Source organism: Phaseolus vulgaris, chromosome 3, assembly GCF_000499845.2.
Source record: "Phaseolus vulgaris cultivar G19833 chromosome 3, P. vulgaris v2.0, whole genome shotgun sequence".
Taxonomy (NCBI): domain Eukaryota; kingdom Viridiplantae; phylum Streptophyta; class Magnoliopsida; order Fabales; family Fabaceae; genus Phaseolus; species Phaseolus vulgaris.
Genome location: NC_023757.2, coordinates 32,673,950 through 32,745,183, shown reverse-complemented (window position 1 = coordinate 32,745,183; position 71,234 = coordinate 32,673,950). Strand labels below are relative to the sequence as shown.

Genomic DNA, 71,234 nt, shown 5'->3' with positions numbered 1-71,234 from the left:
CCTCTCTCACAGGTCACTCTCACACTTTTCATCACTTCCTTAATTCTCTTCATACCTACAATTAATTTTCTTTAAATCTCTTCTTTTTCGTCAACAAAACATGGGGGATCTGGCCATCTGAGTTGGGTTTTGTGCAGGGTAGTATTGGCTCCCATGACCAGATGCAGAGCGTTGAAGGAGATTCCAAACGCAGCACTTGCTGAGTACTACACTCAAAGATCAACACCAGGTGGACTTCTCATCACCGAAGGCACCTCGATCTCCCCCACTGCTCCTGGGTACTCCACTATTCTCTTCCTATTCCTATTTCTCTTCATCAGATTCTTAAATTCCACTCACATTTTTTTATGTGTATAAACACAACTATGATCCCTCCTTTTCATGTCAAAATATATTTTTCTTCATATTTAATTAGTTTTTTAAGATAAATTAGTTCGTGACTTATATCATAATGTTAAATAATATATTCATTTTAACTTACATGTTGAAGATATTATTGATTATAAGACTCTGTAACTCCAGTCAAATTAACAAACATTTATTCCTTGTTTCAATGCAAAACTGTTTGTTTTTTACTAATTTTTGTTCAATTCAAATACGGGCCCTCAATACTTGAACTGTCAACCAACGAGTCCTAGGGTGGTGCCCCTTGGGGTTGGTGGTCAGAGTAAATAATGGGGTCTGTTTTTAATCTTCTCTTTTTAACAACTTTTTGTTTATTTTATAAAAATTATAATTTTTATAATATATTTACCTGGTAATCTTTTTATAATTCAGAAAAATATTGACAATATTAATTTTTTTTATTTTCAATAAAAATTAATTTTCATGGTTATTCAATAAAAAGTTATCGATAAATCAGTAAAAAAAAAAGGGAAATTTGTACTTCTGCAATACGATATCTTTGTAATTAATTTTCTTCTTTTTTTGAACGTGTGATTAGTAAGTAGTAGTAGTAGATAAGTTGTGGTGTTGATGCAGGTTTCCCCATGTGCCTGGGATATATTCAGATGAACAAGTGGATGCATGGAGAGATATAGTGGATGCTGTGCATGACAAAGGCAGCATTATCTTCTGTCAACTTTGGCATGTTGGTCGTGCGTCTCATCCAGGTAAAGTGCCCCTCATTCTCATCCACCAATTTAATTAGTGCTCATTTTGGGTCCTAATCCTTCAGAGTCATCAATTAGCCTTTAAATTATTGATTAGGTTTCCTCTAATAATGAGAGATTACAGTAATTTGTATATGATCCCAGACTTAAATTTTATGGTCACTAACTTTAAGCGAATTTTTTTAGAAGTTTTTGGTTTGAATTGTGATTAGAGTTTTGCTTGGATCATCTGTGTTAATTTTTAATGAAATGCATCTAATTTTGTTCTTTACTTAACTCACTCTACGCATGTCCAATAGTTAATATTTTCAGATTTTGACATAACTGATTCTAATGAAGCGCAGGGAAAATTATGATTTGTTATTTTCTCCGTGTTACATTTACTCTTCAGTTATCTGTTTCTTGAGTTGTTAGCTCATTTTGCACTTTCATCGACTGATTTACCTGTGAAACAGTGTATCAGCCTGGTGAGGCTCCACCCATTTCGTCCACCTCCAAGCCCCTATCGGCGAGGTGGAGGATTCTCCTTCCCGATGGGTCCTATGGCGTTTACCCAGAGCCTCGTGCACTTAGCACTTCTGAGATACCTGAAATTGTGCAGCATTATCGCGAAGCAGCAATTAATGCAATTCGAGCAGGTTAGTTTCTTAAAATCAGCAACAACCAATGGTTTTTTGATACTAAATGTAGTCGTCTCAATTAAGATATTACAGTATGTTAATGTATGTGTTCAAGTGCAAGTGTCTCTTTAGTATTTAGCTGTCATTAATGATGACATTGCATGCATGTATACACACCATCTGTTTCCCTCATCTGATCTATTTTTCTTGTAACTCTGAAGAAAATAAAAGGAAGAGGTGATGATATGCAGCATTTTAATTCTATTTTCAATAATAGATTCCAATTCCAAGTGAAAGAAGAGCAAAGTTGACTCTAGTGGGTTAAAGTTAGCCTGTGGATGCGTCTTAGTGTTATGTTATTTATAGGCACAAAATGTTACGCAGTGTTTTAATGAGCTTAACAACAAGGAGAATTAACTCACCATACTTCAAAAGCTACAAGATTACAGATTTCTATGCCAAAAATTTGAGGTGTTGATTAGTTTTTGTGATACTTCTTAGAGGGGTTTGCCCCTCTAAAAAGTTGTGGAAGCTGCGAAATAATTGCCTACCGATTGTAATAAGCTAATGCTTTCTTTAAATTTCTCCGGTAGTTTCATTGATCTATTATATACAAATGAAGATTAATTACTCTTGATCTATTGCTATGGATTCTTTACATTTCTAGCTCGTGCATTGTGGGTTTGTTAAATAGAACACAATCAAATAGAACATAATTATCAAGGTATATGATGAAATGCGACATATGTCAGGTTTTGATGGAATTGAGATTCACGGGGCACATGGATATCTCATTGATCAATTCTTAAAGGATGGAATCAATGATCGAACTGATGAATATGGCGGATCACTAGCAAACCGGTGCAGGTTCCTAATGCAGGTGGTTCAAGCTGTTGTTTCTGCCATTGGGGCAGAAAGGGTTGCTGTCAGAATTTCGCCTGCCATTGATCACCTTGATGCCATTGACTCTGACCCACTTGGACTGGGCTTAGCAGTGGTTGAGAGACTCAACAATTTCCAGAAAGAGCTGGGCAGAAAAATCACTTATCTTCATGTTACTCAGCCTCGATACACAGCTTATGGGCAAACTGAGTCAGGTAGACCTGGCAGTGAAGATGAGGAAGCTCATTTGATGCAGAACTTGAGAAAGGCTTATGAGGGAACATTCATGTGTAGTGGTGGTTTTACTAGGAAGTTAGGAATGGAAGCTGTAGCTGAAGGCCATGCTGACTTAGTATCCTATGGTCGTCTTTTCATTTCCAATCCAGACTTGGTTTTAAGGCTCAAGCTTAATGCACCTCTAACCAAGTATAACAGGAAGACGTTTTACACTCAGGATCCTGTTATAGGATACACAGATTATCCTTTCATGAGCAAAGAAAGTGAAGCAAAGGACCCAAGGGCACGCCTTTAACTGTAATGGATTTTGGCTTTTATAATTTTGATAGTCATATTTATAATTGGAATGTCTCAATATCAAGTGAATGTCTTTGTTTTGAAAATTTGCCTGACATAATTTCTTTGGCCTGTATAGTCATCTATATTGCCTGGAAGTTGCTTCTCTGTATTTATTGTTGGATTACTGTGTATAATAATTTTAATCTAATATTTGCCAGTCCCTTCTTAATATAGTGAACTATCTTCTTTTTTCAGCTTGAGATTGATCATATAACCAATGAAACCTTGGAAGAATATAATGCTATTAATTTGACAGCTTTTCTATAACTGCCAGGGCCCTCCCTACGAAATTAGGACTTAGTACATATTTTTGTTTATATTTAATATAATTATTATTTTTAATTCCTTTAATATCTCTTGTTACTAGTATATTTATTGCATTACTTTTTAGTACCTATGCATGCAAACAGTGAAAGTAAGGTTTTTTTAAAAATATCTTAGACACATATTACGTTGATTTGATATTAAAAAGTATTATTTTATTATAATATAATATTTTATTTTAAAAAATAATTGTGAAATAGTTGTTTTTTACTATTTACATTGTTAAACAAACTTTATTATTTTTAAATGCTCTTTGTAGAATATAAACTTAGACTTTAAAAAACCATAAAAAGTACATGCCATTTACCATTTTGTCAAATTTAGGAAAAAGTTCTTATAATTAAAAGATTACTAAAAAAAAATTTAATGCCCGAGACATCATGGATTGCGTCTTATTAAATAATTCTGATAATTTGAATATTATAGTATAGTCAGAATGAATTATTAAGTAATAATTATATTAATTGACAAGGTTTTTTAAGAAATAAAATCATTTTTCAATGATTTATAATTAGTTCTGATATTTCATTTTCGAGGTTGAATTTATTTATATTTTTTAACTATAGCAACTATTATCATCTATATTTTTTACTACATTCCGAAAAGAATGCAAAAATATGTTCTAATATTTTCTATCAAAGAGCCAATTTCTTATTTAAACATTTCTCAATATTTTCAATTTTAAAAGTAAATGAAAATTAATATTAGAATATTTCTAAATATGTTTTTTTTTTCAAAATTAACACAATATGTTTTTTTTTTATAAAAATTGTTCTAAACGTTTAACGTGAGTTCTTAATATTTGAAAATCCATGAAAGATCAGAATAATTAATAATATTTTTAATTTCTCCATGTGTACTTACATACATTATAATGTCATAATAAAAAAATAACTAAACATATATACAATTTTAATTTTATTTTCGACTTACGTATATGTTGAATTAGATCCACGAAAACCACCTTTATCATATTATTTTTGGTATGTTATTCTCATTACAACATAACTACATAAATAAGAATTTAGTCCACTTATATAACAGGTACATTCCTATGACCTAATAGACTAGTTTTCTTTTTTACATGACATAACACATATTATGTCATATGAATCTCTCTCGACTCCAACCACCTAATAATTATTTTCTATGAGATTTCAATATCAGTATAGTCAAGATTGTTAGAATATATGACCTTAAACGAAAGGGGGTGAATTGTTTAAGAGGGGTTTTTGAAAACTTTTTCAGCTAGAACAAAATCCTTTGTATGAAACTAAATCAGAAATTCAGTTAGCCAAGAAATTAAGCACAAAAAAGCAAAACACCAAAAAAACAATCGGTTGTTTCTGCGAAACAATCGGTTGTTTATACCAGTAAAGCAATAACAACTGAATTTAAATGAGTTTAAGGGAAGAAAGAGATACACAAACAATTTATACTGGTTCACTCTTAAACCAAGAGCTACATCCAGTCCTCAGAAGCCACTGGGCAATCCACTAAGCAATCAAAACAGATTACACACAAACCACCAAAGAAGTGACCTTGAACCCTTCAAGAAACACACTCTCTTTGGCACAACACACACCAAGAATGTTGATCTTGACCACCTCAAGAGCACACAACACTCCTTGGCAACAACACCAGAATTTACAGAATATTTAGAACGAATTACACTTGTTTATAGAACAACCTGAAATCAATACAGATGTAATCCTATTCCACTCTTTCTTGAGAAAACCCAAAGCTTTATGTGAATGTTCAAAACTTCAAAGCAATCTTTCACAACTGAAAAAATAAAATCTATTTTTCTTGTTTGTTATAAAACATAAACAAACTATTTATATCCTTCAAAGATTCGTCAAAGCATTTAATAGAGGAGCGTATTTAGTTGGAAATCATTTAAAGCACACTCAACTAACAAAACATAATTGTTAGGATTTTCAAAGAAACAATCGATTGAAACCACGAAACAATCGATTGTTATGGTTTGACAGCAAGTCAACCAACCAAAACAGTTTTCAACCTTTTCAAAAACACCTAAGAGTAAAACAATCGATTGTTTTGACAAAACAACAAGTTGTTTTTCACTTTGTTTGAAAAACACTTTAAACTCAAAAAGGTTTAAAACACATTAGCTTTAGATTCAACAAAGAGTGGATTACACATTTAAACTACCCAGATCCTATCCTAAACACAACAGCAATTCCAGCCTTGCATCAAACACTTGGATTTGGATTCTTCAAAGCCTTTGATCACTCTTGATCAACAATCTCCCCCTATTTGATGAAGACAGATCCATGGTTGCTTGTGTTGGACTTTGTTTGAATCTGAAGCAGTTCCTGGAAAACAAAACTTATGTAATACAAAGCATCTATAGCAGTAGGTTCGAATATCATATTAGCTTGTTTTCTGCATAACCATTACAGCAGAGAAAACCAGCCAAAAAGGCTAACCATATTCAAACTATAAAACATCAGCAGCAGCAGCAGAATAAAAACCACTTAAGTAGATAGAGTTTGCAGAGTTTTAAGACTACACAACACCAAATTCTCCCCCTATTTGTCTTCACAAATAGACTTTAGGAAGAGATAAAACAAAAATTGTTCCAAATAAAATAGAATATGAAAAGAAAGAGTAGTAAAGCTTCTACAGAGCAGAAACAATCGGTTGTCCCGAGCATTCAACCAGTTGTTTTTCCTTCAGTCATCCTTGCCATATTGCAGCTCAAAGATCTTATTATGAACAACTTTAATCTGTTCATCAAGGGTCTGAAAGTGAGTGTCCATGCTCTGGAATCTGTTGTCAATGTTCTGGAAATTTGTAGCATAAAGATCATGGAGATTTCTTTGATTTTTCGCAAAGCCATCAAGTATATCCACCATGTATCTCTCAAATGAAGACATTGAGGGAATCCCATCCCCTTGATGTCCAGCACTTGTTCCAGCATCAAAGTCAGTTGCAAGTTGTTCTTCATTGTGAATATTCATATCAACAACTTGATCTTCTTCATCAAAATCAGCAGCTGCAGCACTTGAGGAACCACCATGATCACCATCTTTGCTTACCCATCTTCCATTGATCTTGGTGAAACCCATTTTGCTTAGTGAACCATTGTTCACTTCTTGTGTTGATTTTACCAACTCAGAGGTTTCATCTTCAAGATTCACTTTAAAATAGAGTAGAAATTTAGAAATTAAAACAACATAGGGGTAATGGTAGTCACTTAACCTCATGGACTTTTGCATATGCTCTTTGATGATATGAATCTAATTGATCTTGACTTTCTTCATGATGCAATAGATATAGACAAGATCTTCTTCTATTAAGACAAAATGGTTACTCCCCCTTGGATTTAGAATCCAAGTGACAATGAGAGCTAACACCCTCTCATCTAATTCCAGCCCTCCAACTGAACAAGTTCTTACTTGAGCTTGTGGATTCTTCAAACAACTTTTGTAGTATTGAATCTTGTTGAAATCTTCCACTACACCAATGTTTCCTTTATTGATTCTAAGACTAACATACTTCAAACCAGTTATAGCAGCCCATAAATCATGGGTAATCTCCATGTCTACACCCTTAACATGTGAAACAAGATTGTTTCCTTCAAACTTCAAGTTTGTGTAGAACACCCGAATTAGATTCGAATATATGTTCCCCTTCATCTCCAAGAACCTCTTCAACAACTGTTCATTGAAAAGCCTTCTCACATTGTCCAACTTTTGGCTTTTCAACAAATCAAAGGAGACAACTTTTGAATTATTTATCACTTTTGTACTTGTCTCAAAGCGATACCTCTAAATTAATTCATTATCTCCTGAAAACCAGACCTCAAGCCTTCCTTCTGACCTCACAGCCCTAGTTTTGATCCTCTTGGATGTAAGTGGAGTAGAGTCCATGAAAGCAAAATGAGACAAAGACACACACACAAGGAGAGAAAGAGATGTTGCAAGAGATGAACCAATGGGTTGTTTTTGTGATGGAAAACAGTTGCAACAGATTTTATAGCAAGGAAAAAACCTTCTTTAATCCTTTGGTAATAGTGGGTTTCAGTCTTCAAGATAGAAAACTGGTCCAAGCTCTACACAGAAAACGTCAGCATAGAGCAGAAAAACACATGGTCAGCACATGTGACTTTTGACTAGACATAAAGGCTCTTGAATTTCCAAGATATGGAATATATTCCTTTATGACAACTTGTAACTTCCTCTAGAACCAAATCAGGCTTTCAAGACTGCTTTATTGACTCAAGATCCCTTTATTATTGAGATCTGCAACAGACAGAATGTATAGAGAAATTAAATCAATTCTTCACAGTGTTGTCATAGAAGAAACAATCGGTTGTTTCGAGGAAACAATCAGTTGCTTTTTTGCAGCAATTTAACAGAATGTGAATTTCAAGCATAAACCGAGAAAGGTTCAAAACAGATGTAATTGTTCATTTGAAAAAGGAGAAATTAATCATGAATCAGTGATTATGAAGTCCCTTCAATGAGTCATTGTTTGTGATCAAGAATGCTTCTTTTGACTTTTGAAACAGCTTGGACTAGTATACACCCTTAATTCAGTTCTAGTCACATTTCTTTTCTTCCAAGAACTTGATCAGATAACTCAGGACTTCATGTTTCTCTAGTATCCCTGCATCAAAATGAATTCAAGCAACAAGATTTGGTCCCCTTACCAATGTGGGTCCATTTGATTTATTTTTTTGATTTGAAACCTCACAACCTTTGGGAATCCATTTCATGAAACCTCTGGGAACAAAATATTTCCTTATTTTACAGAATCTGACTGAATGGCCTCTTTTCATGCAATAAAAGCATGTAACTGTTGGGTCTATTAGTGTCTAAGTTCAAGAGGGGAGGGGTGAATTGAGCTTATAAAATTTTCGCAAGAACACACAATTTTCAGTATACCAGAGGCAAAAAGAACAGATTGTTTTTACATGAAACAGATTGATTCTTCAGAGAAGTCTAGCACAATTTGAATTTGTTTAATATAAAATTGTGATCAACAGAGAATTATACCAAAATCAGATTAGCTGAATATTATGAGGATGAAGGATACAACTATGCTTATAAATCAAACAAATTTACTCAACACAAGGTTTTAAGGAGAATGATTCTTTCTCAGATTTTAATGATTAGACTGTTTGTTCACAGATCACTTAAACCATCATATACAACTGTCTTGTTTGTGATTAGAGAACTTTAACAAATCAGGAAGAACAATTTTTACTTAAACCCAGAATTAACAGATTCAATTTCAAAAGAACAGATTTAGTTCTTGACAGAATTAAGCAAAACCAGAAATGAGTGCAGGGATTTAAAGAAAAGGCACACAAGTTTTTATACTGGTTCACTCATACAGAGCTACGTCCAGTCTCACCTTACCCCAAGGTGGAATCCACTAGAAACAGTACCAATTACTTACAAACACAGCAGTTCTTGAACACTACAAGAACAACACAATCAATGCTGAAAAACCCTATTTCAGCACACCTTGCACTCCAAGAAACCCTATCAAGGAGTGACTAACACTTACACCTTTACAAACCAGAATAAAGGAAAGATTACACCTGAAAAGAAGATGCAAGAACTCAAAACCAGTAGTTCAATTTGCTGCAGAACTGCACCAGCACCTTCACCAAGATCAAAGGTTTCCTAGAACAAGCACACTTGAAAATCTCTTTGGAAAACCTTTCAATCCTTCTTCTCACATGGAAATTGTTTGATCTTTGTCAAAAACGTAATTTCTCAGCACCTTTTCATGTGAGAGAGACTTTTCTTTATATAGAAAACAGTTTCTAACTTCTTTTAACAAAAGAGTTGAAAAGCAGTTATGAAAACAACAGATTCATTTTTGAACTTAACAGATTTATTTTGTGAAAACCGCCAACTCAGCTAACTGAAATAACTGTCTGAGTTGTACATTTGGTGCCCTAACTAACTTGTGAAAAACCTTTCAGCTGACCAAAGAATAAACCTGTTCTTTCACAGTGAAACAGATTAAAATATAGCAAACAGGCTAGCTCAGCTTTAACTGAAATAACTAACTAAGCTTTACCTGTGGTGCCTTAACAGAATTTTAGAAAAGCCTTTTAACAGAGAAGAAATAAACCGATTCTTTCTCCATAAAACAGATTTATTTTTTGTACTGATTTAAAACTTTTAAGAGCACTTTTAAAAGCTTTTCAAAAACCCTTTAACCACATCATGTGCTTGATCTAGACTTGGTTAGGCATCTAGGATGGGTCATACAGCAAAAGGCAACCTTACACAATTACAAGCCTACATACAAGATCATCTAAACCTATTACAAACTTCAAAGCAAACTAGCTATTTTTCTACATCAAACACACACAACACTAGGTAGAGAAGAGACTTCATCCATCTTCAACAGTAACAACCGGTTGTTTCGACTTAACAATCTGTTGTTTTCCTGGCAGTTTTGAAAAAGACTTTGAAATTTTATCTTGCTTGTTCTGTGGATTAGAACCTAATCCAGCTTTTCCAAAAACACAATTTTGAGATGCTAAGACATTCTCAAAGTTTGATTTATCCTTTGAAAGCTTATCCATAGTTCTAACAAGATAATGAACTTTCTTTTCAAGATTTTCACAATTTTCACAAACAAGAGAGTCACACACATGAGAAGAGTTTTTGCAATGTTTTTCAAGATTTTCAAAACCATTTTTTGATTTTTCGAGCTCTTTTTCAAGTGTCTTGACCCTTTTTTCAAGCCAGTTATTCAACCCTTTCAATCGGTTGTTTGAGAGAGCCAATCGGTTAGCTTCTTCATGAGTTTCTTTAAAAGCTTGAAGCAATTGACTATAATTTTCAGAACTTAGGGAAGCACATGAACTTACAGTGCTTGAGCTGCTTGAATCATCATCTCCTTCTGCTATTAAGCATATGTTGGCTTTTTCATCTTCACTTGATGAGGAGACTTCATTTTCATCCCAAGCAATATATGCTCTTCTTGATTTTCCCTTCTTTTTCTTGTAGCTTGACTTCTTTTCATTGCTTTCTTTATTTGGCAATCAGCTTTTATATGCCCTTGTTCACCACAACCAAAGCAAGTATAATTGTTAGAATTGAAATCACTAGTTTTCTTGTTTCCATACCTTTCTTTGTTGGCTTCTTTGTTACGATTTCTCTTCAAGAATTTACTAAATTTTTTGGACAACAAGCTAAGGTTTTCTTCCTCACTTGAATCTTGTTTACTTTTGTGCTTGGCAGCTTTCAAGGCAATGCTTCTCACATGCTTGTCTTCACTTTCTTGAACATTGAGTTTATTCATCTCTAACTCATGTTCTCTAAGCTTACCAAACAATGAAGCCGTTGTCAAGGATGTCAAATCTTTTGATTCAGAAATTGTTGTTACCTTAGGTTGCCAAGATCTATCTCTGCACTTGAGAATCTTGATGTTTAGTTATTCTTTATCAAAGGTTTTCCCAAGGCTCATTAGATGTTTGATGATGTGAGTGAACCTCTTTTGCACTTCAACAATAGATTCACCCTTAAGCATTCTGAACATCTCATACTCTTGTATTAGAGTATGTTTCCTTGCTCTCTTCACATCATTTTTTCCTTCATGGGTGACTTCCAAAGTGTCTCACATTTCCTTGGCCGATGAACATTGTGATATCCTGAAAAAATTCATCCGAATTCAAAGCAGATGTTATGATATTCTTGGCAATACAATCAAACTTGGCCTTTTTATTTTCAGCATGAGTCCATTGGGACCAAGGTTTTTCAATAGAGGATCCATCCTTTTCAAATTTAGCAATAAAAGGGTCATTTTCAATTGCATCCCAAATTCCTTTATCAAGAGATTCAACAAAGATTTTCATTCTAACTTTCCAGAATTGATAATTCAAACCACAAAACAGGGGTGGTATGTTAATTGATGCACCTTCCCCAAAATGTAGTTTTTCAGCTATTGAAAAAAGATTTTAGGATCAAACTTGAGTATTTTTCAAGTACCAAGCTCTTGATGCCAATTGTTAGAATATATGGCCTTAAACAAGAGGGGGTGAATTGTTTAAGAGGGGTTTTTGAAAACTTTTTCAGCTAGAACAAAATCCTTTGTATGAAACTAAATCAGAAATTCAGTTAGCCAAGAAATTAAGCACAAAAAAGCAAAACACCAAAAAAACAATCGGTTGTTTCTGCGAAACAATCGGTTGTTTATACCAGTAAAACAATAACAACTGAATTTAAATGAGTTTAAGGGAAGAAAGAGATACACAAACAATTTATACTGGTTCACTCTTAAACCAAGAGCTACATCCAGTCCTCAGAAGCCACTGGGCAATCCACTAAGCAATCAAAATAGATTACACACAAACCACCAAAGAAGTGACCTTGAACCCTTCAAGAAACACACTCTCTTTGGCACAACACACACCAAGAATGTTAATCTTGACCACCTCAAGAGCACACAACACTCCTTGGCAACAACACCAGAATTTACAGAATATTCAGAACGAATTACACTTGTTTATAGAACAATCTGAAATCAATACAAATGTAATCCTATTCCACTCTTTCTTGAGAAAACCCAAAGCTTTATGTGAATGTTCAAAACTTCAAAGCAATCTTTCACAACTGAAAAAATAAAATCTATTTTTCTTGTTTGTTATAAAACATAAACAAACTATTTATATCCTTCAAAGATTCGTCAAAGCATTTAATAGAGGAGCGTATTCAGTTGGAAATCATTTAAAGCACACTCAACTAACAAAACAAAATTATGTTAGGATTTTCAAAGAAACAATCGATTGAAACCACGAAACAATCGATTGTTATGGTTTGATAGCAAGTCAACCAACCAAAACAGTTTTCAACCTTTTCAAAAACACTTAAGAGTAAAACAATCGATTGTTTCGACAAAACAAGTTGTTTTTCACTTCGTTTGAAAAACACTTTAAACTCAAAAAGGTTTTAAAACACATTAGCTTTAGATTCAACAAAGAGTGGATTACACATTTAAACTACCCAGATCCTATCCTAAACACAACAGCAATTTCAGCCTTGCATCAAACACTTGGATTTGGATTTTTCAAAGCCTTTGATCTCTCTTGATCAACAAAGATATCTCGTTCAAAAATCTCAAATTCAATTCACAACATTAATCATCTCTACATAGTATTCTCTCCCTATAATTGAGTACGTTTACATCATAACCCATATCATATTACAATCATTCATACAATTTTAACTTAATTCAAATGCTAATAAATTGAAATTCATCATTCAAAATAATGTTCAAACAAAATATATTAGTCAAATATAACAATATGGTGAAAGATAAACAAATTTTAGCATTTAAAAATATTTAAAATATGTTTCTTAAAAGTTTTAGAAAACACCCTCTCATTGAGCTAGCATTTGGCCCACCCAAAAATTAACCACATTTTGCAATTCACTCAATCACCATTGTGCTCGCCTAATCAAAGTTGTCATTACACCCATCAACTTTTTTTGCCACCCAACGAATAAGTTATTCGTCCAACGACTACACAATTGGTTGTTTTTTATTAAAACACCTCGCACAACAAGATTTGAGTTGCCCAACTACCAAATCACTATGCATTTTTAATTAAAAAATTCGACCAACACATATATGCTCACCCAACAACCAAAACTCTCAAATTTGTAATTAATAAACATTTTGCCCATCGAGAGATTAACTCGCCCAACAACCAATCCAATGAGAGATTAACTAGGTGTTTTTATCTAAAAAGCTCGTCTGACGAAGATTTGAAGTCACCCAATAACCAAAATTCTTGGATTTTTAATTTAAATAATTTTGTCCATGGAGAGATTGACTCGCCCAACAACCAATCCAGTGAGAGCTTTTAGTGAATATTTTGTCCAGATCAAAGCTCTCAAGTTTTTAATTAAACGAATATTTCTCAACAAGTATGCAAAAAAATCAGGATTTTCTACATAATATTACACAAATTCAATATAGTTCAAGAATGTGTTTCTCAAATTCTTTTTTTTTACCTAAAATAGTATTTTACCTCCAAACTAAAAATAACTTGAACTCATTGTTTATGTTCAAAATTCTAACATAAAAATTGTAAAATTACATCACAATTCAACTCATTCAAAAATAAAATAAAGTTAATTAAATCAATTAACACAATCCTTGCAAAAATTCAAGAAAATATTATCACGTAATCTTCACATCCAATTCATTTATCCTAATGTATTACTGGAAACTTAACTAACTTCTCTTACCTATTTAGCTAGTTCAACACAAAATAAGCTTCAACTTCACATAATTTATACTAAAAGAAAATTCGTTATTACCTACAAATTTATATATGTAAAAATATTAAGAATTCCATACATATTTTATGTACAAATTATTATTCGTATATAAAATCGAGTTACCTATGAATTTTACTATAACAACAATCCATAAATAAAATTTGTACATAAGTTTATCATGTTAGAACAAATTTCTTTTAACAAAATATTATCCATACCTAATGGTAATAGAATGAATAGATAAATAAAGTAATATTTTATATACTAATTTTACATACAGATTAATTAAATTTATATTATCAGTATTAATATTAATAATATAACATCAACAATAATAAGAATAAAAATAATATTAATATTAATATAAATATCAATAAAAATATTATTAATAATAGTAGTAAAAATTAATAATATTAAAATAATTAATAATATCAACATTAATTAATAATATCAATAACGTTATTAAAATTATTAATAATAATATTAAAATTATTAATAAAGTTATAATAATATTAATAATGTTATAATAATATTAATGACATTATTAATAATGTTATTAATAATATTAATTCTATTATTAATAATAATGTTAATAATAATTAATAATAATATTAGTAATGCAATTAATAATATAATAATAGTAATATAATTATTTCTGATATTATAAGTTGTATCGATACTTATGGAATATATGTATACAAACGTTTGTAGATATGAATATATCTATATAATTCTTTATATCACTTTTACTTTTAAATAAGTTTTTAGGTTCTTAGAAATTTTATTTTTTAAAATTAAAATAATAAAAATGTAGTATCTAGTAAAAATTAATTTCACACAACCATTATTCATAGGAGATTAAAATTACATTTATCCTACACAATGCTATATATTAAAAATATTGAATAAATAAAGTAAAGTTGATTTTTTTTTTTTAAAAAGTGAAGATTTAAAAAGAGTGTATATATTAAATTAAAATAATGAAAACTAAGTTTTTTATTTTTTATTTTTTTTAAAAAAATATTAATAAAATGTTGCAATTTTTTTTTTCAAATTTATTTAATATGAAAATATAAATGTTTGTAATTTAAAATGAAAAACTTTATTTTTAAACAAATGCAATTTTATTTTAAATATTTTTTTCTCATACTCCTTTTTCCTCCCTTTTTTTTCTTACAACGTACAACACTCACTTGTTTCTTTTTACACCAATATCAACTGTTTGGATTTATTTTTGTTATCCATTGTGAATAAAGGTTGACAATAAAACAAAAGAGGGGAATGGAGACCGACAAGAAAGAGATCAACAAGAAAGGAGACACAACAAAACAAAACGGAAAAAAATATTTTTTATAAATTTAAGTCTAACTTAATCTCATTAAACTGACTTATAATATAAAGTTTATATTTATTTATATACTATGAATTTAGTCGATGTGAATTTATGGATGGTTGATAGCAGCTCAATAGTGAGTGGCAATCAACTTTCGTTAGGATAGATTCTAAATGCCTTTAATACTGGATTCTGGTATCCATGAGCAACACCATGGTGCAAAACACTATCTCAATATGTACGTTAGACTCTGAGACAGATGGCATCGTCCCTATACATTCTTCATGCAGTAGATGATAAGGTGGAGAAAGAGAGAGTGGAGAAGAAGAAAGAAAAGTAATTTTGTTATTATGTTTGAAAAATGAAAAGAGAATACAATATATATATATAACTTTGTTAACTAAACAGATTGACGATAAAACTAACTTTCACAAAACTTAATATCCCCCTTCAAGCTTAGCAATAGATGTTATCAACCAGCTTGGAAATAACAAAGATGAATTCACCATGTTCAAGTGGTTTTGTGAGAATGTCAGCGGTTTAATGATTGGAAGAGATCGGTAACAACTGAAAGAGCTTAGATTGAAGCTTTTCACGTACAACATGACAATCTATCTATATATGCTTCATTCTCTCATGAAAGCTTGGATTGTGAGCTATATATCTTGAAAATTGATTATTACAGTAGACAACAACTAGGGTTTGGACCTTTATCTTGAATTCATCAATCAAATATTTTAGCCATTGGATCTCACAAGTTAGAGTAATGAGAGCATGCTATTCTACTATAGATGATGATCGTGACACATTAGATTGCTTATTTGATTTCCAACTGATCAATGAAAAGCCCATGGACACACAAAAATCAGTTGTTGACCGCCTAATCTGTGGATAACTTGCCCAATCTAAATCACAAAAGCCTTTAAGCTGAAGATCAAAATTAGCAAGGAAGAAAAGCCCTTGTCCAGGAGTCCTTTTAATATAACGCATGACTCGATGTGCAACATTGTGGTGTCCTGAAGTAGGTGCCCGCAAGAACTGACTTAAAAACTTTACGCAATAGCTTATGTCTGGTCTGGCGTTTGTAAGATATATTAGCCTCTCAATGAGTCTTTGGTAAGCAGTAACATCCTTTGTGGAATCCCTTCTTGAAACATGTTCTTTGTATCCTTCACCATAGGCGTGAAGCATGTTTTAGTAGCAAGGAGACCAACGTCATTATTAGAGCATACTTTTTCTGTGAAACATGAATACCCTTATTAGATCTAGCTATCTCGAGATCTAGAAAAAACTTCAAATATCCCAAGTCTTTTACTATAAAGACTTTTTCTAGGTGTTGTGTGACTTGTTCAATGTTTGATATAGATTTTCCTGCAAGAATAATGTCATCTACATATATCAGTAATATAGTAAAAATATTTTCAGTGTCTCTTATGAATAACGAATTATCATAAACAGGTTGAGTGAAACCAATTCTTTTAATAGAAGAAGTAAGTTTAGGAAACCTTATCTACTGGCTTGTTTCAATCCATATAAGAATTTAATTAGTTTGCAAACCTGTCTAGTTTTGACCTTGATTCTAGGTGGAGGTAATAAGTAAACTTTTTCATTTAGTTCTCCATGCAGAAACACATTATTCACATCTAGTTTTTTCAGGTGCCAATTCTGTGTGGCTGCAATAGCTAGGAGAATTCTTACGATTGTAAGTTTGGCCACAAGGGAAAAAGTGTCTAGGTAATCTACTCCTTCTAGCTGAGTATACCTTTTCACAGAAAGCTTGACCTTATGCCTTTCTATGTCACCCTTCACATTTATTTTATTTTATACATTCATTTACATCCAATGGGTTGCTCTTCCAAGGCTTTAATTTCATTCTTCATGACTTCACACCATTCAGGTTTCCTTATGGCTTCATTATAATTTTGTGGTTCTTCATTAGATGATATAATTAAAACATAGTTAAGGCTTAGTATTCATATTATCATGGTCAATATGTGTAGATATGGGATGAATGACAAAATGATTTAGACGCTCAGTGTCAATGTGACGAGATAGTTGGCAATGATAATCTTTGAGATAGTTGGGTGATTTCCTGTGTCTATAAAATCTTCTCAAGTTGTTTTCTTCAATAGTATTCTCTTCAGGTTGATTAATATGATCACTTTCATTTGTATCAACTGGCTCAAAATTGAAATAAAAAAATATTTATTTGTTGATTATTCTTTTCATTGTTATAATTATCATTCTCACAATAGGGAAAAATAAGCTCATGGAAATTTACATTTCTTGAAACAAATATTTCTTTATTATGAATATCAAACACAACATAACCCTTTATACCAATATTATATCCAAGGAAAATACATTTCCTTGCTCTCGGATCTAATATAGATCTATTCCTTTGCAGACTTGAAGCAAGATATTAAAATCCAAAAACCTTTAAATCTTGAAGATTAGGTTGTTTCTTATCTAGAAGATCACAAGGTATATGCTTTTCTAGAACATCATAAGGTTTATGTCTGTTAGATGTGTGACATAAATCTCAACATAGGATCAGAAAACAACAGGCAAATTGGATTGAAATAAAAGACTACGTGTAACATTCAAAATGTGATGATGCTTCCTCTCAACAATAGAGTTTTGCTGAGGAGTTTCCACATAACTAGTTTGATGAACAATACCTAAACCGTCATACAAGGTGGCACAAACAAACTCATTTTCATTATCATAATGTATGACTTTCATAGTAGTATTAAACTGGTTATTTGTAAGAGTGATAAATCTGCTTAAGGCATCTCTGGTTTCAGATTTTGTATTCATTGGATAAACCCAAGTGAACCTACTATGATCATCCACTATGGTAAGAAAAAACTTGAGTCAATGCACAAAAGCAATCCCAAAAGGACCCTATATATCCACACGAATCATATATACGTTTAATATGTGTGCTATTATGAGTGAATGCAAGTTTGTGTTACTTAGCATAATGGCATACATCATATATTTTATTTTCATAGAAACTAACATAAGTAAAAATGTTACTATGTGTTGTAAGACTCTATCAAACGGATGTCCCAACCTGAGGTGTCAAATATTCGTTGTAATGTTTTCTCCCTCATCTTTCATTTCTCCTGTAGTGTTGACTATGACTTCATGCTTTGGTGTATCTATTAGATACAAACCTCTATTCAGCCTAGCACATCCAATCATCTTCAATGATTCCACACAAAAAACAAGATTAAATTCAAACTTTGGTATATTTAATACGTTATATAAGAGAAAATTTTCAAATAACTCTATTCTTCCATCATAATGAGCTATAACATGCGAACCATTTGGTAGATTGATGTGAATAGGATTTATTTTGCAAAATGTCACAAAGTTATTTGTATAAAAATTCACATGGTTTATGTCACCCATATCTAAAAACCAAGAGTTCTCATTTTTCTTACCTTTTAAAGTGTTATTCTCTTAAGAGTTATTAAAAAAATTGTTCACCTTATGTGCATAATCACTCTTTGTTTCTTGGATAAGTTTCATGATTTGATATATATGATCTTATGTAAATTGATTCCTATTATGTGCGCCTAACTTGTCTTTTTGCTCTTCTTCACTTTTAACATTCATATCCATGACAACAATGTTTATAATTCTTTCATTTCTTTCGCCTTTCTGTTTATACCTGATAAGTGCCTAATTTCAGTAATATTTCATATTAAAATATAGGCACTTATAAGTATTAATTTCTAAAATACATATAAAATAATCACTAATTTATGAATTTATACATTTATACATTTTTTATAATCTTTATTTGAATAAGAGCATTTTATTCCCAAATTTGGTGTTAATTTCAGGTTTTTAGGGGAGAATGGAGATGTGGACTAAAGAAAAATAATATAAGTTTAAAGGAGAAAGCTAGAAGGCCCGGAACGCACAAAAAGAGAAAAAAAAACGTCCAACTCAGCAGCGAAGTATCTCGCTCAAGCGAGAATGCTCCAGTGAAGTTTTTCGAAAAAGCAACGCCTTTCTCGCTTGAGTGAGTGTCAAATAGATTGGACCATTTTATGTTTTTATCATTAAGCTCGTTAGTGCGACGAAGGAAGTCACTTAACCCTAGCAAACTAGCTTAAATAGGGGGCTAGAGGCACAACCCTAGTGTGCCAGATTGAGAGGGAAACATTAATGAGTGACTTGTAACCCAATTGGGAGAATAGAAGGTACTAGAAGATGCGTGGCTAACTCAACCCTTTTGGATTGGGAGTAATCTGTTCAAACTCTTATGTATTGAGGTGATGTCTTAACATAATAATATGTTCTTGATTGATTATTGGTATTATTGTTTTGCTTCTAATTCTTGATCTAGAATCTTAAACTTGACTGAAAAGTATTTTTAGGATTCTAACCTAAACAATAATACTTAACATATTTAAGTGTTAGGAATAGACTTGAAATGTTAATTGCTATCAACGTCTAATCTTAAAAGATAAGTTATTTTTTATAAATATGCGAGAAATCGATATTTAGGAATCATCATCTTAAAAATTTTATAGGCGAGGAATCGATATAAATGATTTTTATACGGGCATCAATATCAATTAAAGGGCACAATATTGTCATGCTAATCAAAATACAAAACAGTGAGAAAAATGAAACTCAATCCCTATTTTTCCATTTGAAGCAACAAACTCTTTGACTTGTTTTCTTATTAATCATCGCCAACACAACTACTTTCAACACACTTTTAATTGTTTTGTTTCATATTTAGTGAGTATTGTACTTGATAATTTAATTGTTCCTTGTGGGATCGATATTCATCATCAAGGACAAATTATTACTTCTGAAAACACGGTGCACTTCCCGTAAAAAGTCATCAATACCATGGAGGAAACTCGCACTTGGAGTAGCATTCCTCTACTGTGTGGTTCAATCTGTGGCAATATGTTCATTGTTTACCATTGTTTTCATACCAAATTTTTTTCCTCTTCCTTGAGTTCTACCACTTCCATTGTGAAACGTCCTCCAATATCCTTGATTATCTGAAGAGTTAAACAAAGCTTTGGTTTTCATCATCACATTACCTGCCAACTATTGTTCTTTTTGAATGATAAGGGAAAAAATACGATTTATATTGGGTAAAGGTTCCATTAGAAGGATCTGTGTCTTAAAAATAATATAAGTGTCGTTTATACCTTTTTACAAATACAAAGCGTACTCAGATTCTTTATACATTTGTATGCGTGCTTAGTTAATGCACAGTTGCACTTGATCTTACACTCATAATCAGGAGTTGGTCTCAATGCTTCAAGTTCTTCCCATAAAGTCTTCAAATCAGTGTAGAATTTACTTATTGTTTGTTCACCTTGCCTTGTGGAATGTATTTCTTGTAGAAGATATGAAATTATGAAAAGATATTTCTTTGAAAAATGTTCACATAAATCGTTCCAGAGTTTCCTCGCATCTTCTATGTAAACCATGTTTTGCGCAATTTGTTCACTAAGAGTCTGTGTTACCCATGATATTACCATCATACTCCACCTTTTCCATGTTTCACGAAGTGGAGTACCTGGTTTTGGAGCAAGGATAGTGCCATCAATGAACTTGTGTTTATTCTTTGAAAAAAGTGCATGTTTATTCTTTGAAAGAAGTGCAGGACGCATAGCCCTACTCCATGCATGATCATTGTTGTCGTCAAGCTGAAGGTTGATTAAAATTGTTCCTGGATTTTCTCTAAGGTGTAGATAGTAAGAAATGTTTGGATTCTGAGTGGGATCTTGACTACTGCTATTGTTAGTTTCCATTAAAATATTATAAGAAGAAAAAAATGTAAAGAAAACACAAGAAACTAGAAACAAGAGCAAAAGGTACATCGGAAGCAAAGCGAGACTTAACCCGCTTTGATACCACATTGGATTCTGGTATCCATGAGCAACATCGCAATGCAAAGCACTATCTCCTTGTGTGTGTTAGACTCTGAGATAGATAACAATGTTATATCATACTCTGAGACAGATGGCAACATCCCCATACTGATGGAGGAGGGCCAAGCACATCTAGCCATGAAAGCCAAAGCCCAACACTAGACCATGAAGAGCATCTAGACCATGATGAGCGTCTAGCTAGAAGGAAGGAGCGTCTAGGACGTGAAGAGGAAAGGCTACCCATGGAGCGTCTAGGAGGAGACCTAGACCGTCTAGGGCCTATCACAAGGTCAATGGCTAAAAATATTCAAGCCCAATTGAATGAAGCCACGGATGGAAGAGAGAAAGCTTTGTACATGTTGCATAAAGGCCCATTAGGGGTGCTTAGTAATTAGAGTAGTGTAGAAAGCATATTTGAGTGAAACATTCTAGAAACTCTCTAGGTTTGGCCGATCATGAGCACATGGCACATGTTCTTTGTGAATTGCATTTAATTTGGCTTTCATTTCATTAGACATTAGCTTAAGACTTACGGCCATTTAGCTTTTAAATAGGAAGGCCTACACCTTGTATTTGCAAGTTTATTGTGAGTAAAGTTATGCTGCCATTTTGTGCCAAGCTTTGCTTCTCCCTAGAACTCTAGGCTCTAAACTTCACATCCTTCACCTTTCCTTGGGCTGGCCGAACCTCCCAATGTTCATACCTATCATGCACCTTCAAGATCAACATCACTCTTAGGAGGATCTTGCACACACACCTTCATAGCTTTCGCACCACTTTCTTACATGATTCAAGAAGACCTTCATGAAAATGCCATCATTTGGTATCATGAGCTTGGGTTCTTCAAGATGAGTTGCTTTTGGTCTTTTCATTTCTAGTTCTTCTTTTATTTCATGTTGTTTATCTTTTCCATAATTGTCTTGCTGTTTTTTGCATTTTAATTTTGTTTTGGTGTGCTTTGTGGAAGATCCAACCGAAGCACTTTTTGTTCAATTGATCTTGAACAAGTTCTTGTGCAAATTGTGATAGGATTCCATACACCTTTGAGTTGCTATTTTCTTTTAGGCTTTTGAGTCTTTATTGCTTTCTTATTTGGTTCATATTATGCTTTTGAGTCTTTAATTTCTGAATCTTATATGTTTTGTCAAGTCATGTTCATCCACAATGTCAACAATTCTTAGTAGTCCTTTATTTGGCTTGATTGTTTCTTGATTTTGGGTATCTTTAATTGCTTTGAATCTGCTGTTCTTTGATCTTTTGGTGCCTTTTTAATTTTAGTTTGAGTTCATATTGTGTTTAGATCCTACACAATTCTATTTCACAAATTTCCATTGTGTTTAAATTTTGGTATCTTGCTGTTTTTATTTCCAGTTTCCAGAATCCCCTGTTTCAAATTTTCTGTGCTGGCTGTTTTGATCCAGAAAAATATTTTCACTCATAGGAAAATTTTGATTCTCTTGAATTTGCAAATTTAAAGTGTTATAGAAAGGACAAAAAAATAATTAGTCCAAAAGAATCAACAGAAAAAAAATGATAAATCTTTTAAAATCAGTGTGCAAATCTGAGGCGCTACAGCTGGCGTAACTGAACACCAAAATTGCAAAATTTATTAAAACATATTGGTGCATGCGTTTTGAGTGATTCCAAAGCCAGAATTTAGCTAAGATCTTGAATATCTTGCATATCAAATTTCAGAATCATATCTTAAAAACACAGCTCAGCATAAATTGGGGAAAAACACGTTTCTGGCCCACAACATTTTCCAGTGGTGCTGTTTTTTTTTATTTGGTCATCTAATTCTAGTGCCATTCTTAGGATTCTTTTGTGTGCCTACCTTTATTTTGGTACCTTTTATTTGCTTGCTTAATATTTCTTGGACCTCTTTCTAGTTTTCATAATCTAACTCCTTTTGGTGGTACTGTTTTATTCAATTAAATTGTTTCTTGCTTTTGTTCTTTGACCTCTAATTTGGTGCTGGAATTTATTTCTCCTTTGGTGCTTAATTGAATGGAAACTTGACTTGGGTAAGGTCTAGTCTTTTGATAGGTGCTGGAATTGGAGAATTAAAACCTTCATTCTAAGGGGAAACAAAGCCAAGGCCGAAACAAGCATTCTTGAAAAACACTACAAACACTTGGAGGGTCAACAAGCAAAGACAACAAGGAAGTGCACTTAGCAAAAAGAGGATCAACAAAGGGAGTTTTTCTTAATTTCTTTGCAACTTAGTTTGTGTTAATTACCTTTTAATTACGATTTAGACAGTGAGTGTGTCTTCAAGGGCTCAAAGTGTCCAAGAAGCCTCACCTAGGGCCGACTAGTATAGAATTCTTAATTAGCAATTGTTAATTGTTTGTAATTGTCTTTTCTTTTGCTTAGTAGTGACGCTTTGCATGCTTATTTTTGTGTTAAACCGACTAGCTTTGTTAAATTAGTAGCATACATTTGTTTTCTTATTGCATTTGTTTTCTCAACTTACTTGTGTTCTAAGTGCTTTACTAAGAGAAAGTTTTGTGTAAAGACATTGGGGGATAGTTTTTGGCAAGGAAAAGGCTTGGTACTTAAGTAGTCCTTTGTGACTCACCTCCCTTACCTGGAAAACTACCTTCTTTAACTTTCCTAAACTTTCTCAAGGTCAAACACCTATATACACAAAGTTTTAGCCATGTCTTCTTCTTCTCACTCTCCAAAGTCTATTGAAAGTGAAGTAAAATCTTTGAAAACTCTTTTGAAAGAAGTATCACAAGTGGTACAATTAATTTCTTTTAGACAATTGGAGAATGAGAACAAAATCAATGAGATGGCTAAAGCTCAAGAAGAGAAATCACAAAAATCAAAAAAAAAAAAAGACTCATACTCATGCATCTAGGAGTAATGAGTCTCTAGGGGAGGGAAGCCTTAGAATTAATGACTACTACCAACCACCCCCTAGAAGGAATAGGCAAAGGGAGCAAGAGGTGCCAAGGGAAACTAGAGTAGACCTACCTCATTTTCATGGGAAGGAAAATGTAGAAATTTATCTAGATTGGGAGATGAAGGTAGAACAACTCTTTGCTTGCCATAGGGTAAGTGAGGAACGTAAAGTACCCTTAGCCGCCCTTAGCTTCCAAGGGAACGCCATGTATTGGTGGACCTCTCTCGAAAGAGAAAGGCGTCTTCATAGGGAACCTCCCATTACATATTGGAATGACCTTAGGGGAGCCCTAAGACGCCGACACATACCTTCCTACTACCATAGGGAGTTGATGGACAAGCTCCAAAGACTCCAACAAAAAAACATGAGTGTGGAAGAGTATAGACAAAAAATGGAGCTCTACATGATGAGAGCCTCCATTAGAGAAGAGGAGGATACCACAATAGCTAGGTTCCTTAGTGGCCTATCACTTGAGATAAGAGATAGAGTGGAGCTCTTACCTTACCAAGACTTGAATGATTTGGTTCAACTTTGCAATAAAGTTGAGCAACAAATTTTACGCAAAACATCAAGTCAAAAGGTGAGTCCTTACTCTAACTTTTATCCCAAGAAAGAGTTTAGAAGGGAGGGTAGTACATCAAAAGAAAAACCAAAAGAACCTACCAAACCTTTTACCAAAGAAACCTCCACCCCACCCATCCGAGCTAGAGATGTCAAGTGTTTCAAGTGCTATGGTAGAGGGCATGTGCAAGCACAATGTCCAAACCAAAGGACTTTGTTTCTTAAGGGTGTAGACGAGTACACTAGTGGCGAGGATGAGCCTAGTGAGAAAGAGGAGGGGGGAGAGGATGAGAGGGTAGCTCCACTAGAGGGAGAATTGCTTATGATTAGGAGAACCCTCAACAATCACCCTAACACATCCATTGAAACACAAAGAGAGAACATATTTCATACAAGATGCAATGTTTTAGAAAACATATGCTCTCTCATTGTGGATAGTGGATCTAGTTGCAATTGTTGTAGTGCTAGGATGGTGGAGAAGCTTAAGCTACAAGTAGTTCCTCACCCAAAACCTTATAAACTTCAATGGCTTAATGAAAATGGGGAACTACATGTAGACAAGCAAGTGGAAATCAAGTTTTCCATAGGGAACTACAAAGATAAGGTTTTATGTGATGTAGTACCTATGGAAACTTGTCATATTTTATTAGGGAGACCATGGCAATTTGATAAGAAAACCCTGCATGATGGTTTCACTAACGAAATTTCCTTCACCCACAAGTATAAAAAGTTTGTACTTAGTCCTTTACCACACTCTCAAGTGATAAAAGACCAAATACAAATGAAGCAAAAGAGGGATGAGGAAAAAAAAAAAAAAAAAGAGCGCTAGAAAAAGAGAAAATCCTTAGGGATAGGAAGGCGTGGGAGAAGAGTGTTCCTTCCCACAAGGTTGGTCAACAAGAAAGGCCTCTTGAAAACGTTTTTGAAAATTTGCTTCTTGTTGAACAACCAAGCCTTATCTTTTGTAAAGGAGCACTTACATGCATTGCCACAAGTAGTGAACTTATGAATTTACCTCCTCAAATAGAAAACCTTTTAAATGAATTTGAAGATCTATTCTCCCATGAGGGGCCCATTGGGCTTCCTCCTCTTAGGGGGATAGAACATCAAATTGACTTCATTCCGGGGGCAAGGCTACCAAATAGGCCTGCTTATAGAACCAACCCCGAGGAAACAAAGGAGATAGAATCACAAGTTCAAGACTTGTTGGAGAAGGGTTGGGTTCAAAAGAGCCTAAGCCCTTGTGTTGTACCTGTCTTGTTGGTGCCCAAAAAGGATGAAAAATGGAGCATGTGTTGTGATTGTCGAGCAATCAACAACATCACCATCAAGTATAGGCATCCAATCCCAAGGCTTGACGATATGCTTGATGAATTGCATGGGTCAACTCTATTCTCCAAAATTGACCTTAAAAGTGGATATCACCAAATTCGAATCAAGGAGGGTGATGAGTGGAAAACTGCTTTTAAGACCAAATTTGGATTATATGAGTGGTTGGTGATGCCCTTTGGGCTTACTAATGCCCCAAGTACATTCATGAGGCTTATGAATCACACCTTGAGGGATTGTATAGGTAAATATGTAGTAGTTTATTTTGATGATATCTTAGTATATAGTAAAACCCTAGAAGACCATCTAAGTCACCTTAGGGAAGTTCTTCTAGTGCTTAGGAAAAATAGTCTTTTTGCAAATAGGGATAAGTGTACCTTTTGTGTAGATAGTGTAGTTTTCTTAGGCTTCATAGTAAACAAAAAGGGGGTGCATGTAGATCCCGAGAAAATCAAAGCCATCCGCGAGTGGCCAACTCCACAAAATGTAAGTGATGTAAGAAGTTTTCATGAGTTAGCTAGCTTCTATAGAAGGTTTGTGCCTAATTTTTCTAGTCTAGCTTCTCCTTTGAATGAACTTGTTAAAAAAGATGTTTCATTTTGTTGGAATGAAAAGCATGAGCAAGCCTTTCAAAGGCTAAAAGCTCAACTCACCAATGCACCCATTCTATCTCTCCCAAATTTTTCCAAAACTTTTGAGATAGAGTGTGATGCATCGGGGGTAGGCATAGGTGCGGTTTTGTTGCAAGGTGGACACCCCATTGCTTATTTTAGTGAAAAACTCCATGGTGCCACCCTCAACTACCCCACCTATGACAAAGAGCTCTATGCTCTTGTGCGAGCCCTAAAGACTTGGGAACACTACCTTGTGTCCAAAGAATTTGTCATCCATAGTAATCACGAGTCTTTAAAATATTTAAAGGGCCAACACAAGCTCAACAAGAGACATGCTAAATGGATGGAATTTCTTGAACAATCTCCTTATGTAATCAAATACAAGAAAGGAAGCACCAATATAGTGGCCGATGCTCTTTCAAGACGGCATACACTCTTTTCAAAATTGGGTGCCCAAATTCTTGGATTTGACCACATAAGAGAGCTTTACCAAGAAGATCAAGAACTCTCATCCATCTATGCCCAATGTCTACATAGAGCGCAAGGAGGTTACTATGTGTCCGAGGGATATCTTTTTAAAGAGGGAAAACTTTGCGTTCCCCAAGGAACACATAGGAAACTCCTTGTCAAAGAATCACATGAGGGGGGACTCATGGGCCATTTTGGAGTTGATAAGACTCTAGATCTTTTAAAAGCAAAATTTTGTTGGCCACACATGAGGAAAGATGTCCAACGACATTGTTCTAGATGCATCTCATGTTTAAAAGCAAAGTCTAGAACAATGCCGCATGGACTCTACACCCCTTTGCCGATTGCAAATGCTCCTTGGGAAGACATTAGCATGGATTTCATTTTAGGACTTCCTAGGACTGCAAGAGGCCATGACTCTATCTTTGTGGTAGTGGACCGTTTTAGCAAAATGTCCCATTTTATTCCATGCCACAAGGTAGATGATGCTCAAAATATTTCTAAACTCTTCTTTAGAGAAGTGGTGAGACTCCATGGTCTCCCTAGAAGTATAGTGTCCGATAGAGATCCCAAGTTTATAAGCCACTTTTGGAAAACTCTTTGGGGTAAACTTGGAACAAGACTACAATTTTCAACTTCTTGTCATCCTCAAACGGATGGGCAAACCGAAGTAGTCAATAGATCTCTTGGAACTATGCTTAGGGCTATCATGAAGGGCAGCCACAAATCTTGGGATGAGTATCTTCCCCACATTGAATTTGCTTACAATCGAGTAGTTCATAAGACTACTAATGCTTCTCCTTTTGAAGTAGTATATGGTTTTAATCCTCTCACACCCATGGATTTGATACCTCTTCCTAATCCACAAGATTTTGTGCATAAGGAAGGAGTAATCAAAGCTGAATTTGTAAAGAAAATGCATGAGAAGATTAAACTCCAAATACAACAACAAAATGAGAAGTACACAAAATACAACAATAAAGGGAAGAGAGAAATAATTTTTGAGGAAGGAGACTTAGTTTGGCTTCACCTTCGCAAAGATAGATTTCCAACTCAAAGGAAGTCCAAACTAAGTCCCCGAGGTGATGGACCCTTTCAAGTCCTCAAGCGAGTCAATAACAATGCATATAAATTGGACCTACCTCTTGAATATGGAGTATATGACACTTTTAATGTGATTGACCTTTCTCCATTTGTAGGTACCAATGACGATGACGAGCTGGATTTGAGGACAAATCCTTTCCAAGGGGGAGAGGATGATGGAGGAGGGCCAAGCACATCTAGCCATGAAAGCCAAAGCCCAACACTAGACCATGAAGAACGTCTAGACCATGATGAGCGTCTAGCTAGAAGGAAGGAGCGTCTAGGACGTGAAGAGGAAAGGCTACCCATGGAGCGTCTAGGAGGAGACCTAGACCGTCTAGGGCCTATCACAAGGTCAATGGCTAAGCATATTCAAGCCCAATTGAATGAAGCCATGGATGGAAGAGAGAAAGCTTTGTACATGTTGCATAAAGGCCCATTAGGGGTGCTTAGTAATTAGAGTAGTGTAGAAAGCATATTTGAGTGAAACATTCTAGAAACTCTCTAGGTTTGGCCGGTCATGAGCACATGGCACATGTGCTTTGTGAATTGCATTTAATTTGGCTTTCATTTCATTAGACATTAGCTTAAGACTTACGGCCATTTAGCTTATAAATAGGAAGGCCTACACCTTGTATTTGCAAGTTTATTGTGAATAAAGTTATGCTGTCATTTTGTGCCAAGCTTTGCTTCTCCCTAGAACTCTAGGCTCTAAACTTCACTTCCTTCACCTTTCCTTGGGCTGGCCGAACCTCCCAATGTTCATACCTATCATGCACCTTCAAGATCAACATCACTCTTAGGAGGATCATGCACACACCTTCATAGCTTCCGCACCACTTTCTTACATGATTCAAGAAGACCTTCATGAAAATGCCATCACATACATTATTCATGCATTAGATGATAAAGTGGAAAGTGAGAGAGTGAAGAAGAAGAAAAAAAGTATTTTTATTATTATGTTTGAAAAATGAGAAGAGAATGCAATATATATAAAAGTTGTGGTAACTTTATAAATAAAACTAACTTTCATAATATAAAATAAATTTATCCACTTATATATTATTTATATATTATGAAATAAATTTTTTAATATAAAATTTGTGTAAGGCATTATAATAGTCATGTTGATATTCCAAATACATGTATCTATTGTATTATTAATGTTTTGACATTTTTCCATTTTGGATTTCACAACTTCATCTCCTAATTTTTATGGAGATAAGTTAGTATTCTACCTGCATAAGTGGGTGGTGTGGGTGAGTATCCCAAAAAATGAAGATTTCATTCTCCATGAATATTCACAAGGTGGGTATTAGTTATATGTTAAACGTTGAATAATTTTATAAGTAAATTTTAAATAAACTCTCTAATATAATTAGTTAGTTTACATTACTTTTATACATTAAAAATTTGTTTAGTTGTATGAAGTACGATGTACATCCTATTATCTTTTAATATATATAGAGCAAGAAATACATTAAATATCAATTAAATTTAGAGACAACAAGTAATTAGACTAAATTATATACTATTTTAAAAAATAAAAATTGATAGGTATCTAAAATGATTTCTATTATTATAAAAATTTATAAAATAGTTTATAAATTAACTAACAAAAATTTAGCTTTTTAAATACTAAATTAGTCTTTAAAAACTTAAACAAGACTAATTTAGAATATAAAGTTATTAGTAGTTAAAACTTTATAGCTAATGATTAGATAGATATCTAGAAACTTTATAAATTTTTATTAATAATAGAAACTAGTTTAAATATCAATAATATTTTTAGTTTATAAAATTATCTCTAATTTAATAAAGTAACTAATTATTTTGGTATCTAAAATTAATTTTTATTTAATGATATTATTATTTATATATATATATATATATTATTTAGAAATCATTTAAACAAAAAATTTAAAAAACTATTCAAAATTTATACCACGTATTATATTCTTTCATTTTTGGGCAAAGAATATAAATGAATTAAAAAGGAGACACATAGGAGTGTCTAATTTTTATACAAATACCACTGTTTCTAATTAGAGCAGAAAAATCCAAATTCAGATTACACGGTATTCATACCAGAAAGAAAAAATCACAGTTAAAATGTCTAACAAAGCCAAACCTACTCAAAGATTTAAACAATACAATTTACAGCATAGCACGATGAAATCCTAGATCAAACACAAATCATATTTGGGCTCCAACCACCTTAAAAAAATCTTTACTCCAAAAGAAACTTTGAATCAACACCACCAATTCTTTCAAAGATACCTAAAAAAGGATGCTCTAAAGTGCCATGATAAGGCCACTACCGCACTTAAAAACTGCAAACATATGAATGGTACTTGCTCCCAACAATTTCATCCCACTCCCACGCACCAAAACTTCCAATAACCACCACCACTGCTCCCCCTTATGTCATCTTATATTCAATATTTAATTATTTAACAAATAATCAAGATACAATAAATCTTATATAAAAATATAAAACTTCGTTAAAATACTAAAATATATTAAAACTTTTTACTAAAATATCAACTTTCACAATTTCCTTTATAAAGAACAATGATCCTGATTTTTCATTGGAAATGAAAATAAGTAGGAATTTGTTAATCCTTCTCGAGAGTAAATAGAATACTTTCATAAGTATTTTCTTTTAAAAATAATTAATTAAAGAATTAATCTGCACATTTAATTAAAAATAAATATCTTAAAACCATGTTATAGTATGTTAATATCTTTCTTACACTCAATCGAATTTTGAACTTAACTTTTTTAAAGTTTTTTTATAATTTTCCTTAATGAAATATGGTCAGGAGAACTCTTTCTTTTTCTAAATATTCTTTTCATTTTATTATGATGATATCGGTCGTGACACTGTGGATCTATAGAATAAATCAAATAGCTTAATAACTTTCTAAGCAAGTTTAAGTAGAAATATCATTCAATCCCATAAATAAAGTTTTAAGATAAATTTTATTTCAAGTTTTTTATTACATTTTCAAAAACTAATCTCATAATAATACTATAATTATTATAAATGTTATTCTTAGATAATATATCTAAACATGTGTTTGATTCCTTTTAATACTTTTAAGATACATTTTAAATTTAAAGTAATTAAATTAAAAAATATAAGATACCGTGAAAGCTGGAAAATAACTCTACACATTTATACTCTTTAATGCGAACATAAAAGTTATGTAAGACTATAATACATTTTTTTAAATAAAAGATATAAAAAATATTTTCTATAATTTTAAATGAAAACGAAAAACAATCATATAATTTTATATAACTAATTTACAACTATTTTTATTATTTTTGTGGAATAATTTAATTTATATTTTAATTAAACATTTCATCATTTAAAGTAGTTGTAATGCGATTATAAATTATAAGATAACAAAATACTTTTTTACATAAAAATTATTTTTTCACATGCGATTATTTAACAAATTTTAAGAGTATTTTAAAATTATATCAAAAAAGTAAAATAGTGAATAATGTATGAATTAAATTGAGTGCTGATATATTAACCCTCTCAATAGTAAAACATACATTTCATACTTCTATAAATTTATTATTATTATTATTATTATTATTATAATTTAAAAATATTATTGTATTATTATAAACCGTATTAAATGTGTTTCTTTTACTGTTAACAGTTTGAACATTCTTCATGGGGGAATAAATGACTGAGATGGTGCAGTCAAAATAGAAAATACAGAAACCTGATTTACTTTTGATCACTTTTGAGGAAAATAAAAGTATTCGTATTCGATTTTGTAAGTAATTTGAACATGTGTTAACCGACCACAAAGAAAATACTAATCACGTGGAAGTCAAAACGCGTGAAAGCTATGTAGAACATGTTTTACTAGTATATATGTAGTACCAACTTCATCTTTGGTTTGCACCTTTATTCATCATTTCAAAACCTCCACCACCTTTATCTCTTTCTCTTCTTTCAACAATGGCAGATAACCCCACCCTTTTTTCTCCTTACAATATGGCTAAATTCAACCTCTCTCACAGGTCACTCACACTTTTCATCACCCTTCTTCTTAAATCTATGAATTGAAGAAGCAATTGTCTGACTTAGGTTTGGTGCAGGGTGGTGTTGGCTCCCATGACAAGATGCAGAGCGTTGCAGGGGATTCCAAACGCCGCGCATGCAGAGTACTACGCTCAGAGATCAACTCCAGGTGGATTTCTCATCACTGAAGGCACTTCCATTTCTCCCACTTCTTCTGGGTACATTCTTCTAATCTCTTCCCATTATTATTATCTTTCTACTGTTGTTTAATTCAGTGATAAACAATACCCCTCATTTCTCTGATGTCATATCAATTTTCTTCACACTATTCCATTGGGGCTCATAAATCAGGTAGTATTTTTAAGGAGAGGTTTCTACAGAATTCCATTGGTTAACCCTAAATCAGATTCAAATCATTGTTTTCAAATTTTCTGGCTTTCATTTATTTGTTTTATATTTTTTCTGTTGAGTTACACTTACCATGATTTGTATGATTAATTTGAATAGTTGATCAACACCCTAATTTTTTTTATTAACAAATAAAAAATAAAAGTATTTAAAGATACTTTAATCCTTATAAAAAAAATAAATATAGTTTATTGAAAAACAGATTCCATTACATATAATTCACATATGGACCTAATTTAAAATTTCACAATTTCAAAAGAAAAAACAGATCCAATCAAACTAATATAAGCTAAAGTAAATACCAACTAAAACTATAAAGAAAAAATATGCATCTGTTAAGAAAAAAAATAACACCCTAGTCATCAGTTTTGACATTGATTATCTTTTTATCTATTGATTTGTTGTTAGAGATAAACTCTCTTATATCTCTCATTTGCTATATATTAACTTCCTCACCCTGCCTACTGTAAAGGAATTGAGGTTTCATAACAATCATGAGTTGCAAATGTATTTGCAAAATAGGAACATTTCTCACAATTAAAAATAAATTAAGTAATAGAAGTTAAATAACAAACAGAGTGAATATATGCATCTCACCAACACCATCATCTAATGTTTGCAAAATTTTTACTACGTGATAACTGAAACCATAATCCATCTTTTTTTATACTTAAATCCAATTAAGTAACCTCTATTCTATGGGTAATAATTAAGCAATTAATTAATACAAATTTCTGTTTATTTTTTGTTTTGTAAAAGATATTTTGATAATATTAAACATTATATATTCAACAAAAAATATTTTTATTTTTTAATCGCTATTCTCCAAAACTGATTAATATAACCGTAAAAGAATTGATGTTTTTTAGTCCCTACTATTCTTTGTTATTGCAATTAATTTTTCATGTAGTATTTTTTACTGAGTTTATGATTGATTATAGTTTGATGCACGATCTGAGCAGTGAGTAGTAAGTAAAATATATGTAAGTGGTGGTGTTGATGCGCAGGTTTCCTAACGTTCCCGGAATATACTCTGATGAACAAGTGGAAGCATGGAGAAATGTTGTCGATGCCGTGCATGCCAAAGGCAGCATCATCTTCTGTCAACTTTGGCATGTTGGTCGTGCATCAAATCCAGGTAACATGCATATGCTTCTTTAGTGTTCATATTCTGGGTTCTTTACTCAATTAATTCATCGATTTTAACAGGTTATAACAACAATAATTTCATAGATTTTGCATTGAAACGTATATGCACGCGTATGAAAGAATGATTATGTGCATCATGATCAATTCCATCCCATCCTTAATTATGCTTTTTTATATGACATTGACTTTTGTTGAGCTTTTCACTCATTTAGCACCTTGAGTTCATATGAAACAGTGTATCAGCCTGGTGGGGCTGCACCTATTTCGTCCACCAGCAAACCCATATCAGAAAAGTGGAAGATTCTCCTACCAGATGGGTCCCATGGCGTGTTCTCAGAGCCTCACGCACTTACCACTGCTGAAATATCTGAAGTAGTGCAGCATTATCGCCAATCAGCAATTAATGCAATTCGAGCAGGTTAATTAAGTTGTACTTTGTTTCACTAGCACAGTAATTAACATCAACCTTTTCAATATCAAGGCATGCATATAGATACATATATATATGATGATGAAATGTGACATATTATACATACTAGCACAGGTTTTGATGGAATCGAGATTCACGGGGCTCATGGGTATCTCATTGATCAATTCCTGAAGGATGGAATCAATGATCGAACAGATGAATATGGTGGATCAGTAGAAAACAGGTGCAGGTTCCTGATGGAGGTGGTTGAAGGTGTTGTTTCTGGCATTGGGGCAGAAAGAGTTGGTGTGAGAATTTCACCGGCAATTGATCACATGGATGCCTTTGACTCTGACCCACTTGGGTTAGGCTTAGCAGTGATAGAGAGACTGAACAAAATCCAGAGAGAAAAGGGGAGAAAACTGAGTTACCTTCATGTTACTCAGCCTCGATTCAGCCTTCTTGAGAAAACTAGCTTGGGAGAGAGTGAAGAGGAAAGTGTTAATTTGATGGAGGAGTGGAGAAAGGGTTATGAAGGAACATTGATGTGCAGTGGTGGCTTTAGCAGGGACTCTGGAATGGAAGCTGTGGCTAAAGGCCATGCTGACTTGGTTTCCTTTGGTCGTCTTTTCATCTCCAATCCTGACTTGGTTTCAAAGCTCAAGCTCAATGCACCTCTCACCAACTACAACAGGAACACCTTTTACACCTCACACCCTGTCATAGGTTACACGGATTATCCTTTCCTGCATACAAATTAACTACCAAATTAAACTTAATCTTTTTATTTCTGTAATTTTTAAAAAATTGTTTCAATGAATTATATGCACTTTACATTCTTAATATTCGACATGTATTTTTCTTTCATATACTATACTCAAAAAAGAAAGAAATTGCAAAATATATTTCTCCTGCACAATGCATTTTTTTAAACATGTTTTGAGGAGAAAATAAAAAGGAAACGTCGCCTGAGAGATTCGAACTCTCGCGGGGAAACCCCATGTACTTAGCAGGCACACGCCTTAACCACTCGGCCAAAGCGACTTGTTGATATGTTACAACTGTAGTCAATAAATAATCTACTCTGTTAATCATGGGCCTGTCTTATAGAAACATGAAAGCCTTTTTATATTTGCACGCCCTCATTGCTACTCAATCACCCGATTTATATATATAACTTGTTGATTACAATAAAAGATAGAACATAAACAATACTTCAAATTGCAATAGTGTAAAACATCGTTCTCATAAAATCGTGTTAGTAAAAATATTGGTTATTATTACGAATTAAACGTGGTATATAGTAAGATTAATTACCGTTAAAATCTGTTTTTTTTTTCATTTTAAATAATGCAACAGAAATTAATTGGTAAAATTATTTTTCATTCTTATGTTTTGATAAAATTATTTCATCCCAAAAATCCTTTGGTTCATCCTGCAAACTTATGAGATTTTCGAACAAGTTCTACAAATATTTTAAAAAATTAATAATTATAATCGTATTTTACTGGTTTAATGTATATAATTAATATTTTATGCATCACATAAAATGATTTTGTAATTTTAAAACATATTGACTATCCTTTCTTTAATCATGTTTGTCTTATTTACATTTTTAAAAAGATACTTCTAATAAATTATTAAAGATACAATAAAAAAAAAATGTTTCTTTGATTTCATTTTGGCATACAAAGGAATGATAATAATCAATATTTAATAATTTAATCAAAACTGAATAATTATTAAAAAAATATTTTAATAATATGAAAATTGTTGATTTTATTGCAAGGACCCATAGCTAGAGAGTATCATGTGACCCTCTCTTGTCCGCTGATGCTGACTCCAACATTCAGTGTGTGAAAAACACTCGTGACTTTGATCGGAAGATTTGTTCTTTTTATTGGCCCATTCTATCATTTTATTCCTTAACAATTCTTATTTTTTAAAAATTCTAAAATGAGCTCCATATATTAATACAAATTATTTTTTATATAAATTAATTTTAACTAATAAACAAATTTACTTCAGTCTCTCTCCCTATTTTATTATTGAGTATACTTTTTCTATTTTATTCTTAGTGCCAAATTTTTAAAGTACTTTAATTTTAATTGTCATTTTTAAAATCTAAAACATTATTAAATTCTCTTTCGTCAATTATATTTTACAATGCCTAATTTTAAATATTTTACTTGTCATGTAGAAATATAAATAAAATAAAACAAAAAAATCTCAACGTTAAATATAGGGACCGCCAGAGTAGAAGATAAGTCTTCAAAGATTTAAGTATCTTTTAGTAAACATCTTCCAAAAGACTTTTAATAAAATAAGAAAAAAAAATGAAGTAATTTTTTTCATAAAAATTAATTTACTTATGAGTTAAAAAAACATAAACATTTAGTTAAAACCTAAACTTTCATAAACTGATTTATGTATAAATAATTTTAACTTTCTGGGAAAAACTTAGAATCATTACAAAATATTTAACTCAGTGGATTTGAAAAAATGAAAGACATGGGTAAGGTAAGTGCATGGCAGCTCATCAGTAATTTGTACACATATGAGCAACGTTCACCTTTTTTTTCAGACGTCCATTTTGGATTCAAATATCTCTGAAAGTGTAGCTTGTCCTGCAATGGTTGTCTTGGCAACATCTCACAGACACAATCGACAAGGACATTCAAGTTATGACAGTGAAAGTGATATCAGTACACTTTTTCTTGAATTTGGTATGGAGTCTCTTTGAAAATCTATAAACTAAGTTCAATTTATAATATAACGAAATACAAATCTCACTTTATCTCATTAAAAATTTGTTGATTATATGATCTCCATCTGTTATAAGTTTCTAATCTTAAAAGTGACTTTGAATCTCTACTTACAAGTTCATTTTGTAAGTCAAAATTAATCTTCTTAAAAGGAGTGATTGTTGATTTCTCAATGACATGCTTATTCTTATCAGTAATTTTGGGTACCCAACAAACATTGCATCTCTATAGCAGATTTGCAATATGGTAGAGAAGGGAGCATTGAACAAAAGAATGGTAATTGCTAAGATGATTAAATTAAATGAAGATCTTTATTCATTCTTAGTTGCAGGTCAGGGGAACACCAAGTTGACTTTTTGCCGGGTTCCCTAGAAGATGGGGAATGTAAGGCAACCTCACATTCATGTCCTTGCTTAATATCCATGCTGACACACAAACAAGACTTGCAGAAAGGGTAGCTGTCAAAATGTCTTTTTATGCCTTAATCTCTTTCTTTTGCCATGTTGCTGAGGACCACAAGTTCTTCATTTTCAGATTTTCTTATTCTTTCTGGGAATGAACGTTACATTTACACTCTGAAGTTCTATAAGTAGAAAAGTAAAGAATGACTGTCTATTTGATAACCTAAAATAGTAAGTGTACAGAAACTGCGTCACTCTTGCAGATCATGATTGAGAGTATGCGAAAAGATAAAATGTTGTTCAGTCTCCAAATGTTTCTATTTAGATAGTAAAAGCTAATTGTGGCATGTGCAGCGGTTGTTTCTAATAGTAAGATAAATTGAATGAGTTCACTCAAAATCCTAAAGCAAACGCTAAATTCAAGAATTCCCTGATTATTGCTAATCAAGTGGCTAAATGATAGTTTTGATAGACACTATCAATTTAGTCCTTGACAAGTTTTACACTTTGATGCCTTAAATCCATATCCACCATTTCAAGGGTCACAAGAAAAAAAATCTTCATGCATCTGAGTAGGATCCATATTTACAGTTTCTTGAAAACACTCAATAGAGTCCAAGAATCGACATTGCTCTAACTTACCATGTTATAATGTTGATTCTGACATATTTAGCGTTGGAAGCATCACTAAAGTATGTCTCGAGCACTAAAATTGAACAATTAACAAAAAAAAAATCTATATATCTATGTTGGAGACTTTAATTCCATTAGACGACAGGAGGAGAGGAAGAGTTTGATCTCGGTGTCAGATTATTCTAGAGAAATAAATGGCTTTAACGATTTATTGAAAAATCAGAATTGGTTGATATTCCGTTGGTAGGAAGGAAGTTCACTTGGTATAAGCCTAATGGTATGGTGAAGAGCAGAATTGACAGGGTTCTTGTATCAAAGGAATGGCTCGAAGCTTGGCCTAGTTGCCAACAATTTGTCCTTAACAGATCTATCTCTGACCATTGTGCAGTTGTCCTTAAGGAAGTGGTTGTCGACTGGGGACCAAGACCTTTTAGGAGTCTGGATGTATGGCAAAAAGATAGAAGATTCAAAGAATTCGTGAGTTTGAAATGGGCTAGCTATGATGTTCAAGGAGGTGGGATTTATATTTTCAAAGAAAAATTGAAAAAGCTTAAAGCTGATCTAAAAGTCTGGAACAAAGAAGTCTTCGGGGATGTTAACCTTGCTAGAGAGGAGTTATAAAAGAGGATTAACGAGTTAAACGTACGTGATGATGATAGAGGTTTAGAAGAGTCAGAAAGGGAGGAAAGAAGGTCGCTCCTTGCTGAACTTAATAAAATTTTGTTTAAGCAAGAGGCAGTCATTTTTCAAAAAGCAAGACAGAAGTGGTTGAAACAGGGTGATCTTAATTTACAAAGTTTTTTCACTCATCAGTAAAGTGGAGAAGGGCGAGGAACGAGTTACATGGGTTGTTTGTTGATGGAAGGTGGAGCGAGGATAAGGTTGAGATCAAGGACAAGGTTAGGGATTACTTTGTAGATAGGTTTGCCAGGAATGAAGCTTGTACGGTTAGATTGGACAATGTAAGGTTTAATTCTATCTCGCAAGCTGATAACGAGTTGTTGGTCGGTGACTTCTTTGAAGAAGAAATAAGGGATGCGGTTTGGAATTGTGAAAGTTCAAAGAGTCCAGGTCCTGACGGATTTAACTTTGGTTTCTTAAAGTTCTGCTGGGATATTGTAAGGTTGGATGTGGTGTCAGCTGTGAAGGATTTCGCATCTAAAAGTCATTGGCCTAGAGGTTCAAATGCTTCATTCCTCTGTCCCGTCCCGAAAGTAGAAAACCCTCAGCAACTCGGCGAGTTCAGACCTATTTCGTTAGTTGGATGCTTGTATAAAATTATCTCAAAAGTGTTGTCCCTACGCTTGAAAAAGGTAATTAGTAAAGTTATTGATTTTAGACAGTCAGCTTTTCTTGAAGGTAGGGGTTTGCTGGACAGTGTGTTAGTAGCTAATGAGGTGTTGGAGGAATATAAAAGAAAGAGGAAGAGTTGTGTGTTCTTCAAAGTCGACTATGAGAAGGCGTATGACTCGGTTAGTTGGGAATTAATTTATTATATGCTTGATCGGTTGGGTTTCTGTGCTAAATGGATTCAGTGGATAAAATGTTGCTTAGAATCTGCTTCAATTTCTGTGTTGGTGAATGGTAGTCCTACTAGGGAATTTACTCCTAGGAAGGGTCTTCGCCAAGGTGATCCACTAGCTCCGTTTCTCTTCCTTTTAGTTGCAGAAGGGTTGGCTGGAGTTTCTAGGATGGCAGAAGAGAAGAATTTGATTGATAGTTTGGAGGTTGGAAGAGCTAAAGTAAAGGTGAATATGTTGCAATATGCTGATGATACTTTATTCTTCTGTGAAGCTAATACCAAAAGTATCTTCAATATTAAGGCGATTTTGCTTTGTTTTGAGCTAGCTTCTGGGCTTAAGGTGAATTTCTTAAAAAGCAAATTGGGCGGGTTGGGGTTGGATTCGAGTTCGCTTCAGTGTTTTGCGGCTATTCTCAATTGTAATGTGATGGTAACTCCATTTGTTTACTTGGGGCTACCGGTAGGAGGGTGTCATAAGCGCAGTGCTTGTTGGAACGGGGTGTTAGAGAAAGTTCAGAATAAACTGTCTAGGTGGAAAGGCAGGTGCCTGTCAATGGCAGGGAGAATTTGTTTAATCAAGTCTGTTCTTTCTTCAATCCCGTTATTTTTTATGTCTTTATTTAAACTGCCTTCTGTAGTGGCAGACAAGTTAGTTCGGATCCAAAGGAATTTCCTTTGGGGGTGGGGCTCTGATGGAAGGAAGATCGCTTGGGCTTCTTGGGATAAGGTGTGTGAGCCTCGGGATTCTGGAGGTCTTTGAATCATTGATCTTAGGAAATTTAACTTGGCTTTATTAGGAAAGTGGATTTGGAGACTGGGTACGGATAAAGGAGGTTTGTGGAAAGAGATTCTTGATTCTAAGTATGGTGGTTGGAGAAGTTTGAGAGAAGGCAGTAAGTCTAGTAGGGGCTCTCTCTGGTGGAAAGATTTGAAGGAGGTGTGGGATTCAGAGGGTTGGGGTAGAAGTTTTGAAGATGGGTTTAAGTGGAAAGTGGGGGATGGTAAGGAGATTTCTTTCTAGGAGGACAGTTGGTTGAGCTGTGGTACTTTGAAGGGAGTTTTTCCGAGACTTTTCTCTCTAAGCTCGGCTAAAAACGCAAAAATGGCTGAGCTTGGGTATTGGTATAATGGTGATTGGGTGTGGAATTTGGACTGGCGTAGATCCTTTTTCGACTGGGAGAAGTCTTTGGTTGAACAGCTGTTTCGTTTCAAAGTTTGCAAGAGGTGAAGTTGGTTTTTGGGGAGGCGGACAGTTGGATCTGGAAGATTGGGGAGAGTCAAACTTTCTCAGTCAACTCTGTCTATGTTCAGGTAAGGCGGGTTAGAGGAGGGGAGTATTCTCCTGTGTATAGTAAGTTGTGGAGGTGCAAAGCCTTGCCATCTACTTTGTTCACTGCTAGGAGGGTGTTGGAGAATAGGATTGCCTCTAGGGTTAACTTGGTAAGGCGCGGAGTGGCGGTAGAAAATCTCTTGTGTTGTTTGTGTGGGGAGGAGGAGGAGTCATCTTGTCACTTGTTCTTTGTTTGCAGGTTTGCTTGGCGTGTCTGGTGTCTGTGCTTTAAGTGGCTTGGTGTGTCGTCTGTAATTCACAAGGATCCTAAGTCAAATTTTTCACAATTCAGGATGAGTCAGGCTTCTATTTCGGTTAACGAAGTTTGGGGTACAATTTGGGTTGGCATTGTGAGCGAAATCTGGAAACATAGGAACTCGGTCATCTTCAATAGAGGTGTGGCAGATGTGTCTGAAGTGTTCGCTTCGGTGCAAGTAAAGGTATGGTCTTGGATTTATGCAAAGTCTCGTTCTGCTTATTTTCCTTATTCTAGTTGGGTTTTAAATCCTTTGGCTTGTATGAGGTTGATTCATTAACATTGGTTAGTGTTGGTATGGTTATCCCTTTGCTAATTTGGTAGGCGTTCTAATAGGAGACTGATGTCAAGTATTTCTGTATAAGGGTTGGACCACCCCTGAAGTGGTCCCTATTTATTTATTTATTTTATTGCTGATAAAAAAAAAACTATGCTTCAATCAAATGGAGCAATGAAACCCATTGGATATGGATGATATATACTCATACAACACTGAAAACATCAAATATCTTCCTAAATCACACAATTAAAGTCTTCTTCATGACACTTACCCGCATATGAGGTAATAAATTATTATACTTACACTGATTGTGATTTCATCTGTGTGGTCACCTCATCCAGACACAAGTTGAGACGAGGAAACATTACTCAATGGAACTCTTGTTGATGAAATAGATTGCAGAGATTAATGACACAAAAACAATCTATTGGTTGAGTAGTTGATAATGTTAAGGTTGGGAAAATGAAAATACATTGGATACATAACACAGTTGACGAAAAATTAACAATGCATTTTTGTTGTGTCCAAATACTACATTATCATTTTACACTAAACCCCAGTGCTTTCTTTTACTGTCATTCCTGTTCCTTCGTAAACTAAATTCTGCATAATATCAATATCACCATGAGCATGGTAGTTTAATGTTCACTTAAGACAGATTGGACCAGAATTAAAAAGAACCACATTACCAGAAAGTGATCTTAGTTTAGGTGATTACCAATAATCACGCATGCAAAACAGAGCACTTGAAATATCTTTCACAGTAAAAGAAGATACTCGAAAGATGCCTGTGTTCCTTTTACATTCAAACAAAAAGTAGGTCCTTGTTATCTACGAAAACAATTGACATTCACATGCAGCAATTCAAGCTCAAATTATGTCGTTTATGGCCATAGGTGAGAAAAATCTATCCATATTGAAACAATTCAATGGCCATGCTAAAAAGAGGTCCATACCCTCTCCTCAAATTATATATAATTTAACCAACCAAACACTTATAAATACTGCATCCGAGTTAAGGTAAGAACATTCCAATCCACAATAAGCGATGATTCTCATTATCTGCCTCGTTTTCTCTCTTTTCTCCTTCTCCCATGCTTCTGTCCTAGATTTCTGCGTGGCGGATCATGCAGGTCCTATTGGTCCTGCAGGATACTCCTGCAAGAAGCCTTCAAAGGTCACAGCAGATGATTTTGCTTACAGTGGCCTTGGCATTGCTGGTAACACCTCAAACATTATCAAAGCTGCAGTGACCCCTGCATTTGATGCTCAGTTTGCTGGTGTCAATGGCCTTGGTATATCCGCAGCCCGCTTGGACTTAGCAGCAGGTGGAGTTATACCACTCCATACTCATCCTGGAGCTTCAGAATTACTTGTTGTGATACAAGGAAGCATCCTGGCGGGATTCATTTCATCTGACAACACTGTCTACCTCAAAACTCTTAAGAAGGGGGATGTTATGGTATTCCCTCAAGGCTTGCTGCACTTCCAAATCAATGCAGGTGGTTCTTCAGCCCTGGCTATTGTTAGCTTCAGTAGCTCCAATCCTGGTCTGCAAATTCTGGACTTTGCTTTGTTCAAAAGTAATTTCCCCACACCACTGATAGTGGAAACCACTTTCCTTGATGCTGCTCTGGTGAAGAAGCTTAAGGCTGTTCTTGGAGGTTCAGGCTAAACCATGGATAGTTATCCATGGAAGAGACTGAACTCAAGCACGTTGTATCTCATGTTTAAGTTTATTTATATCGCCTTGGTCTACATTTGGATTTAGCATGCATGTTTAGGTAGGACTCTTCTTTCAGCAAGCTTTGTAGTTGAGAATAAAACTTGAGATGGTTTGGTGGTTGTTGTCATTTTTATCGTTATCAAGTTTCAGTTGAAGGCAGATGATTTCGTACTTGAGAAAATTGATCTGGGATGAATTTATTATGTGGCCTTTTCTCGTGTATATTTTTATGAATAATGATTGTAAAACTTCGACTTGCCGTTGCAATCCCACAACTTGGCCTTTTCAAAAAATTAATGAAGCCAACTTCTAACTAAGTACAGTAGGTCTTCTATTTTATACAATAATAAGGAATGTTTTGTTACCATACTTCTGCAATATTAATTAAAACTTACTAAAATCTTAGTATTATTTAAATAAAACACATGCTCTGTCAACTCCCTAGGAAAAAAGAAATTCAATAAGTTTTTTTTAACGTATTTTATAGATTCTAATGAAGTTTTTTGACACCCCTTTTATTATTTAGCGAAAAGGTCTCCGACTCACCTTTTCAAGATGCACTTCTATCCTAAAATAATAGTCATTCCACTTTTTTGTTATTTTTGTTTCAAAATAATAGTTTTTTTTAAACCTTTTTAAGTCACATAATTAAAAGTAATAAATACTGCACCACCTAGAGACACACAAGGAGCTGAAAGCTGAAGATTTTTATTACTAAGTTTATTTTATAATGGAGAGATATTATTTGATAAAATTTACATAGAGTTCAGCTTCATTTAGTGAACTCCACGAGTTTCTCACAATAATAAACAATTTATTAAAAGAAATATATTAAAAGAGTACATTCCTGGTACTACTTTTCTAAAGAAACTTGTTTAAAAAATCAATGAAACTATAGATTTCTATTTTTTAATCTTATTGTACAACAAGAATACAACTTATTCAGTCCCAACCCCCTTATCTTGCTATTAGTACAAGCAATGAATAAAATATAATCTAGAAAGAAAGAAAAAACCATTCATAAGTGTGGTTAGAGATGAGGTTGGCTTAAAAAGGTATGGTGTTTAATTTCTATTGCATGTATTGACAGTGGTACTCTGGCCTGCTCGTGCTTAATCCTTAAATTTAATACTGCTGCAAGGAATCTCAGTTTCTTATCCCCCCACCTTGGCTATTTGTAATCTTATCCCAACAGCCAGGAAATCAATAGCACCTTACCAGACAGCCCAGCACATTGCTATCTCCGCAAGACAGAAGTATGGAAAATATCAGACAGCCAGTGTCATTTGATTGCAGCTCTGCCATGCCATCATAAGACAGACAACCCTGAGGGGAGTCTCTACTGCTATCTTGTTTCACAAATACATCCTGGCAGAGGATTTGCATAAAAACTTTCCTCCAGCTTTGGAAATTCTCCAGGTTCCCTTGGATATGGGGCACCAATTCGGTCTGAATGCAGTTTTTTTACCTTGGAGCTAAACTTTTTCCATGAAATTCTTCCTTCATCCAACTTATCAACAAGACTAACAAAATTCATCCTGCATCAACCAATGAAATAAATTGGTGAGAATGATGAAGAAGAATCAGTTAACAGAGATCTAAAATGCATATCACCAAATCATCATGCTTGACCAAATAAAGAAGAAATAGGTTAGGAATATATTACTTGTCTGGATTGATGGTCTTCTTGAAGTTTTCAAAGCGCCTGTGACCTTGTACGGCCTTTGCCATATTTCCATCGTAAGTGTAAAGAAAAACATCGCTCTTTAGGGCCACAACATAGTCTATACCAGCCAACATGTTCTGATGATTCTTGAAAGGATTCAACTCTTCTTCAGAGGACAGAGAGGAATGAGAGAAAATGTTGGGGAAATCATCCTTGAGATATTTCATACTCCCTCTTCCAAATGCTTCTCCAGCTACCAGATAAATCCTGGTGTGTGATGGAAAACCCAATGCTTTAAGCAAAAGGGAGGTTTCCCTTGGAGTTAATGGACAACCTCCTAGCAATCTCCTCTCAGTCCCATTAATCTCCTTCTCCTTCCAGTGACTGACTTCATATCGCATCTGTCTCAGTTCTTCGTCTTCTTCTGCAGTCAAATTGTGACTGCATCCTGTAAATGCAAGCATATCCTTCTCATATCTATAACAAATTGCAATAGCGTAAGGTTAGAAGCATAATATTTATTTAAGCTTCTTGACAGGAATACAAATATCTTTTGAGTTGAGATCATCAACTGAGTCCAAAACTAGGGTAATGCTTCCGACTCTTATTCCATGAGACAACTCATGGTATCTGACTCAATGTAACGGTTAATTAAACTCTAAGCCTCTAAGTGCATATCGAAAAATGTGGAAGCAGTTCTAACATCTGATTCAGTTTTAAACGGAAATTGATGACAATGTAATCAAACAGGCAATAACTGTAGGGTCCAAATCTTTGACTTTCATTAAAAAATAAATTCAATATGGAAGCAGTTCTAAACTTGTACAAAATCTGGCCAAGTCCAAAATTTTCATGATCAAAATGAGGAAACTTTCATATCAATGGGTCCTTCACCAAGAAGCATGCTATTTTACATTGATCTTATTATAAATCCATGTAGATTCAAATGAGATCACTTTTCAAGGAAATAATCATTCACCATTTCTTCTTCCAACTAAAACAACCCTGGGAAAATCACACAACAGAAGCCCGCCTTCGCAATTTGAGACCCCAGGCCTTGGAAACTGCACACTAGATTTACTTCATACCTCCAGTGTGGGACTCAAGTCAATACCCAGCAATAGGATCCTAATAACCTATCTACCAATCTATATAACTATATATATTGTTAATATTGAGTGCTACCTGTATTAAACATTAGCTTATTTTTTAATATATAATAAATTTTCCATTAAAAGATTGACATATTTTATTGATCTTTGTTATCTATATATTGCTTATGCAATAAGTTATAAAATATTTTAGGACAAACTACATTTTGTATGCCTTGTAAAGTTCTTGAAATATTAAATACATATTTTAAATACACTTAAAAAATTCATATTAACATTTTTCAATTAATAGATAATTATCTAGTGTTGATATAACTATTAAGTATTATATTGATAAAGTTAAAAATAACTAAATAAAAATCTTCATAAAAGCAAATTAATTAAGTTATAAATGACTAAACAAGCTAAGCCCAAGCTTTGTTTTTTTCACAAGTTCAAGTTTCAATTAGGCTTATTTAAATAAATGAACCACATTTATTTATTTTTTCACAAGTCAAACCCATGCTTCAAGGGGGGTTCGGCTTGGCTGTTTACACCCATAACGCCAACCATCCCTTTGCATCTAAGAGATATGGTGAAAAGGTCTAAACAGCAATTGATAAGCAACTTGGAAGAACCATACAACAAAAGCTAATCTATGCAGTTAGAGAACCCAGGGCCTTATAAATCTCATACTTCCATTGAGACACTCAAATTCCATGCCTTCCAATTAGATCCTAACCCCTACCCCCAACCCTTCATATGAATGCATAACAACAAAAAATGGGAGAATGCATAACAACCCCAGCCTATATTTGTACCAAAATATTAACTTGTAACTTGCCTCAAATGAAGGGCAAGATACGAACTTCCATTCTGTTGCATTCTGGATACTAGCGTGTTTCCAAATTCCTCAATTGGAGCAGAATATTTCAATGCTCTGTAATTTACACGGCATCTTAGTTTCTGTATGGAATGTGGAATGTCATTATTGGCAAGCCTGGAATCAGTATGAGTGAAATAGATCACTTTGTGCTGCTTTAGGAGGGGAAGAACCTCAGTCTTATAATAAGGAACCTGTAGATAAACATTATTTATATATTTAATGATGGTTATTAGAAATACAATGAAAAAGGGACACAATGATATTGTGTGAATAAAATTCAAACATTATGATACAATGCAATTCATAATGACATTTGATAGTGATGTTTTCATGTTCTTAAAAAACTGAACTGGCTACCAAAAAGACCAGGCGGACGGATGACCAACTTCAACAAAATTCAATTAATCAGACATACTATTCCAGATTTGAAAAGGAAGTAACTTGAGTTGAAAGTTTTGTGGACCTTGGACCAAGATATTGGAGTTTTTGGAAAAGGCTCAATTCCAGCATAGGCAGGAGGTAATTTCTCAACTATGTGAACATCATCCTTCAGCATATGAATAAAATGCTTCCAATCAAACAAATCCTTGAAGCCACTGCAAATATATTAAACAAATTAAGTTGTAGACACAGAAAGTATTCAACAGGAGAATGGAAACCCATCACTTAACTACGGTGATAATTTGAAAAACTACAGCGAAAGGGGGAATATTGAATGAGAGATTAGGAAAACCAGTTTAGATCTTTCGGCCAACAACACCCTTCCATTAAAGAAAAACTTGTGATAATTCTCTTGAAAGAGATGTTGATTGTATGATAGCAATTGATTGCATACTTCTAAAAAAGTGTTGCGAAAGTACTTAAGGAATAAAGCTATATTTCCCCATCTCTTGGACATAATATCCTCAGTTCTAAGCTGCAGCATGATTTGAACAAGAATAACGCACCATAAAGGGGGTGTCAGTGATCTGGGTTGAGTTGACTTTAGTCGATTTTTTTTCCCATCCGAATTAAATTTGATTGGGTTCTCAGATCAATCATAATTGAGTATGGTTGAGTTGATCATCAAGTTGAGTAATTAAAAAAAAAAACACATTTTACACAAAAAAACAAGAATTAAATATTTTCAACACTTCTTAATATTATTAGGAAACACAATACTTATAACACATACATAAATAATATCCATACCATAAAACATAAAAAAATTATAATAAAATAGTTACACAATTAATATTTTTATTATATATTTATTAAGTTCTTGGGTTGGGTTGGGTTTAAAACTTAGGGACCCGTCATCCAAACCAATTCTAATTGGCTGCACTACAAAAATACTCAACTCAATGCACAAAAATGTAAATGAGGTTGGGTTGGGTGGGTTTGGGGTTAACTTGCTTATACCCATAGCTCAGAATCTTATATCAATTCATAGAAATAATCAGCATTGATTGAAACTGAATATTGCTTTAGGAGTGCAAGAAACAAGGACGTATCTAAATGCCTAGTAGGAAAAGAAAAGAAAAAAACCTATCATCAGCCCAGTAGGATGTGTGATCTAGAGAAGGAAGAACAAGCGTTGCCTTCATAATCTTAGCAACAGCAACCATATCACATATCTGCAATCAAATGTATATTGAGAAATCAGGTTATTGCAGCCTAACTTTCTATCATGTACCATCAGAAATCAACTCAGCCAGACCCCAAATCTCATCTGATTCAGACCACCATTTGCATTTACTACAATGTAACCATTGATCTTTGCATCTAGCTCTGGCAAAAGAGAACGTTGAAAGTGAGAAGAGAAAAATCTCCATAATAAGAGAAAGGAATATACTTGATAATATAACTTCATACTTTTACGATTACTTGGCAGATCTATGCATTGGGTGAAATTGTCACTGTTGGGCTTAGACCAGGTCCCTGAATCCTAAATAAACGAAAAGGCAAAGATATGTTTAGCCCTATAAATTACCCTTTTTTTCATTTCAAGTACTTCCTTTAAGAACCAAACAAAATTGTCAATAAACTTGAGTTACAGATTTGATACTTACTTCAGCCATGGCAGTATGGCTGTCACCTACTCCCGTTGCTAATGTTTTCAATGTTCGTTCAACATCACTTGCTCCCCCCCTATATGCATAACCAAGGGAGCTTTTGTCCATTAGATTTAGACTAGCAATGGAGTCAGGCAGTTCCTGATAAAATGGTAAAATAATTTACTATGTAAGATAAGAAATGCAAACACCGCCAACACCCCACAAATAATAACATAGTGACACAAAAGGATACAAGCACCTAGTTGGAAATTGGATCATGATATATCTACCAACTTCTTAATCTCTACATAGATTATTTTCACAATGCGGTACAATAAGGGTAGCTGTCTTTGGTTAACAGCCATAAATTCACAACCCAGTACACAAGACGAGTCTCCCACAAAGTGGATAAACTGCAGCGCATAAAAAATTAAAACTAAACTGAATTGAGTTCTCCACTCCAGTTTAAGTGTTAAAATGAGTGAGATAAATGATAAAATATTATGTAACAGTTAAGAAAGTGGGGCTCCCGCTGCTATTCCAAACAACCCAGTAGCTCACATAAAATCAGATACTTCCAAACACAAAAATAAATAACTAGTATTCACAAAAGGACGAGAAAAGAAAAAAGCACAATTGCCCAGTTTTAGAACAAGTTGCAAATGAAAAAGCTGAATAAGAAATCCAGATTTTTTAGGAAATTATACTTTTTGCGCCTCAAAAAACAAGGTTTCTTATAAATCACACCAAAATTTCAAAAACAAAAATATCGACCTGATTTCTAGATCGGATGAAAGAAAATCTAATTTAAGAGACGAGTCTCCAACCTTCTGCAGCAACAAAAACGGATCCACAATAAGCATAATAAATAAACAAAGTCTCTACTCAAAGACAAACTAAATAAACACTATAAAACTCAGCTCCTTCCAAAGTTAAATTTTTGACACCAGTCTTCGTAAAACTTGATGAACCTTCATTACACTAAGAAATTAACAATAACACGATCAAAGAATGTTGATTGACAGGAGGCAGTAGCAGAGTAAGATATGATGCTAACTAACCAACCTTATCCGATTGAGCTCTTTCAATGGCAGATCCAAGCCAGCCAGTGGCACATATCTTGAGAACACCAATGAAGATGCACACCCCACAGAACACCAAGAACATCAAGTGCCCAATTTTCTTCCTTTCCCTAAACCCCAAATCCTCAACGATGGAAGCAAGGGGCTTCTTCAGCAGGCTCCTCACATGCACTCTCTGGGTCACGTGATTGTGATTGTGACTGTGCCTCCCCACTGGAATACCCTCCAAAGCCTCTTCCGATCTGGGCGAGTTGATTTGGAGCTCAACCTCACCGGAGCCGCCATTGGAGTTGGTGCCGTCAGTATTGCGCTTGAAGGAGTGGGCGCGACGAGTCATTGGGCCGGAGAAACGCGGGCTGTTGACTCGCTGGGACACCCCATCGGAAGTGTTGTGATGGTGATTCGATTCGGGGAATATCGCCATTAGAGTTACACCCAAGCTTTTTCTGCACTTGTATTTGTACTTCTAGTTCTTGTATTATACTTCTAATAATAATAATAATAATAATAATAATGGTAATGATTAGTTAATTTGGTTATTATTTATTATTAAAATATCATCTTAAAGACTGATTTAGTAATAAATCAAGAACTATTTTATTATAAAGTTATAATATTAAAAATGAATTAAAATTATAAACTAACTGAGATTTACTACTATTTCCGCCACTATATTTGCATTGTCTCACACGTCGACATATTAAATTGTTTATTTACATTAATAATGATTTTAATTTTCTCTCTCTCCTTTATTACGCGTCCTAAACTCGGGACATATGCACTGCTTCTGAGGTTGTTCCTAGTCCTTTCTTTTTTCCTTGGAAAAGAAAATTTAAAAAAAAAGTCTCAATGCAAAGAGAGTAATCATTCATGTTCCTAATCATTGACATGACTGCTTCTATATTTAAGGAAAGGTGGTCGTTGTTTTCTGCGTCTCTTTTTAATTCTACTTAATTAAGAATCACCTAATAATAATTTCAGTTATTTTAATTTGTAAAAAATATTCAATTTCTAATGATTACATATCTATAACTATTTCCTGGACTCAGTAAAAAAAAACTACTTCCTCTGTGTTCCTTTCAACTAATTTTAACGTGGGAAAAATAGTTTATTTAGTTATTCACGTTAAATTTTTTTATACTTTATTGTGTTTTTTATATTTAAAAATTAACCATTAGAGAGAATAACCTACTTTTGTCCAATTTCTCTGATCATGGAAAAAATTTATGTAATTAGTTTTTATATTTATTACTTTTATATAAAATTGTTAATTGAGTAATAATGATATAATAGGAAAGGATAACTAATGCACTAAAAAAACTTAATGTTATAAAGAAGGGAAAATATTTTTTTTCTGAAAACAATTCTTATATATAGAAACAGAAGAGTATTTTGAAAGTATTATTTAAAATTTAAAATTTGTCTTAATTAAGATAAACTCCGAACTCAACCGTTTATAACTTGTTTTTAAAATAAGATAAATAAACTTACGCTGAGATGTTCACATAGTAGAGGTTTATGATATGAAAAAAGTCACAATATAAATACAGTGAGTGTTGATATTTAATCATGTTTAAAGCTTGAAACGAAATTCTAATCTGTTTAATTAAGGTCGTTAAATCTTACAGTGTGAAAGGAAATTGGAGATATTTGGTCAATTAAAGTGATATAATCATAGATTATTGACATGTGTTTTTTTAATTTTGGTATGTTTATTTTGTAGAGAAGATGAGCATTTAATATTGTCGGTGAAGAATGAATATTGAATAATATAAAAGATTAAGTGAAACCAACAGCGTATAATTGCAGCCTGTAATTGACAACCATTAATGCATTTTTAATTTCATTCTGATATTATGTGTGCGGTGTTGTTAGCTGGATAAAGCTTTCATACACGCAAACAGGATTCACATTGGAAACAAATATTCACTAAATTAGGTCATCTCATTCAAATTTCATAACCAATTTTTATTTTTATTATTAATTTACAAAATAAATTTTAAGACTAATTTAACTTTACAATGTTAGAACTATATATTATTTATGAACAGTACCTGATAAGTTTAATAATTATTGTTAAGATTATAACTTTGAGTCTAATCAATGCACTTATGCGTTATAAAATCTTGAAAATAGTATCAGTTGGTTTTAAATTTTAGTTTTGATTCATACAAGAGTATAATCGTGCGATGAGCCAGATTCCAAAAGGAATTTTCGCATAGATTATTTAAATATTGAACCACCTCATCACTTTTCATATTCAGTAAAAGAATGGCAAGTTTATCAAACCTTGTCAGTGAACAACATCCATCATTCACGTTCGCATGGGACAAATCATAAGTGCCCTACCAAACTCTTTCTCGACCAAGCACTTTAGCTTATTTAATATAAAACGTGAGATCAATTCACCAACAAACTTTTTATACCATCTACATATTTAATCATATACATCATTATGGTATTTATATGCGGTTTAGGTTCCTAATGTTTATATGATTAAAATAATATATATTTATATGTATATCGCTCCGACTCGGATGATTAAAGATCGGGTCAAATTCGAAATATTCGGGTAAATATCTTAAGGTAACGATAAACTAAAAGATATACTCTCATGATTTTGATTTCAGGAAACCACTACACATATTATGATCAACTGATTATCCAGCCCACAAAGGTAAAGGGATCCATAAGTCAACCTATAAATATAACTCTAGAAAGGGGAGAAAAGGTACGTTTTCATATCCTACTAGAACACCAGAAATATTAGTAGTAACTTGAGCGTCGGAGTGCAATCGCAGGTACCTCAACCAGTGAAGCACACGCAACGATAGGAAGAACTTCAAAGAACGAGAAGATCACCGACACATCAGCAAATTGTGTACCCAATAGACAGATACCGTCTGGACCCAATTGTGTACAGGTACAATATATTTATTTATTTATTTTAGGCTTGGTATTTTTTATTTACAAATACATGCCTTTATTATTCCCATTAGATATATAGAATAAGTCACAATAGATTCTAAATATGACTAAATTATTTTAGAGAAATAAGCTTATCTGTATTATAATTTCCTTTAAAACAATTGCATTTTTGCCCGCCTTTTGGAAAGGACTATATTTTTGTTAAAAAAAAAAAATCAGTTTAAATTGAAACCTGGATATAACAAGCTTAATTAATAAAGAAAATGGTGTTAAGTTTGTAATTAGGGATATATCAGTATATGACCAATTCTTTCGTAATAGTTTTTTCAATATGCTACCTTCATGGATAGTGAACTTTTATGGATACTTTAAACATGTATTTATTAATTGCAGGTGTGAGTTTTTTTTTGCCTGTTTGTTAAGTGTATGGATGCAAGTGTTTCTTTTAATTTTAAATTTTGTTTTACTTTCATTACTTCTGGTCATTACATTAAGAAGTGAGCTCTTAACTCATTTGGATTATAATTTGGGATTTTTTTTATACTTATATAATGTAAATTCATCTCATCTAATGTATAATTGACATATATATTAGTAGAAACACCGATACATACACCTTAAGCACGAGACTAAACATTTGTAAAGAATTTAATATTAATTAATAACGAATAACACGATATATCAAATAAACCTCCTTGTTATAATAGACTTTTATATTATATTACGAAATGAATTTAGGGTTATAATCGTAAATATGATTTCAAGAAATTAACTCTATATGTATTATTTTATACTTTATTTTCCATTTAGAATTTTTGTGGTTTTAAAATGCATATGAATCTTGTTCGGCTGATTTTAGATTCACTCATCTCATCAAAGATGACTGTGCTCGTAATTCATAGGTTGTTCTTTATAACTCAATTTCCTCTTATTTTGCTTTCAATCAACCATACTAATATTAATAAATAAATTTTAAAATTTACATTACATGAAACTTGTTTGTCAGATTTATTAACTGATCACCCAAGTTTATCTAATAGTATATGTTAAATTGCACATACTCGCTAAGTTAAGTTAATTATAACTTACAAAATATTTTTAATTTTAGAATTTGTTGAAAATTATGTGATAATTTTATCATACATATATCAAAAAATATTTTCAAAAATTATCCACCTATATCCAGAAATACTCACATGTAAAAAAATTGGATTAGTAATCTGTGTTGAGCTAAAATAATAAGTAAATATTAATGTATTTATTTATCGGCAAATATTAATATGTGTAAAGTTATGTACAGCAATACTATAATAGTATATGCAAAGTTATGTATTATTATTTTTGTCTTTCATTTTTTTTATTTGTATTCACGTAATTAGTTGCTCATCTTTTAAATGTTCCATTTTGCTTTGTATATATTTTTAAAGTAAATATGATTTTTCCATTAGTTTAAAACTAATTTAGTTAACAATTTAAATGTTGGAGGTTTAAAACTGTCTCAGTTTTTAAGATATTTTCATTACACCTGTAGTGACACCTAAAAGTTGTCACTATAATAAAAAAATAGTAATAATACATTTCTTTTTAAAAGCACTTATCATATAATTCTTTTTATCTTTCTTATCTTATCGTATTATATATTCTATAAACTTGTCATTTTTCCTTTTTTTTTCTATAGGTGTCAGAAATCACCGTTTCTAATGTTCATGAAATATTTTTCAATTAATTTTTTTTTCTCCTTCTTTATCTCTTTTTCTCCAATTAGTCTACAAATATTTCCAGTTAAGATTTGTAAGGAATATACGACATATATCTTCAATACATGAAGAGGTAATGAATACAAGTATTTAAGAAATGGATGGATACAATGAGTAGAAATATTTAAATTATTTGTTTATTAATAAGACGATTATCATCTTAAAGAAATAATTCATCAAATATGTTTTAATATCAATAAACTTGTTATAAATGATTAAATACGTAAAACACTATTACAAAATTTTGTTGTGCTCCTTAAAAGATAACTTTGATTGAATACACTATACTTATATATTTATATCATTGAATAATGTAGATTTTTTTATTATATAAAAACAGATTTATTTATTTTAAATCTTAGTCTAATAGAGTGCATTACGTATATGTTTTATTCTCATGAGTTATAACAAATATGCATTTATATTATTGTGTAAGCCATATAATTATATAATATTTCATATGTTAATACAAATTTGAATTTGTGTAGTAAATATTTTATAATTAATAGTTTCAGGAAAGTCTTTAACAAGATTCAGTATCTATTTCTTTTTCAATTTTAAATATTATATTAAAACATTACATACAACTTGTAGAGAATCTTGGAGAATGAAAGGGGAGCAAGGAGAAAAGGTGGGCAACTTGACAATGGTATTCTAGCAAAGCCTCCCAATGGAATTGGAAAAAGTGGTGTAAGAAGAATGTCCTTCAAGGAAAATATAATTGGTTAGAGTATAGGAACCACATGGTGAGAAGACAACTTCCATATATAAGGAGAAATTTATTTGTGACTATTTTTCTTATTATAAAAGGAGTATAGTATTCTTTAATAAAATATACTAAAATCACTTTCTTTTCTTTTATACTATTTTAGTGTTTGGGAGTAAAATTAAGGGAGAAAAATAGTTTTTTTTTAAAGTTATTTTAGTACCCCATAATTTACATATAACTATTACAATACCGGTTCTACATATTTCTATACAAGCTTACAGTTTTTCAAAACATTCCTAATACGTGATTAGGACATATAGAAATACAAATATTTACAATATAAGTTTCAAAATCAACGCCTTACAACTCTTCTGATCCTCAAACACCTGTAAGATCATCTGCTCGTGTACATAGTACCGTCATCGCAGTTCAAACACAACAAGAAAAACAAGGGTAAGCTAAAAGTCGGGTTGTCTAATAGTAATTACGGTTTTCCTTTATATAATAAGACACATAAATTTTAATCCCACTAAAAACATTTTATATATGTTTTCAAATATAAATAGTTGTTAAATCAAATTGGAGTTAAAAATGTTAAAGACATGAAGTTAAAAAAATACTTAAACCAAGAACTAAAGTTAAATATGTTGAATATCAAACAAAGATAAAACATTTGACCAATGATAAAACATTTGACCATGTAAGTTGACCACGAGAAAGTGAATACCAATTATATTTTATTTGAATAAAAAATACAAGATAAAATAAAATTTGTAATATTCCAAAATTAATTAGTTTTGTCATGGTTCAAGTTATGTTTAAGCTTAATTATATATTATGAGCCTAAGTTATTTGCATTTCATCACTATGGATATTCTATGCTATAAATATAGAGAAACATAACATGTAAAATAATATAGATATACTACATATGGAAAGTTTAGTATGAAGAAAACTCATTAATTGTATAGTAACTGTTTACAACGTTTGTCCAATCTATTATTTATAAGAAAATTATGTTTCTGAACATGTTTTCAGCTTTTCTTTATAAAATCATTAGAAGTAATTTTTTAAAAATTTGTTTTAAAAAGTGTCATGATTTTAATTGATTATCATAATTTTATTTTTTAAACTGCTCATTGATAATTCTATTAAAAAGTATAATAATTTTAATTTTTTTAAAATAATTGTAGTTTTTAATTTTGTTAGTGTTCCGGTGTAAAATGGAGTGAGAGATTTATCAATTAGTTAGTGGGCATTCCTCCTGGTACTTCTAGAACTAGTTTATCTTACTTTTCCTTTTTTTTCTTTCACTTCTTCACTTTAGTCAATATCTCATTTCTTTTTAGACTTTTGGCTCTCAATTAGGAAGACACTTTTAAAAGGTATATGTTCAAATAATTAATACCGATGTTTGTGTAATTAATGTGCAATTAATAACTCATATATGATTATTATGAGTCTTTTATTATTGGGTCAGATCAACCAACGTTTAAATGTATTACCTTTTCGTACGGAGTTGTTGTTAATTTTCTCTTTATCTTAATTCATTTTGAACGTTTCAGTTGGTCAAAATCAGATATTGAGACTTCTAATTCTCATTTGATTCTGATAGGCAGATATGGTTAGAATATTTTTCTTTTTATTTATTTTATAAAGATACATTTATAATTTTAAATAACTCTTTTGTATTGTTCACTATATCTAATGACTTGATCTCATCTTACAAAATTCTTGCTTCTCCAAAACCTATTTCATATTAGATTTTTGGCTAAGTACAATGCATGTTCTACCTTTTATAAAAAGTATATACTAAAATACAATTTAAACAAACCCACAAAGTGTCTCATATCAATTTTGCTTTAGAAAGAGAGATTATTTTGGGCCGACACGGCTTACTGATTGATCTAAGCCTATTCATTGTGATTGACTGCTTGACTTCATGAAATTTAGATTTATAAAAGGTTTATGAAATCCTAAAATATTAGTAAAATTGATTGAATTTGTAGAGAAATGAAAGAGGGATTTGGTAGGGTTGAGTTTATAGGGTGGTGAGTGTGAGTGTGAGTGTGTGGAAGAGAAAAGGTGTGGCGGGAAAGGAAGGAAAGGATGGAGAAGTAGAAGAAGTTTGTATTCTCTCTTTTCTTTGTTATTGTTTGTGAACAATTTGATGCAGAGGAAAGGCCCACCAACCAACCCTTTATATTCATTCCCCACCCTTTCACTCTTTCTTTCTCTTTCTTTCCATTCACCAATGCTACCATTCAACCTAACTCCAAAACCCTCAATCCCATTCCCTCACCCAACCATCACCACCACCTTCTTCTTCCTTCTCCTGAACCATGACCAACACCAATCCAATTCCAGATTCTAATCCTTCAAGCCTCTATGGTGATTCCGATTCCGACCTTGACGTCCTCATCAATGCTCTTTTCGAACCTAATCCCCAATTCCCATTTTTCGATCACCTCCAAGGATCCACCTCCGACTCCAAAGAATCATCCCTCAAGAGAGGATTAGACACCGCCGATGATTCTTCTCACACAGTAATTCCCCTCAAACGCGGTCGTATTGACAATGTCATCCCTCACCGCGCTGATCTCCATGCGCCCGTTCAAATTCAAAACCCTATTCCTCCTCCTCCTCCTCTTCCTCTCTCCCAGCCTCCGCCACATGCTGCTACCAATGGAGACCCTCACGCTGTGGAAGGGCAGAGGAAGCGCCCGGTGTTTGACTCCGATTTTCTGTCCAGGGCTCTCCGTGAAGCTGAATCGTTCTTTCCGCAGAATTCAGGCGATAACGACTTTAACTTTGACGTAGAACCTGGAGATTTTAGTGCACCTTATCTATCGCTGAATGATTATCGGAGGATTCGGAACATGGAACGTTTCCGACAGATAGCGAAGGAAAGCGCTACTCACTATGCTCGATTCACCTCGGAGGAGACCACAGAAGAAAGACCGTCGTCTTCTGCTGCGCCTCAGGGAATCGAGGATTCCACCTCTCCGTTTTCGATCTCGATGAAGGCGATCAAAGAGGGAGCGGCTAAAAAGAAGGGGCGTGATGCATGGGTTGCGAAGAATCAAAAAAGGGAGAAGAGGGTCTGTGTTCCCTCTTTGCAAGAACAGTGTCTCAAAATTCTTGCGGACAATGCTGATGCCATGGTTTCTCTTGAGGGTGTTCCGGATGAGTTGAGGCACAAGCTTTGCAAACTGCTCTGTGACTCGAGAAAGATGAATAATCACTTCCTTGAGCTTCTACTCAGTGGGTCTCCTACGGAGATTCGCCTGAGGGATTGCTCGTGGTTGACGGCGGAACAGTTCGCCGAATGTTTTCATTCTTGTGACACTGGAAGACTGGAGGTGTGTTGGTTGCTCAAATCAACTTGACATGCATGTCACTTTTAAGTTAGAATGTTGAATTTCATTTTGCATGTCAGTCTTTTTAACTGGGTGATTTATATTTTGTGTATTGATTTTTATGTGTATATAATTTTTAAGGTTTTCTGTTTTTTTTTTTAAATTTTCATTTGCATGCTTTGCCTGATTTTTGTGTATTTGACGAGCAACCTCTGCCATCGGTATCTGACTTCTGTTTATATATCTACTTGTTGAGTAGGTGCTGCAACTTGACCAGTGTGGAAGGTGTATACCTGATTATGCATTATTGGGTCCTCTGAGACAGTCGCCATGGCGGTTGCCGAGACTAGTTAGTCTGTCCCTCAGTGGTGCATGCCGTCTTTCAGACAAGGGGTTGCATGTTCTAGTTTCTTCTGCCCCATCACTAAGATCAATCAATTTAAGCCAGTGCTCCCTTCTCTCGTCTGTCAGTGTCAATATTTTGGCCCATTCGTTGGGATCCCTACTGAAAGAGTTATATCTTGATGATTGCCTAACCATTGATGCTGCACAAATTGTGCCGGCATTGAGGAAACTCGAACATTTAGAAGTGTTATCACTGGCTGGAATTCAAACAGTCTCTGATGAATTTATAGGGGATTACATCACTGCACGTGGTCACAACATGAAGGAGCTTGTTTTAAAGGACTGTAGGTAAGTGCTGCGTGAACTCTTTACTGAAGATGCTGAGTTTGTGCTTGAATCAGTTGAAGTTTGATAACCATTCACCACTCATTGAGCATTGATTAATCATTATTTCTGATTTTGGTTAACTGTTAGTCACTCTTTGAGAATGACAACCATTATTTATAAATTTGTTAGTTCTTTCTAACTTGGAATTATGTTTGCTAGGAAATCTCAAATTCTGATCTCCTTGTTATCTTTCGTTACCAAATATTATTTTTCACTCTCTTGTTATTTATGTTTCTTAATGTGCAGAAAATTAACCAATGCATCAATAAAAGTCATTGCTGAGCACTGTCCTGGGTTGTGTGCACTCGATCTTATGTATTTGGACAACTTGACGGATTTATCCATGGGATATCTTACAAATAGCTGTCGAGTACTCCATACATTGAAGCTCTGCCGTAATCAATTCAGGTGCTTTTTTGTTTTCTGCTATTTTCTCTATCTCTTTATACATTTGCACATTACTTTTGCTAGTTTCTGATATTTTCTGTCTCATTTTAAGTTTGTTGTAATCTGTCTTATCTTTGCAAGATGGATTCTTTTGTAGGAGGTTACAGCTTTTAAATAAGACGATTATCTATGTAGGAGTGGTTAATTAATAATTATAATTTCAAATTTGTTTTGGATATTGCTCTGATGACTTTCTCAACTTGAGTTAGATTTCAGAAGTGTTTTTAAACACTTTAATCACATGAATTGATAATGGTTTTGTAGCATTTGATATGTCAGGAGTATTTTCTATTATGGGTCTGATCGACACGCTCCTTGTCACCGAGAGATTTGAGAAAATTCTTCTATGCATCTGTTATTATCACCATTTTTGCATATGATACAATTGGTGTTTACTGGGATGCTGATAAAGAGATCTCTTGTTAATTCTTGTCGGTGAATAAATTTAACACAATTTTTTCTCCACTAGTGATGAAGCAATTGCTGCATTTTTGGAGATTGCTGGAGAGTCCTTAAAAGAACTTGCACTTAATAATGTTAAGAAGGTGAGTGGCTATATTTCCTTGTTGACTTTCCCTCGATTGGCTCATATCTTACACACTTTAAAAACCGGCCCCCCTGAATCAGTGACATGATGAAAATCTTCTATGTGCCCGTAAAATGATTAATTACATTATTATTATTATCAGTTTAACCTAAAAAAATTAGGCAGTTATGTGTTCAGAATGCAACTGCATCTATTCTTTGATTGGTCACAATTGTACTCAAGCAGACATTTCAACATGCAATGGATACTTCAAATTATTGTCTTCAAAAATTAATTTTATAACTAGCAGCTTATATGATATTATTTAAACAAAATATGAAAGTTCCTTGACGTGAAATGATCGTGCCTATTATATTTCTGGTTTATGGCATAATATGAAACAACCTCTCCCTATTGGAGGAAGACAACGTGTAATCAACTGACTCTTGAATATTACTTAATGAATTAAGGTCGTTGTTAATGTTTATTCTATTTGGTTTTCAATTAGCATTTTGGCTGTGTTGACGAACAAAATCTTATTTATAATGTTTTATTTTCTGACTGTATGACACATTTGGTTTAATTCAGGTTGGGCACCATACAGCCTTATCACTTGCTAGTCATTCGAAAAATTTGCATACTCTAGATCTGTCTTGGTGCAGAAAGTTGACAGACAATGAGTTGGGTTTGATTGTAGATAGCTGCTTCTCACTGAGGTTGCTTAAACTTTTTGGATGCTCACTGGTAAATATGTTTTCATTTAACTGAACTTAAAGGCATTTCTGTGATGAATCCCTACTGGTCATAGAAAAATATATAACACTGTCGTATTAAAAGTCTTTATATGAAGAAATAAGATGATTTTGTAGGACTACATTTAAAAGTTACATATTATTTTGTAGGTAACAGATGTTTTTCTCAATGGGCACTCAAACCCAGATATTCAGATCCTTGGATTGAAGATGTCTTCTTTATTGCAAAATGTCACAGTGCCTGATGCCTGTGAAGGTCCTTTGCGTTATTCATCAGTTCGGTAGATTTGGTATATAAAAGACACAATTAAAAATGGAACATATGGTTATTTCTAGTAAAAGCAGACATAACTTTCTGCCAACATGATAACCAGAGTCAAGAAAACAGTGTTGCCCGATGTACTTTTAGTTTTGTTGATGTCATAGTTGTTGCAAGGATTCAAACCCAAACATACAGACAATTCATATTCATTATGTACAGTGGATATGTAAATTTGACTGAGACAGGTAATAATATTTTTTCCTGAAAGGAAGAAAACTTCTACCCAGTTTGTCTTGCACCATAAAGTTTTTTACGAAAGAGATTAAAGATTTCGGTACGGGATCAAAATTTTGCAGTCATGTGACAAATTCATCGCTTTATTTAACTTTGCAATCATTTAAATTGAACAAAAATCAGGATTAGCAAAAAAAGTTGGAAATGCGTAATTTGAGTGCACCAGTGAAGAGTTATTTTTATTCTGCAAAACATTTTAGATCTGGATTTTGATTTTCCATATTGAATTGAGATTAAAGAAATTTTAAGTATAAATAAGTTTAAAATGAATTTCGCTAAATTGACGTAAACTGAGTTGGATAATCTTTCAATTATATTTTCTTCACTTTTCTTTGCAATGGATTCCTTTAGATGAACTTGAGATCTAATTACATTTTATCAAAATTATTGGATACTAATTTAGTATTAAAAACAGTTCATTAATTAAATAATCTTTTAACTATTTATGTATTAAGTAATATTTTCACTTTTAAAAAATTAATTTAAAAATATAACCAAAAAAATCTTTGAAATTTTAGTATTTTTTTTTCACACCCTTAGACTTAATCAAATACCCTAGAAAGAAAAATTGTTGAAAAACTTTAGATTATGAAATATAATCTATGTACACCCTGCCTTGAAGTTGAACATGATTTGATTAATCTTCCACATTGGAAAACAAAATTTTAGATACAATAAAATAAATTGTATTTAAAATTTAGTTTATTTGGAATTTTTTAATTTTGACATGTTCGGGCCTTGGCTTAATCACCTCGATTTTGCCCCTAACTGATTCAGATCAACTTGGATTTAGGCTGACTCAGCTTGACCTTGACCACGCCAACTCGACTTTACCTTGGTTTGAACCGACTTAACTTGATCTAGGCGGCCTGACTCAACTCAACTTAGTCCATACCGACTTTGCTCCACTTGGCTTGAGGCAATTCTAATCGACTTGGGTTCATTTCGAATCAACTTGATATAGTTAGGGTTGACTCGATTCCACTCGGGCCGACTCAACTTGACTAGGGTTAGATCTAGGCCCATGACGACTCATCTCTATTTGGGTCGCAACGAATTGGGCTCGAACTGGGTCGCGATCGGCTACCCGACTTGCGATCGACACCGCTTGACCTTGGTTTGAGCCAAATTAGTTTGACCTAGGCATGGAAAGACTCGGGTTGACCTGGGCCGACTAAGCTTGTTCTCGGCACGTGCTGACCCGACTCCCCTGGCCGAGTCGACTTAGCTTGACCTGGGAACGGTCCAATTCATCTCTACCTGGGTTCAAGCCAATTCAGCTTGACCTGGTTCAGACCGACTTGGCCTGACATGGGTCCGAGTCAACTCGACTCAATACGGGCTTGGGTATACTCATCTCGATATGCGTTTGTGTTGACTCAGCTCGACTTGGTCCTGTGTCAACTTCGCTCGACCTGATCCGTGTCAACTTCTCTCGACCTGATCTCGTGTTGACTTCGCTAGACCTAATCATGTGTCGACTTCGCTCGACCTGGTCATGTGTCGACTTCGTTCGACCTAGTCTCTTGTCGACTTCGCTCAACCTGATCCCATATTATATGGGCTCGACTTAGGCCTAAGCTAACTTGACTCACCTTGGTCTGGACCGACTTTGCTCGACATGACTTGGTCAGACTCTACTCGACATGACTTGGCCAGACTCTACTCGACTTGACTCAGCTAGACTCGACTCAACTTGACTAAGGCTAACTTGGCTCAACCTAGCCCAACTCATCTCAACCTGCGCCTGAGTCAACTCGGCTCAACCTCAACTCAAGATGACACAATACAACATGGACTAGCTTGACTCGACTCCACCTGGGTCTGGGCCGACTTGGCTAGATCTAGACTCAGGCCGACTAAGCTCAACCTGAGCCAGGCCAACTCAACTCGACCTCAATTCGGGTAAACTCAGTACAACCTAGGCTAGGGCCAATTCGGGTCCACCTAGACCTGGGCGGACTATGTTGGACCTGATCCGACTCAGTTTAACCTGGGTTTGAGCGGACTCGATTCGACTTAAGCCTGAGTCGAATTGGCTAAATTTAGGTTTGGGTCGACTTGGCTTAGCTTCGACTTGACCCGGGTTGAATCTGCTCGGGCTGACTCTAAACCCTAAACCCAGGCCAACTTTGTTTGACCTTAACTCGGGCTGACTCGACTCGCCCTAGGTCCATGCTAACACAATTAAAGTTGGTCTCAGAGTGAGTCTATTTGATTGGGGTTTGGGCCGAATCAACTTGGGGTCCAAGCTGACTCGGCTCGACTGAGACCTAGGTTGACTCGACTTGACATTGGCCTTGACCGAGTCGTGTCGACCTGGGTCCACACTAACTCGCTTCTACTTGGGCCTGAACTGACTTGGCTCGATCATGGTCCAACCTAACTCGACATGGTACAGATCGACTCGGCTCGACCTATGTCTGGGATGACTTGACTTAACTTGGACCCGTGTTAACTCGGCTTGACCTTGGCCCAGGCTGAGTTGGCTCTACTTGCGACTTGATCTGAGACCATACTAACTCGGCTTGACTCTACTTGACCTTGGCCCAGGCTGAATCGATTAAACTCCACTTGGGCTTGGGTCGACAACTCAGCTTGGACCCATGATGACTCTACTTGACCTTGGCTTGAGTCGACTTAGCTCGACCTAGACCTAGGCCAACACGACTAAACTTGGGCTCATGTCGATTATGTTTGACCTGGGCCCGGGCATAATGTACTCGAGTCTCGGGCCGACTCGGCCTGACTTGGCTCAACTCTCTTTGCCTAGGTTGACTCGACTTGACCCATGTTGGACCTCAACACGCGTTGACTCGAATCCATCTGGGCTTGGTCGACCTAGGCATAGGCCGAATCGTCTCTACTTGGGCACATGCCGACTCGTCTTTACCTGGATTCCGTCCGACATAGCTCGTCATGGGCCCGAGTCAACTCAACTCGATTTGGGTTCTGGTCGACTCAGCTTGACCTGCCCTTGTGTTGACTTGGGGGCCAGGTCGATTCGAGTTGACCTAGGCTAGCGTCGATTTGGCTTGACTTGAGCTCAGGCCAATTTAGCTTGACTTGGGCCCGAGTTGACACGACTCAACCTGAGCCCGAGTTGACTCAACTCTACCTAGGCCCAAGTCAACTCAGCTCGATCGAGGCTGATATGATTGTACTTGGGTAGGGACTGACTCGATTCAACCTAGATTCGGGTTGAGTTGACTCAACCTAGTCCAAGGTCAACTCGACTTGACCTAGACTTGGGTCAACTTAACCTAAGCTTGGATGAACTCAACTCTACATGGACCTAGGTCATCTAAGCTCAAGCAAGGCTAATGCGACTGTACTTGGGTTGGGACTAACTCAATTCAACCTAGGTTCAAGCTAAGTTGACTCAACCTAGTCCAAGGTCGACTTGACCTAGACTTGGGTCAACTTGACCTAGACTTAGATAAGCTTGACCTAGGCTTGGATGAACTCACTCAACTAGACCTAAGCCTAAGACAACTTGACTCGAGTATGGATTAAGACAACTCAACTTGACCTAGGCCCAGGCCAAAACTACTTGATATGGGTTAAACTTAAAATCCAACCCAAAATCCATTTTGGATAATCCAAAAACGTATCTAATATATCTAATCCAAATCTAATTAAATGGATACTTAAAATCTCAAAATATAGATTTGAATTTGAGATAACTTCATTTAAATGGGCCTAAAAATAATATAAATTTAAATAATTATAAATTAAATTTGACAATTTTCCCAACTTAAAAAAGTAAACCCCAATTATTTCTAGTAATTTTTTTAAATGGAATTAAAAATAATATAGATTTAAATAATTATAAATTAGATTTCCCAATTTTCCCAACTTAAAAAGTAAACCCCAATGATTTTCTAGTAACTTTTTGTATAGGGTCAAAATTATACTGAGTTTTGTTAATAATTTTCGTTTTCAAACGTTATTTCATTAAACTAGTTTCCTACAAAGTTAATTTTATCGACCCTCATTTAAACACACTATGGAAGGCAAGAGAAGTTCGTTGTTTTTTCTTTCTCAGATAACACTCTTAAAGACAATAATGTTATTGGATTATTTAAACCTAAATAGAGGAGACGGGCGGCTACAAAGGACAATATTTCTACAGAAAAGGAAATGTGAGGAAAAACAGAACAGAGAACATTGGTATAGCAATGACATGTACATGTATTTACATCAACTACACTGTCAGTTTGAATCTTCTAGAGAGATGTATTTCACACTTACAGATTTATGATTGTTGAATGAAAAATAATTGTTGTTGAAACTGTGAATGCAAGTTTTTAACAAAGAACAAAATTGTAAAATATCCAATCGAAGCACAGCAAAATATCTTTCGTCCTTTACATCTGTAAGCGAAGCAAGTCATAAGGACTTTTTATCAACAAGGGGTTTTCAACTACCTGAAAAAAAGTGACAAGTCGAGGAAATTGTCTTATCATGCATTTTATGAAGAACTGTACTAAATCCATTATAGAGCGCTTAAAAACATGAACAAATAGTCGCATTACCTCAAACCCCAACTTTTGGTACAATGCCACTGCAGGGTCATTGTTTGCGTCCACATGCACATAAAGACGTTCCACACCTACATGCATAACGAATTCGGAAGCCTTCTTACTTTAACATGCTATCTAATATCAGACAATTGTTGTAAAAGTTACTCTCACATCAATCTTCATATTACCTCTAGATTTTGCATATTCCACAGTAAAAGACACCATGTTGCTTGCAATAGCCTTGCGGCGATATGGTTTGGAAACACATAAGTTTGCAATATAACCATATCTGCTTGTTGGTGTTCGGTTGACTTTAGAAAAACGTGGAGCATCAACCAGTTCCTGCACAAATTGTTAGTTATTGAAGGATTAAAACCATCAAAGAAAAAGAGACAAAAAAAAAACGATAGGCATAATAGCTTACCCCAGGAAAGGTCTCCCCTAGCAGCAAATATCGGATATTCAGATCAAGGGTTCCTACAACACTTCTTATTACTATGCGTTTTTTACCTTTCTCCGGTTTCATCTCCTGATAAACTTGACACCAGACACCTTAAGGGAAAGAAAAAAAAGGAACTAAACAGATAGATGCTTCATCAAATAATCCAAGAACAAGAATGCTTTTACCGTGATGATGCATGTGTAGCTGTGGCCGTGTTGTGGCTCCTTGCACCGCTTCTTTATCTTAGCAAACTCCTTTCAATAGGAATTCTTGTTAAAATTTTCATTAAGGGACACTCCAATGCATACAGAACACAGAGTAAATAGCATAAACTCTAACCTTTCTAGCATAGATCTTCTTTCTGTAATGGGCAAATCTGGATAAAAAAATAAAGAGAATTATAGCAGCATGCAACTTTTCATCCATTTATCTGGTTAATAGCTTGCTACTATTAAAAAAAGAGGAAGAAGACTCTCAAATGTCGATTCAATTACAATAAACATGCACACTCCAAAATATTTCACCCTCATTTTCTTGAATCTCTATCACTATAGTGAATCAAGTTATTATCATTAATGATCTCCGATAAAGAAAAAAAGCCACTAAACTAACGCACTCGGTGTCAGTGTGATAGCGTTCTGTTCGATCTTCCCACTCATTTTCTGCCCTTAGCCACGCTGCTATCTGCATTAGTACTAACAAAAGTAAATACTCATAAACAGTGTAAAATATCATAACCTAAATAGAAAAGATTAAAAGACGAGAAAGAAAAAAAAAGGAAACTTACCCAATACTCTTCGTCAAGAAAGGCCTCTCGTGCAATGAAATCGCCAAACTCAAATCTGTCATGGGGTTCCATTTCATGAGGCGAAGGCTGGAAGCGCCCAAGGTTGAAATTGCAGAACCTCACAGTTTCCCGTCGGGAGACAGGTGGCTTTAGAGTTGAAAGTTGCACCGAAACTTCCTTCTTCTTCTTGGGGATCAAGAAATCAAAATCCGTAGTCCTGACAGAAAACAACACAGAGAAGTTAATGAGTAAGATCATACATTGAAGCAAAGAAAAGGATTTTGAGAATCAAGAAAAAGAAGATGACATGGGAAGAGAAAGCGCGATTCTTGGCCATTTGGAAGAACCGGAATTGTGGAAGTGTGGGACGTGAATTGTGGAAGAAATAGAAGGCATGATTGTTTGTCTGTAAAGAAGAAGAAAGTGGTTTGTGTCTTGAATTGGAAGAAGAAGAAATAGAAACCAATCTCGTTTTCTTTCCCAAATCAACCTTTCTTCTTTCTTTTTCTGCTTCTTCCTTCTCTTTATATCGTATGCTATGATAAGGATACAGTTTCAAAATAATATATACGAAACAATGTTATCTTCAATTAATACGTCATTTGATTATCAACAGAAAAGTATTAACGTATTTAAAATTGCACATTCTCAAGAAATTACATGACAAAACAGGATTTAAGTACACAATTTATTGAAGTAATTGTGCAAATGAGATTATGAATTATTATTGTACCACATTTATCTTTATATTAAGATGTGCCTTTCCTTTCAATTTATCGAGTAGACTAATTTATAGTGTATCTTTAGTTTCCATGTTTGACTCATGATGAACACATAGAGACAAAAAGGAAATATGTGATTGGAAGGGGTGGTTGTTGAGGTATTGGATTTAGCTGAATTTCACATCATTCTGAAAAGGAAGTTGGATTGTTGAATAAAATATAAATTCTGAAACATTTGTTGGTTTCCTCGTGAGAAACGGAAAACATTAGTAGTTTGTGTTCATTGATTTGCAATGAAAGGAAGAGTTTGTAGCCTTTTACCACCCTTTCTCATTCATGTTAACTGTGTGAGAAATTCTAAGACATATAATGTGAAAATATTTTTAATTCATGTTTGAGTGGAATTACTCTTTATAAATCCGTTTACCAACTTCTTCCAACAGCGATCAAACTTGACAAAAGATTTGTTGCACAAGATTAAAAAAATGTATACATGAAGAACGAAACCACACATTTATGATTTAAATTTTAATAAACTGAAGCTTGAAGTAGTTACCTTAAAGTTGATTTGATTTATATATGGTTTGGTAATTTTCTTTGTATAATTTAGTGCTAATGCAATTTTCTATTCAGTGTGATATATAAATTTTGTTGATTATTAATTTTTAATTGCATTAATTTTGTCATCAAATACATTATATTGTAGTGAATGTAGTAGTTAATAGATTGTAGTAAGCTTGACAATATGGAATAGGGGTAGTAGCTAATATGGCTTTTGTATTATTAAATTTGCTTTTAATTTTAAAATGCTTAAAAATGATTATATACATAATGTGGCATAACTCAATAATCTAATATATAAAATCTGATATATAAGAAATATTAGTTAAAATTTGAGAAAGTAAGGTTTATCTGTTATGCGTCTTTCTATAAAAGTTTATCATATGATGCGAATTCTCTACTTCATCCAAACCATTGTTAAAATTAATGAGTGAAATTAGTAGATATTATATCTTTCAATGATTTGTAATATGCTGTAAAACTTTAACTTTAACTTATTTTTATGAATATTTTATGTTCATTTGTTAAAAATGTCATTGAATGTTTTATTTATTGACCCTTTTTAAATTAATATTTATTGTGATATAAGTAACCACTTTCCTTGTGTATTTGTTAATTCTAATATTTCATATTTAGTTTATTATAAATGTGGTTCATATTTTGTAAGTGATAAATAATATCTTCTTCATCCAAAGGTAAAAGTCAGAGAGGTAAGTGTTGGGTATGAAGTCAAGACCAATTGGGTTTAGCTGACTAGATACCATGTTTAGTGAGTGAGCTTAATCATTGTACACAGTTGAAGCACAGATGAACATTGTTTCGTGGCTTCAAGTGGGAGATTGTTGGGTATGAAGTCATAACCAATTAGGTTGAGCTGACTAGACACCATGATTAGTGAGTGAGCTTAATCATTCTGTCCCTTTTATAATTTATATTTAATGAAATCATTGTACTTGTAATTGGCGTGCAATAGGACTGAATGAAAACCTAATAGTTACCCTTGTGGATGTAGGTTGCAGTTGGCAACCGAACCACGTTAAATATTGTGTCGTTTATTTTTCTGCAGTTGATTCTTGATGGTGTGTGTTGCTTCCGCTTGCGTTTTTCCCATCAAGTGGTATAAGAGCCTGGTTCGTTTACACACTAGAGATCCAATCAGCAGAAATTAATCAACTAGACGTGAAAGTTGCTGCTGCAGCGGCAGCGGCATCCTAAAGCTAGGGTTTCGCAAGGGTTGCAATAGCGTCCCAAAGTTAAGGTTTCGCAGAGTCGGCAACAGCGTCCCAAAGCTAGGGTTTCGCAGGGACTACAGCGGCATCCCAAAGTTAGGGTTTCACGGTGGCCCAAGATTCGCGACAGCCTAGACCTGTGACTTACGGCAGGTGCACGCAGTAGGCAGTGCGACGTGCAGTGGTGTGGGTCACGACAGGAGTGGTGGCGGCTCGCGACGTTGTGCAGGTGGCTTGCTCGTAGTAGGGTCGTGTCTAGGCAGTTTGGCGGAGTGCGCCAGTGCGACGACGGATCACGTTTCACTGCGACGAACAGGTGCAGGTGCTTGCGGTGAGCGAGATGACACGGAGGTGCAGTGCGATGACAGTGACGGAAGACGAAGGGTGGCGCGTGCATTTTTCTGCTGGTGCAACAGTGACGGTGCAGTGATAGACGCGGGATGTGGCTGTTTTTCGCTGCGGCACGAAATTATGACAGTTCAGTTATTGAGCATATCAATATTTGATCTTAGCCAGACTTACGTTGGTGGGCATTAAGTTCGATGATGAAGTTCAAGCTTTATTATTGTTATTGTCTTTGCCTGACAGTTGGTCCGGAACGGTTACCGCAGTTACCAGTTCACCAGGATCCGATTGATTCACTTTTGAGAAAATTCATGATCTCATTCTTGGCGAGGATGTCCGAAGGAGTTCTTGGGAATTATCTAGTGAATCGCTATATGTCATCAGAGGTAAGAGAAATATCAGAGATAGTGGGAGCAAGAATAAAAGAAGGAGTCAATCAAAGACTCGGGAGTGTTCAAGTGTAACATGTTGGAACTACAAGGAGGTGGGGCATTTCAGGAATCAATGCCCAAATGATAAATAAGTCAACATTACAGAAGACTTCACGGACGACGACCTTTTAGTCTGTTGCGCGGATAGCAGTGTGGATTCCTAGGTCATGGATAGCATTGCAGAATCTAGTTATTGGAGACTTTGGAAAGGTAAGACTAGCAGACAACACAACTCTTGATGTTACGGGCATGTGTGACATAGTGTTGAAGACACCAGTTGGTTTCTGGACTTTGAAAGATGTTAGAGTTGAACCAAGCTTGACGAAAAGTTTGATTTATGTTAGGCAGTTGGACGAACAGGGACATGAAGTGAAGTTCGGAAATCAACAGTGGAAGTTCGTCAAGGGAAATCTTGTCATGGCCCACGGAAGAAAGAAAGGTTCGTTGTATATGATCAGATTACTGTCTGAGGGAGTGACGGTCCCAGTTCAGAAGATAAACAAAGTCCAGTTCACAAAATCTCGTGGCAGAAAGAGGGTTGTCTTTACAAGAGAGAAACCCAGAGCCACAAGTCAGATTCAGGATGAACGAGCATGGAAAAGTTCAGGCAGACTAGTCAAAGGTACTTATGGCATTGGGAGCACGGGTCGTGCTTCAGTTGAGGTTCCTAGACAACAGTGGGCTAGGAGAACCAATATTCCAGCTGTTGAAACA

General features: G+C 34.1%; 6 protein-coding genes and 1 non-coding gene across 8 annotated transcripts in view; 4 read left to right on the top strand and 3 right to left on the bottom strand.

Annotated features, from left to right (window-relative positions):
• LOC137807177 (12-oxophytodienoate reductase 3-like) overlaps window positions 1–3,384 on the top strand; it is a 3,568-nt gene extending 184 nt beyond the window's left edge. The window contains exons 1-5 of the mRNA XM_068607657.1: window positions 1–12; window positions 138–278; window positions 982–1,112; window positions 1,568–1,750; window positions 2,485–3,384. The exon at window positions 1–12 is cut by the window's left edge and continues 184 nt beyond it. Coding sequence (XP_068463758.1) covers window positions 1–12; window positions 138–278; window positions 982–1,112; window positions 1,568–1,750; window positions 2,485–3,146 — 1,129 coding nt within the window. The 3' untranslated portion in view covers window positions 3,147–3,384. The remainder of the gene's footprint in view (window positions 13–137; window positions 279–981; window positions 1,113–1,567; window positions 1,751–2,484) is intronic.
• A 28,532-nt stretch (window positions 3,385–31,916) lies between these two features.
• Window positions 31,917–34,880, top strand: LOC137807176 (12-oxophytodienoate reductase 3-like). The gene is made up of 5 exons (XM_068607656.1): window positions 31,917–32,070; window positions 32,149–32,289; window positions 33,487–33,617; window positions 33,864–34,046; window positions 34,173–34,880. Exons 1-5 carry the CDS (start codon window positions 32,009–32,011, stop codon window positions 34,796–34,798), a joined length of 1,143 nt encoding a protein of 380 aa, XP_068463757.1. The 5' UTR covers window positions 31,917–32,008; the 3' UTR covers window positions 34,799–34,880.
• Window positions 34,881–34,999: 119 nt separating this feature from the next.
• Window positions 35,000–35,081, bottom strand: TRNAS-GCU (transfer RNA serine (anticodon GCU)). Its single transcript has one exon. It is a non-coding gene; the product is annotated as a tRNA-Ser (tRNA).
• Window positions 35,082–42,063: 6,982 nt separating this feature from the next.
• On the top strand, window positions 42,064–43,172 carry LOC137807175 (auxin-binding protein ABP19a-like). Its single transcript, XM_068607655.1, has one exon. The coding sequence runs from the start codon at window positions 42,273–42,275 to the stop codon at window positions 42,897–42,899; it is 627 nt and encodes a 208-aa protein (XP_068463756.1). The 5' UTR covers window positions 42,064–42,272; the 3' UTR covers window positions 42,900–43,172.
• A 649-nt stretch (window positions 43,173–43,821) lies between these two features.
• On the bottom strand, window positions 43,822–50,188 carry LOC137807174 (O-fucosyltransferase 35-like). 2 transcript variants are annotated; one of them, XM_068607654.1, is made up of 10 exons: window positions 49,695–50,179; window positions 49,404–49,459; window positions 48,645–48,723; window positions 48,448–48,520; window positions 48,293–48,363; window positions 48,121–48,209; window positions 47,057–47,189; window positions 46,552–46,784; window positions 44,617–45,093; window positions 43,822–44,488 (listed from the first exon to the last, which is right to left on the bottom strand). In XM_068607654.1, exons 1-10 carry the CDS (start codon window positions 50,133–50,135, stop codon window positions 44,296–44,298), a joined length of 1,845 nt encoding a protein of 614 aa, XP_068463755.1. In that variant the 5' UTR covers window positions 50,136–50,179; the 3' UTR covers window positions 43,822–44,295. The 2 variants fall into 2 exon arrangements, with proteins under 2 accessions (XP_068463755.1, XP_068463754.1); XM_068607653.1 differs by lacking the exon at window positions 49,404–49,459 and having other exon boundaries at window positions 48,645–48,788; window positions 49,695–50,188.
• Window positions 50,189–57,091: 6,903 nt separating this feature from the next.
• LOC137807173 (DNA repair protein RAD7-like) lies at window positions 57,092–61,469 on the top strand. Its single transcript, XM_068607652.1, has 6 exons — window positions 57,092–58,467; window positions 58,724–59,157; window positions 59,443–59,604; window positions 60,113–60,188; window positions 60,758–60,913; window positions 61,072–61,469. Exons 1-6 carry the CDS (start codon window positions 57,448–57,450, stop codon window positions 61,204–61,206), a joined length of 1,983 nt encoding a protein of 660 aa, XP_068463753.1. The 5' UTR covers window positions 57,092–57,447; the 3' UTR covers window positions 61,207–61,469.
• A 4,120-nt stretch (window positions 61,470–65,589) lies between these two features.
• On the bottom strand, window positions 65,590–67,827 carry LOC137805874 (GCN5-related N-acetyltransferase 6, chloroplastic-like). The gene is made up of 9 exons (XM_068605769.1): window positions 67,540–67,827; window positions 67,233–67,449; window positions 67,062–67,129; window positions 66,785–66,821; window positions 66,631–66,699; window positions 66,428–66,532; window positions 66,192–66,345; window positions 66,016–66,092; window positions 65,590–65,907 (listed from the first exon to the last, which is right to left on the bottom strand). The coding sequence occupies exons 1-9, from the start codon at window positions 67,626–67,628 to the stop codon at window positions 65,848–65,850; spliced, it is 876 nt and encodes a 291-aa protein (XP_068461870.1). The 5' UTR covers window positions 67,629–67,827; the 3' UTR covers window positions 65,590–65,847.
• Between the last annotated feature and the right edge of the window lie 3,407 nt (window positions 67,828–71,234).

What these genes read in the sequence shown, in the direction of transcription:
- LOC137807176 (XM_068607656.1), top strand. Translation starts at nt 32,009, where the DNA reads ATGGCAGATAACCCCACCCTTTTTTCTCCTTACAATATGGCTAAATTC. An exon ending in ATTTCTCCCACTTCTTCTGG is followed by an intron (nt 32,290 to 33,486) that starts GTACATTCTTCT and finishes GTTGATGCGCAG; the next exon opens with GTTTCCTAACGTTCCCGGAA. An exon ending in AATTAATGCAATTCGAGCAG is followed by an intron (nt 34,047 to 34,172) that starts GTTAATTAAGTT and finishes ATACTAGCACAG; the next exon opens with GTTTTGATGGAATCGAGATT.
- LOC137807175 (XM_068607655.1), top strand. Translation starts at nt 42,273, where the DNA reads ATGATTCTCATTATCTGCCTCGTTTTCTCTCTTTTCTCCTTCTCCCAT.
- LOC137807174 (XM_068607653.1), bottom strand. Translation starts at nt 50,135, where the DNA reads ATGGCGATATTCCCCGAATCGAATCACCATCACAACACTTCCGATGGG. An exon ending in AAAGAGCTCAATCGGATAAG is followed by an intron (nt 48,789 to 49,694) that starts GTTGGTTAGTTA and finishes CCATTTTATCAG; the next exon opens with GAACTGCCTGACTCCATTGC. An exon ending in TCCTACTGGGCTGATGATAG is followed by an intron (nt 47,190 to 48,120) that starts GTTTTTTTCTTT and finishes ATATATTTGCAG; the next exon opens with TGGCTTCAAGGATTTGTTTG.
- LOC137807173 (XM_068607652.1), top strand. Translation starts at nt 57,448, where the DNA reads ATGACCAACACCAATCCAATTCCAGATTCTAATCCTTCAAGCCTCTAT. An exon ending in CTTGTTTTAAAGGACTGTAG is followed by an intron (nt 59,158 to 59,442) that starts GTAAGTGCTGCG and finishes CTTAATGTGCAG; the next exon opens with AAAATTAACCAATGCATCAA. An exon ending in CACTTAATAATGTTAAGAAG is followed by an intron (nt 60,189 to 60,757) that starts GTGAGTGGCTAT and finishes GGTTTAATTCAG; the next exon opens with GTTGGGCACCATACAGCCTT.
- LOC137805874 (XM_068605769.1), bottom strand. Translation starts at nt 67,628, where the DNA reads ATGCCTTCTATTTCTTCCACAATTCACGTCCCACACTTCCACAATTCC. An exon ending in ATCGCGCTTTCTCTTCCCAT is followed by an intron (nt 67,450 to 67,539) that starts GTCATCTTCTTT and finishes GTTTTCTGTCAG; the next exon opens with GACTACGGATTTTGATTTCT. An exon ending in GGAATATGCAAAATCTAGAG is followed by an intron (nt 66,093 to 66,191) that starts GTAATATGAAGA and finishes TTATGCATGTAG; the next exon opens with GTGTGGAACGTCTTTATGTG.